The sequence below is a fragment of the Curcuma longa genome, chromosome 16 (genome assembly GCF_044706935.1).
Source record: "Curcuma longa cultivar G26 ecotype Majalengka, Jawa Barat chromosome 16, ITB_CL_G26_1.1, whole genome shotgun sequence".
NCBI lineage: Eukaryota > Viridiplantae > Streptophyta > Magnoliopsida > Zingiberales > Zingiberaceae > Curcuma > Curcuma longa.
Genome location: NC_133876.1, coordinates 5,863,478 through 5,935,566, shown reverse-complemented (window position 1 = coordinate 5,935,566; position 72,089 = coordinate 5,863,478). Strand labels below are relative to the sequence as shown.

The 72,089-nt window shown below is 43.8% G+C and overlaps 1 protein-coding gene and 1 non-coding gene across 2 annotated transcripts; both read left to right on the top strand.

The window, feature by feature from the left end:
• Window positions 1-26,850: 26,850 nt before the first annotated feature.
• On the top strand, window positions 26,851-26,922 carry TRNAK-CUU (transfer RNA lysine (anticodon CUU)). The gene has a single exon. It is a non-coding gene; the product is annotated as a tRNA-Lys (tRNA).
• Window positions 26,923-51,842: 24,920 nt separating this feature from the next.
• LOC141847230 (NADH-ubiquinone oxidoreductase chain 2) lies at window positions 51,843-55,634 on the top strand. Its single transcript, XM_074735221.1, has one exon. It carries the CDS (start codon window positions 53,836-53,838, stop codon window positions 54,427-54,429), a length of 594 nt encoding a protein of 197 aa, XP_074591322.1. The 5' UTR covers window positions 51,843-53,835; the 3' UTR covers window positions 54,430-55,634.
• The last annotated feature ends 16,455 nt before the right edge of the window (window positions 55,635-72,089 follow it).

Sequence of the window (72,089 nt, the reverse complement as noted above, 5' to 3'; positions counted from 1 at the left end):
TACAAAGCCACTCTGCATAGGGGAAATGATCTTATTCAGAATCCTGCTCAACCTGTTCGCCATCAATTTGGACATAATCTTGTTTGAGACATTACATAGACTGATAGGCCTAAAGTCTTGCCACCTCTGAGCATTCTCAATCTTGGGAATAAGTACAATAGTGGTGGCCGCCATCCCACGTGGTAGAGACCCCCCCTGCATGAAATCCAACACTGCATCTAGTACATCCAATTTAATAATCTCCCAGCAAGCCACATAAAAAGCTACCGAAAAACCATCTGGCCCTGCCGCACTTTCCTCACACATGTCCCAGATCACCTGCTTGACTTCCTCCATAGTCGGTATGGCTGCTAACACTGTGTTTTCCTCCTGACTGATCAGCTTTGGAATAAGATCCATGCTTGTTGCATTCCTCTCCACATCCTCCCCAACCAGCAGCTTCTCAAAATAACTTGCACCTGAAGCTTTAATTAACTCCGGTTTCTCTACACATACTCCATCCTGCCAAATTCGAAAAATTCGCCCCGCCATCCTCTTCTTCTGAACTAATTGGTGGAAAAATTTTGTATTTCTATCCCCTTCCCCCATCCACCTGACTGCTGCCTTTTGCTTCCAGAACATCTCCTCCATGTGTAACGCTTTTTGTAGGGCTGCTTGAGACTTAGCCATCTGAATTTTGTTCTCCACTGATGGGTCCGCATCAAAGGTTCGTTCAGCCACAGTAAAATCAGCCTCAGCCGCTTGCACCCGCTCGTGAATATTCCCAAAGACATCTTTATTCCACCACTTTAAGTGATTCTTCAGTCTCTTCAATTTGGCCTGTAATTTCTGCATCCCAACCTCTTGACAGGGAAGCATCCAATTCAATCGCACAGTAAGTAGGAACCCCTCATGCTTTATCCACATACTCTGAAACCGAAAGGACGCCTTCGAAATCACAAAGGAAGGAAAGGACAAAAAAAGTGGGCAGTGATCCGATGTGGCTCTATTCAGATGTTCTACTTTCACCCCAAACTCTTTAGCACTCCAAGATGAGGACAACAAGACCCTGTCCAATCTTTTCCATACCCTATTATTCGTCCATGTATATGTATCCCCGACAAATCCAGCATCCAGTAATCCTGCCATCATAATGAAATTATTGAAATCCCTCACCGCTCCAGGCTTTGCTAAGACTCCTGCAGAATGTTCTCCAGGCCCTGTAATAACATTAAAGTCTCCTCCTACCATCCACAACTCATCCATTGCCGGTCTAGCCTCCAACAATTTTTCCCACAACTCCTTTCTTCCATTACAATCACACTTCGCATATACCACAGAAACAAATAAACATTCAGGATAAAGCGGTGAAGTCAACTTCAAATGCATAAATTGTTCATGATCTATAAGCACAGTGCATTCGATATTCTGATCACACAGAAACCATATCTTCCCAGAGCAATTAGACACCGCATAATCAAAGCTCAATCTTCTTGTCATGAAACCTACATCCAGCGAGATAAGAGGCTCCAAAATTCCCATGAAGTTTAATCTGTGCATCTTTTTCAAATAAAGCAGTCTCCTAACAGTAGCATTATTCCCTACCCCCCTAACATTCCATATGAGACCAGACATTTAAGACTTAGAGGAAGAGGAAGCCCTTAAACTAGATGTTTTACTTCTGGTCATCACACCAGAAGGAGCCATAATATTCCAATTTTTCCCAGTAGATTTAGCAGGCTTATTTGGCACCAGAGAAGTAGGATGATCTGACAAAGGAATAGGAGGTTCAGTATTTTTACTTGTCATCATGTTGAAGGAGTTGGACCTTTGCAATGGTAAAACATCTTCCCCCTCTGACTCCTCTTCTTCCACAAACGATTTCGAGATAGGAACATCCTCTGAATCCTCCTGATTTGCAAGCTGAGTCTCTGCTTCCCCACTGCTCCGAATCTTCAGGCACATGGTTTAAAACACATTTCCCTGTCATATGCTGTGCTGTCCCACCTTCCGTACCCTCCTGCTCTGGATCTCCAACCATGGTTCGCCCTGTATCCACCTGTGCATCTCCCCAAGTTGTTTTTTCTTTTCTACCAACAGAATCTCTAACCAGCACATCATCTGAATGCTCCTCTGGATGCCCTGCCACCTGTTCCTTCTCCCTCATCACTGGAGGGTTCGAAGTCCCTTGTCTAGCCTGCTCATTCCTGGATTCAGCGCAATCCTCATCCACCAAGATCGCTTTATCCTTTGCCCCTCCTTTTGCTTCCTCTTTTTCCCCTTGCTCCTCTTCTCCCAAGTTATCTAAAATTTGAAAGTTGTTCCCTCTTTGGTTTCCTTGTGCTTTTTCCTGTACTTGCAAATTAGAAGTCCCTTTTTTTGCCACCCATGCTTGCTTTTCTCCTCCATTTTTCTTCACCACCTCAAACTCTCCTCCATCTATCTGCTCATCCCTAGCCTCCGAAGTGTTATTGGCCGGCTCCTTCGCTTCTCCAGCAGCATGTCTCCGATTTAGCATGACCCGTAGGTCCTCCCCTTCTCTCGCTTCCTCATCCTTTCTAACCTTTCTTGGTGGTTTCGGTCTCCTTCCATTAGCATAACATTCATCCTCCGTGTGACCTAAATGAAGACATTGCTTGCAGTAATTTGGCACCCTCTCATATACCACCTTTTGCAGCCTTTTTTCTCCCCCAATTCCAATCCAGAAATCTTCAATCCTCGGCTTCAACAGATCTATTTCCACACATACCCTAGCCATTGTCAGCCTCGAACAGTCCGCCGTCGCCTCATCAATCTTTATGGGATTCCCCACTATCTTGGCTGCCGAATACAATCCCTTCTTGTTGTACATATGAATTGGAAGATCCGGGAATTGTACCCATACCGGGACAACTGAAGATTCCACAGTGTATGAGAAATTAGGATTCCACTTGAAAATCCGGAGTGGAACCCCTCCTATGTACCATATTCCCCTTGTCCATATTCTTGCCATGTCTTCACTAGTAGTTAGATGCATGAAAATATACCCCGAGCGAAGGAACCGAATGTTATAGAATCCCGATAATCCCAAACTACGAAACGCTTGCAGCACAGTCTGTGGTTTGGGTCTTAGTCCAGAGAACTTCCCAACCAAAGCGAAACGATAAGGCTCCGCCATGTCCGCAACCTCCTCCTCCGTATAGAAGATTCCCGGCTTATCGTTGTAGATCGTGGCGTGCTTGAAATCTTCCCCCACATCTTCTAAATTTTTCTTGGATGCTCTAGGTGATGCTGGTCGGAGGGCCGCTGCATAGGATGCTGGCCGGCCCCTCTCCCCCTCAACCCCAGCTACGCGTGGATCTACTGTCGGAGCAGCAACAGACAACGGGGGAAAGCTAGCTTGATCCATTGCCGGCAACACAAGAAGCCACCGGACAGAACAGAAGTCCACCAACCTGATAATCGGCCAGAACTGGGAAGCCTCCTGCTCCAAGACGCCAACAGCACAGAATCGCTGGCAGGCAGAGCAGCGACGCCGGTAGGGGAGAGACGCCGGAGAACAGAGCAGAACTGGAGAAATCCGGCGAACAAATCAAGGCGCCAACCGGACCAGGCGCCGGCAGACCAGAAGCGCCGTCAGATCCTAGACTCCGACAGAGGAGACGCCGTCGGCCGGAGCCTCGCGTGGCGCACGAAACGCAGCCTGCGTCCCCACAAAATCCCGCCCCTCGTCACTACGAAATCGCGCACAAAGCACGATCTGTAGCGTCCCGCACCGCGTGCAGCGCCACGCACGAAGCACTTACGGCGGCCGTCGCCGCGGCCTGGGCGCGCGAAGCCGCTCAGCCCTCTCTGGATCCCAACAGGCGGTTGAAACTTCGGCAGACGCCGCCGCCGCCGCAGGAAACGCCCAATAACCTTCCAAAATCGGCCCAGAAAATGCCCAAAAATTAGTCAATGTTCAGTGTTGATGATGGGGCATGAACGGCGGCCAACACAGCCGCCGGAGCTCAAGCAACAGGGGCGCCGCCGACAAGATCGCCGGAAAGTCGCCCAAAATCGCCCAGAGAGGTGGCGGAGGTTTTTGGTTTAGGGTTTATTTAGGGTTTACGGTTTAGGGTTTAGGGTTTAGGATTTAGGGTTTAGTGGTTTAGGGTTTAGGTTTTACGGTTTAGGATTTTCGATTAAGGTTTTTTTAATAATAATTGATTTTCGATTAAGGTTTAATGTTTATAGGGTTTAGGGTTTAGGGTTTAGTGGTTTAGGGTTTAGGTTTTAGGGTTTAGGTTTTACGATTTAGGGTTTAGGGTTTACGGTTTAGGGTTTAGGATTTAGTGGTTTAGGGTTTAGGTTTTATGGTTTAGGGTTTACGATTAAGGTTTAGTGTTTATAGGGTTTATAGGGTTTAGGGTTTAGGTTTTAGGGTTTACGATTAGGGTTTAGTGTTTATAGGGTTTAAGATTTCGGGTTAAGTGTGAATTTAGTTTTTGGATTTAGGGTTTAAGATTACGATTTAGGATTTAAGTTTATGGTTTAGGTTTTCAGATTTAAAGTTAAACAGATTTAAGGGTTTAACATTTTAAGATTTACGGTTTACGATTTATGATTTTAGAGTTGTGGATTTAGAGAGATACAAAACATATCAAAAGACATACAAAACATATCATAATTAAGTTCTATAACAACCATAAAATATAAAAGACAATTATGGTAATTGCTTTTAACAATAACAAAATTAATAGACTTACAGATTTCACAGGTCATTACTTGATCTATTTAACTATAGCGATCAAAAATTACATGACATTTTTTTTACAAAATAAAAAATATCATGTAACTCCGATCGCTATAGTTAAATAGAAAATATAGTAATCATGTATATATATCAATTAACAATGACAAAATTATACTTACAACAGGTGAAAGCAGGAGTATACGTAGGACATTCACAACCTCAAAGTAGAAGTATGCTGGAATTCACGAAACTTGTAAACCTGCAAAAATAATATTAAAAAAATAATCAACACTAAATTCACATCATGTATCTTACAAATTATGTAATATTTATACAACACACTAAACTAAATTAACATCATGTATCCTACACCAAGGCAAGCGGCAGCCCCCGCCAGTGGCCAACCCCCGACAGCGACGAGCACAACGGCGCACAACGTGAGGGAGCTGCCAGTGATGGGCGCTGCAGTGCCGGTCAACACCTCCCCGTGCCGATCAGCGCCTACCCGCGCCCGACCAGCACCTCCCCGTGTCGGCCAGCACCATCCCGCGCCTATCGGCGCCTCCCCGCCCCCGACCAGCACCTCCCTGCGCCAGCCAGCACCCTCCCCACACCTGGCCAGCACCTTCCAGCGCCGATCGGCACCTCCCCGTGCCCGGCCAGCACCTCCCCGCGCCGACCGCCGCCTCCCCACGCCCGGCCAGCAGCTCCCCGTGCCGGCCACCACCTCCCCGCGCTGACCAACGCCTCCCCGCACCCGGCCAGCTGCTCCCCGCGCCGGCCACCACCTCCCTGCGCCGATCGCCGCCGGCCCGCGCCCGTCCAGGGCTAAGCAGGGGCCGGCAGCGGCCGCCAGCGCACTAGTGGCGGCCCGCGCCCGGCCAGGGCTAGGCAGGGGCCGCCAGCGGCCGCCAGCGCTCCGGCGACGGCGCCGATGGCCCAGCATCACTCCGGCGGCGAAAAACAACCCTACGATGAAAAATAAAGGAGGAAGAAGGGAGGAGAAAGCTTACCACGCAAGCAGGAACGATTTCCGGAGAGAATCCGGTGAGATCCGACGAGATTCGGCGAAGATCGCGAGAGACGGCGGAAGAAGGAGAAGGGATTGTCGCGCGCGCGTAAAGGGAAAGAATTAGATCTAGGGTTTATTAAGTATTTGACGACGAAATGTTTTTGTCGCCAAATTCGTCGTCAAATTCACGACGAATAGGCTCATTCGTCACCAATTTGGCGATGATGATCCATATTCGTTGCTAATTTGGCGACGAACAAGCCTATTCGTCGCCGCCAATTTGGCGACGAATATGGATCTTCGTCGCCAAATTGGGCGATGAATACTGATATTCGTCACTGAATTTTTGCGATGAACATAAATATTATCGTCGAAAATTTACGACGAATATGAGGTTCGTCGCAAATTTGGCGACGAACATTTTGTTCGTCGTCAATGTTGCGACGAACAAATTATTCGTCGCTAATTTTCGGCGACAATATTCAGGGTGGTGTTTTTTTTTGCAATGATTTAATATTTCATCGTAAAGTTTGCGACGAATGACTATTTCGTCGCTAATTTGCGATGAATTTGATGACGAATTTATTTTTGCAATGAAATTTGCGACGAATATACTTAGTAGCGAACCAACCGATCCCAACAGGGTTTAGAAGACGTTCTGGAATCAATCGTTGATTTTCCGATCAATTGGGGATCATGATATACTACTAGGTGTCACTCATGATCGTTCTGTAATTAATGGTTAATTACGAACGGCCAACATAACCGGGAACCTATTGGGTCACACGCACAACAAGTTCTCCGAAGGACTTAAAACGAGTTTGAGAATTAGATTCTCAGAACGAGAGAGATAAAGTCTGGTTGAATCAGACAATGGACAAAATGATGAAACTCGTCTTACAAAGACGAAATGAACGAAACTGATTTCGTTTAAATCAGAGACCGTTTGGTTATGAACCAAATGATTCGATTTCAAATCGAATTGAACCAACTTGGTTTGGTTCGTGATGGAAGAGATTTTGGCAGAACGGAAGAGATGGAGAGATTCGTCTTGTGAAGACGAATCAAACAAAACCGGTTTGGATTAAATCGGAGTTCATTGGTTAGTGAACCAAACAAACCAAAAGTGAATCGGTTTACTACAGTATAGGTTTGAACCGAACCCGATTTGAGCTAAACTCTAATTGGTTCACGTGGTTTGGTTTTTCTCCTCCACCGGTTCATTGCAGCCGCCCACTGTAGCAATCTTTGAGATCGCAAAAAAAGGGAAAGGAATAGGGTTTCGTTCGGTGGACTTCTTCTCCTACCTCACGAAGCCACCGCCTGTGCGCGCGAAGGCTGCTGGTCCCTGGCGAGCGGCGGCAACGAAGGACGGAACCGTAGCTGCTTCTCGGTGGTTTCCTCCTCCCTCGTGTGACAGCGGGCTTCATCCTCCTCCCTCGTACGACAACAGGCTTCATCTTCCTCCCTGCTGAACGCGGCACCAAGTTTCTTCCCTGATGAAGCGCCGGCGTCCATGTTTTTACGTGAGGATGGCGCCGGAGGGCTGCTGTCCCCTGACCTGTAGGATGCCATCTTCAACCACCAGTCGCCGCATTTGGAGAAGAAAGCTGCTGCGCCCCTTTCCTTGCTTCACCGAGAAGAGAAGCACTGTCGCGCCCCTGTTTCCTTGCTTCACTGTGAGATGAGGAGCACTTCCCAATTTCCTTGCTTCACCATGAGATGACGAGTACTTCCCTATTTCCCTGCTTCACCGTGAGAAGAGGAGCACTGCCTTGTTTCCTTGCTTCACCGTGAGAAGAGGAGCACTGCCCTGTTTCCTTGCTTCACCGTGAGAAGAGGAGCACTGCCCTGTTCCCTGCTTCACCGTGAGAAGGAGCTCGAGCACTGTGTGAACATGAGGGAGAATCGTGTATTTCCTTCAAAAACAGGGAGTGCAAATTGCTTCTATTGTGGCTGCTGTATGAGACTGTTCTTGTATTCCGTTATGGCTGTGGCTGTATCGGAGAGGAAGAGAAAAGAACTTGTTTTGTTTTTCTTTTCTTGCGATTTATGAAATTGCTACCGAAACAAGCATCATACTGTAATGCCGAAAATTAGGGGTTGCTCCTGAGAGCTTGCGAAGTTCTCGGACAATTATTCCATCATTATCGAAATAGTTCGATCGATTTGTCCTAATTCGGTGGTCAATGATTGACCATCGAACATTACATCGGGAATAAGATTCTCGATGATAGTTAGAAAGCCCCGGAACGATTGCGACATACGTTGTTGCGTGGTTTTCGGAATAAGGCTTCTCTTGATTCGATCGTCATCGATCATCGGCTAGTACCGAAGACGATGACGCGACTCGTGGCTTACGAAGCCGTCCAGACGGGAGCTTGGCGTGGATCACCAGTAGAGGCGGGACTCGGACGAGGATCGCTTGATTGATTCAACACGAACACGGTTCAATATCGTCATCTCGAGGTACACGTTTAGAATAATATTTTATTCTGTAAATTTTAATTGTGCAAGTAGAATAAATTTTATTCAGAGAAATTTTAAATTCCTGTCATGCCTTGTACTTGTTTAATTCCTGCTTAGCATGCGTGTGTTGTATGATAATTAGTTTTAATTATTCCTTTATTTCCGCTGCGCACGTTTACGAAACGTGTAGACACGCGCATTGTACCGGGACGATCCCAACAGTGGTATCAGAGCCAAATCCTGCAAGGCCTACGTGTAAAATTGTTTACGCGTAGTAGTTAGTTGTAAATTTAATTTAGGAAATTTTGAGATTTTAATTTTGAATTTCTAATTATAGAAATTTTCTAATTGGTTAGGAAATTTATTTCCTAATTAATTAGATTTTCTCAATTAAAAATTTTATTTCCTAAAATAGAGAAATTTATTATTTAATTCAGAATTTCTAATTGTAGAAATTTTCTAATTTGTTAGAAAATTTCATATTAGAAAATTTATTTCCTGATTTATTAGATTTTCTTAATTAATAATTTATTTCCTAAAAGGAAAAATATTTATATTTAATTTAGAATTTCTAATTGTAGAATTTCCTAATTTGTTAGGAAATTTAGATTAGGAAATTTGTTTCCTAATTAATTAGATTTTCTTAATTAAAGTTTATATTTTCTAAAATTAAAATATGTGATTAGATGTGGAAATTTGTTTCCTATTCTAATTAAAGAATTTCGATTTGAGAAATCAGATTCTTTATCATATTTTATTAAATTAGATTTATGTTAACTATGGCTGAAAATAATCATAATTAGTTGCATTAATTATGTCATGCCATATAATTTGATATGATTAGTTGCATTAATTATGTCATGTCATCTATTGTCATGTCATGTAGATAATTTAATTGTTTGCATGAAAAGATGATGAGACCTGAAATCCCTTACAAATAATTAAAGCTGACACCTTCCGATAATATGGTTAGAACCGGAGTTTAATTTGTTGTTTGGATTGTTGAACTCTCTCCAAGCTCGGCCTGAAATTAAACATGTTAGAACCATCGAGATACGATCTCATGATTATCGGGCTGGCTTTAACTTGAAGCATTGATTTGTTGGACTCTCTCCAAGGTCAATGCGGATAGAGGTGAAGTCGGGTGTTATACATATGATGTATACGTGTTAATGTATTAACAACCCGATGTTTATGCGACCATTCAATTAGTTGATAGCATAATGTGATAGTTATGTATACGTGATACATAATCGGTATATGCTACCTACCATTATAGTTAAAAATAGCTTGTTGGACTCTCTCCAAGGTCATTTTTATCTATTAATGGATATCAACCCATTTGGAGAATACCTACCATCTCCCGAATTCAAAGTAAGGGCTTTTGAATTCGTAAAATAAATGAGATTAATTAATGTATGAAAAATACATTACAAATCATCTCTCTTATTTACTCGACTGTATTTCTATATTTAATTGATTACGCATGTTGTCTTTTATTGCACATCCAACGATCGATTACCATGACTTATAATCGATCAGTTGATCGAATTGAATCATCAAATGTGTCACATATGAATTTTTAAAGATAAGGATTTGAGAAGGAGGTTTAGATTCAAGATTAAGATTTTAACTTCATGACTTAAAACGATTGATTTGCTAAAGGTTTAGAAATTCTAAGATCATTGTTGGTGCAATGATAGCGGGTGAAACATGTTTTGAGGGGGAGGTCCACCTTAAAGGGGTGAATTGGATAAGATGAGTAGATCTTGTGAAAATGATTTTTGATGTGTGCCAAAGGGGGAGAATGTAGAGTTAAACATATTGTCAAACATCAAAAAGGGAGAGATTGTTGGTGCAATCAACCTCAGGTCAATGTTGACCAGATTGGTCAAGCTCGGGTTGACTCGAGTTGGATTTTGATGTTTGACCAATATGCTGATTAGATGTCAAGTAAGTTTATATTGACTGAATACTTGATGATAGGAAGTCCAAGAGGGTCGAGGAGCGAACTCTTGGCATGGGAAGTCCAAGAGGGTCGAGGAGCGAACGAACTCTTGGCATGGGGAGTCGGAGATGGCTCGGTAGCTCGTTCTCCGAAGTAGGACAGAGAGGGCTCGGTAGCTCGTTCTCTGGATGAATTAGAGTCGGAGAGGGCTCGGTAGCTCGTTCTCCGGACTAGGTCAGAGAGGGCTCGGTAGCTCGTTCTCTGGACGAATTGGAGTCTGGAGAGGGCTCGATAGCTCGTTCTCCGGACTAGGTCAGAGAGGGCTCGGTAGCTCGTTCTCTGGACCGGATGGAGTGGGAGAGGGCTCAGTAGCTCGTTCTCCGGACTATGTCAGAGAGGGCTCGGTAGCTCATTCTCTGGATGAATTGGAGTCGGAGAGGGCTCGGTAGCTCGTTCTCCGGACTAGGTTAGAGAGGGCTCGATAGCTCGTTCTCTGGACCGGATGGAGTGGGAGAGGGCTCGGTAGCTCGTTCTCCGGACTAGGTCAGAGAGGGTTCGGTAGCTCGTTCTCTGGACCGGATGGAGTGGGAGAGGGCTCGGTAGCTCGTTCTCCAGATTAGGTCAGAGAGGGTTCGGTAGCTCGTTCTCTAGACCAGATGAGATCGGAGAGGGTTCGATAGCTCGTTCTCCGGATTAGGTCAGAGAGGGCTCGGTAGCTCGTTCTCTGTACCGGACTATGATCGGAGAAGGCTCGGGAGCCAGTTCTCTGGATACATGATCCAATATGGTTGGCTTGGGTGAGACACAAGTTTGACCAAGTGAGGAATCGAATTCACCTTAGTGTAATCGATGGGTGGATCGATTAACCATTAGCTAGGATGGTTAATCGATCATCGCATTGATTACAGAACATTCTGTAGGAATTTGGAAAACTTACAGAACAAACCATAATCGATCTGTTGATCGACTACACGCTTTATTGAGAAACAGAATTAGTGATCGGTAATCGATCGCCTGATCGATTACCATGTCTTAATCGATCAGGTGATCAATTAAGCTATGTGGTAATCGATCACTTGATCGATTACACGTGTTGTAGAGAAACTATTTACGACGTTTAATCGATGGACTGATCGATTATCCTTTTTCTGATCGTGTTCAGAGATTTCTGAACATTTCTGATTCTTTCTCTGATATATGCTATGCTTCGCTAATCACTTACTTTGAGTTTACAGATAAGTTTGAATTCAAAGAACAGGTAGAGAGCTTGCTTCTCAAACGGCTACTGAGAAACTGAGCGAAGACTGACTTCGGCTGGAGAGGATGACTTCAGTGGACCGGAGTGCTCAGAGAGGAGCTCAGTTGAATATAAGGAAGAGGATGAAGAAGGAGAGGGATGTAGACAAAAGGGTGAATCTGTGAATCGTGTTGAAGTGTTCTTCATTGCTCTTGCTTGCTCTTTGCCTGAGGTGGTGCAAGGAGCTGGTGCTTCTACTCTCGGGTCTGTTGGTTGTGTGTTGAGGCTGTGTGCTGTAAGTTCTTTATGTTATTAGCCTCAACACTCTCCTTATAATCTCCGCACTTAACTTTTATTCTTGAGATTGATTGTGGAGAGGTTGCTCCACCGAGAAGGAGGTATTTTTAGCCGATTTCTGCCCGGGTGTGATCTACCGAAGATCAAGGTTTCGTCCACCTCACGGACACGCCGAGGAGTAGAGGCAAGTTATCCCCGAACCTCGTACATCCTTGGTTTGCTTTGTTTGTGCTCTAGTAGTTGTTTTTCTTCTATTCTGCTGCGTACTAATCTTTTGTAGGAGAAAAACGTTTGATTCACGATAAAAGGGCTATTCACCCCCCCTCTAGCCGTCTCTCGATCTTCAACATACATTCCCCGCTCGCTTTTAACCTTGCTCCTCTCCCTAGTTATCAACTCCACTTTCCTCCTCCTCGCTGCTCTTCTCTACTTTGGCTCCTCGCCTCCTGTCGTCGCCGCCGCGGCTGAGGAGGAGAAGGAGCTTTCGGAATTGTGCCTCGAGACTGACTTGGAGTGTGCTACTACCACTGAAAGATTCGACGACCTCGGCAATGTTGAAAATTAAATTAAATTTTATGATAATGTGGTATGTGGAGTTAGTGTGTCAATGAGGTGGCGAGTAATAATGGTCATATTGCGTTAATGGAGTGAGTGAGATAAAATAGTGGAGTTAGTGGATTTACATGGATTATCTTAAGTAGTTTATAAATATGTCAAATTCTTTGTAAAGGATGCATGTCAAAAATTTAGAATTTAATATTTTCTTGTTCTTTTTCTTCCATATAAGTGAGATCTTTCTTCCACAAACATCTTTTATTTTTCCAATAAAATGGTATCAGAGTCATGCCAATTGGAGGTATGGTTCCTTTTCAAGTTCCAGTACTTAAGACGAGTAACTATGACAATTAGAGTATTAAGATGAAGGCACTTTTTGGAGCTCATGATGTTTGAGAGGTTGTGGAGAAAGGCTACAATGAGTTAAATGATGAGTCAGTACTATCTTCTACTCAAAAAGATAGTTTGGAAGATTTAAGAAAGAGAGACAAGAAAACTCTCTTCTTTGTTTATTAAGCCTTAGATGATGATGATTTTGAGAAAATCTCAAGTGCTTCTTCGGCGAAGCAAGCATAGCTAAAGCTCCAAGTCTCATATCAAGAAGAAGAAAAGTGAAAAAGGTATGCCTTCAGAGATTAAAAAGTCAATTTGTTGCTCTTCGTATGAAGGAAGGCGAGTTGGTATCCGATTATTTTTCTAGAGTCTCTATCATTTACAATCAACTAAAGAGAAATAAAAAATAATTATTATTGAGAAAATTCTTCAATCATTGAATTCAAGATTTGATAATATTACAACTATCATTGAAGAGACCAAGGATCTACAAGTCATGATGATAGAGCAACTCTTGGGTTCATTATAAGCCCATGAAGAAAAAAAGAAAATAAATGAAGAGATCACTCAACAACTCCTTAAGACGTCTCTTTAACTAACTGAGAAGGATGAAAGTTTCTCTGGCAATAGAAGCCAACGTGAAAGGTCATGGATATGGACGAAGATATGCTAGTGAACAAGAATGGGATTCCAATAACAACAATGAAAGAGGAAAAAATTCAACAAGAGGATGTGGAAGAGGTCAAACAAACTCGAGGTATAATAAATCTCAAGTTAAGTATTACAATTGTGATAAGTTTGGTCATTATGCTAGAGAGTGTAGATCACCTAAGAAGAAAGTATATGAAAAAGTAAATTATATGGAAGAAAGGCAAGAAGAAGATGACACTCTATTGCTAACATACAAAGATAATGAAAAAGGCGAAGATACAATGTGGTATCTCAACATTGGTACAAGCAATCTATGTGTGGAAAAAGAAGTATGTTCGTAGAGCTCAATGAATCAGTTGGTCATAATGTATCATTCGGAGATGAATAAAAAATTAATGTAAAAGGCAAAAGTAACATTCTCATTTACTTGAAAAATGGAAAACATCAATTTATTTCGAATGTTTACTTTGTGCCAAATATGAAAAACAATATCTTGAGCTTAGGACAACTTTTGGAAAAAGGATATGATATTCATCTAAAAGATAACATGCTCCTCTTGAAAGATGATATTGGTCGCTTGATTGCTAATGTGCCCATGACAAGAAATAGAATGTTCTTACTTAATATTCAAAATGATATTGCCAAGTGTCTAAATGTTTGCTACAAAGACACTACTTGGCTATGACATTTTGTATTTGGGCATCTCAATTTCAGAAGACTAAAATTACTCTTAACGAAGGAGATGGTGAGAAGACTACCGTGCATCAAACATCCTGATCAATTATGTTAAGCATGCTAACTGAAAAGCATTTCAGAAAAAGTTTTTCAAAAGAGTCAAGTTCAAGAGCTCGAAAGCCACTTGAGCTCATACACACGGATGTTTATGGCCCAATAGAGCCAAGTTCACTTAGTAAGAGTAAATATTTCCTTCCCTTCATAGATGATTTTTCTCAAAAAATTTGGGTGTATTTCTTGAAGTAAAAAATCAGAGGTGTTCGGCGTATTCAAGAAATTCAAGGCTATGGTGGAAAAAGAGAGAGGCCTTGAGTTTAAAGTCATACGATTTGATCGAGGAAGAGAATTTACTTCAAAATTTCAAGAATTCTGTGAACCAAATAGAATACAACGACCTCTAACAGTTCCAAGATCTCCTCCACAAAATGGAGTGACGGAAAGAAAGAATAGAACCGTCCTTGACATAGCAAGTAGCATGCTCAAAAGCAAGAGGTTGCCAAAGGAATTTTAAGCAGAAGCAGTTGCATGTGCAGTATACTTAACCAACCGATCACCAACAAGGAGTGTGTGGGGTAAGACACCATAAGAAGCATAGAGCCGAAGGAAGCTTGAGATCTCTTATCTAAAAGTTTTTGGGAGTATAGCTCATGTTCATGTGTCTGAAGGCAAGTTAGATGATAAGAGCAAGAAGTTCATCTTTATTAGCTATGACACCAACTCAAAAGGATATAAGTTATATAATCTAGATATTGGAAAGACAATCATTAGTCGTGATGTCATATTTGATGAAGAAGAAGAATAGAATTGGGAATCTCAAAATGAAGACTACAACTTCTTCCCATATTTTGAAGAAGAAGATAAAGAGCAACCAAGGATAGAGTAAATAAGAGATGAACATATTACTTCACCAGTAATACCACTTTCAAGTATTGAAGGAAATTCATTTGCATCAACTTAAGTGAAAGAGTACATCGTTTCAGGAGCTTATGAGATATTTATGAGGTAACTAAGAACCAAGATAATCTTACTTTATTTTTTCTTTCTGTCAATTGTGAGCCTATTGATTTTCAAAAAGCAATAAAGAGTAAAAAGTGAAAAGATACAATGGATGAAGAAATCAAGGCGATTGAGAAGAATGACACATGGGAGATAACTTCACTTCCTAAAGGACATAAGACAATTGGTGTGAAGTGGATGTACAATACAAAAAAGAATGCCAAAGGAGAAGTTGAAAGATACAAAGCAAGATTGATAGCAAAAGGTTATAGTCAAAAAGTTGGCATTGACTATAATGAGGTATTTGCTCCCGTTGCTCAATTAGAAACTATCAAACAAATTATCTCTTTAGTAGCTCAAAATAAGTGGAGAATACATTAAATGGATGTAGAATCTGCTTTCTTAAATGAAATTCTGGAAGAAGAAGTTTACATTCAGTAACCATCAGGTTATGAAGTCAAAGAACAATAAGATAAAGTTACACCTTACATTCAGAATAAGGATACAGATATTCTGATCGTCTACTTATATGCCGATGACTTGATCTTCATTGGAAGTAATCCAAGTATGTTTGGAGAATTTAAAGAAACAATGACTAAAGAGTTTGCGATGGCTGATATTGAGCTCATGTCATATTATTTGGGCATCGAAATGAATCAAAGGAAAGATGGAATCTTCATCTCACAAGAATGTTATGCAAGAGAGATATTAAAGAAGTTCATGATAGATAACAACAAGCCCATAAATACCCTAATAGAATGTGGAGTTAAATTATCAAAGCATGATGAAGGAGAAAGAGTTGACCCAATATTTTTCAAGAGCTTGGTTGGAAGCTTACGATACTTGATATGCACAAGACTTAATATTCTTTACAGCGTTGGACTTGTTAGCCGCTATATGAAGGATCCAACTACCACTCAATTTAAAATCACTAAGAAAATTTTATGCTATATCAAAAGTACGACAGATTTTGGATTGTTTTATTCATCATCTAATAATTTTAAGTTTGAAAGATATAGCGATAGTGATTGAGGTGGAGATATGAATGATAGAAAAAGTACTATTGGATTTGTGTTCTATATGAGAGATACAATATTCATTTGGATGTCAAAGAAACAATCTATTGTCACACTTTCTACTTGTGAAGCAGAATACATGACTACGACTTTATATATTTGCCATACTATTTGGCTCTGAAATTTATTAAAGGAGCTAAATTTACCACAAGAAGAGACAACCAAGATTCAAAGTGACAACAAGTCTACTTCATATAGGAAGAGTGAGACTGAAAAGATAGAGCCAGGAATTTAATCGATCCTTCCTCAATTGCTAATTCCATGTCAAAAGCATAATACCCCAATGCCTGACTTCTCTCTGATTCTGCTTTTCCTGACTTACTCTTAAAAGAGACTGAATTAACAAGATCCTGTGAATACTCTCTGGTTCCCATTCTTTTTTTCCTACTTACTTCTTGACTCCCTAAGGTGGAGAGTAGTGAAGTGATTCACAGGTGTGGAGCACGAACTACTCGTCTTAGTTTAAATAAAGAATACTCAAAATTATTGCCTGCTCGTATTAAGACGTGAAAGAAGTCGAGGGCTGAGCAGATCTTTCCCAATATATATACAGGGTTGAATGAGAAATTGCTACGCAGAGGAACTTATATTATATACTGGCGGCCCTTACTATATATTTGAACTTATATTATATACTGGCTTAGTCGTAAATAGCCCCTTTGGCTATTTATCTGCCCAATATATAGTAAGGGGGTAGCAGAGGAACTTATATTATATACAGGCGGATTAGAACTTATATTATGAATGCAGGGCCAAAGGGGCTATTTATCTCCTTTATATTTATTTTAGGCGGAACTGATCTTCTTTCCCGAGGTGGCGACTCTGCTATTTCATTCAGAAACTCGACAATTGGACTTAGATGGCGTATCCATCTATACTATAATTATAATTAGACCATTGCTTCCTAAAGATAAGATAGGCCTATTTCCTTCATTCCACGTACATTCCTTCCGAGACATTCCGATGCCATGCCAGGCGCTCCGAACTCCCATTGTTAAGGGCAGCTTCGGCTCTCTCGATAGCAGCTCCCGCTCACTGTGCTCCTTTGTTAGCATTCCATTGTAGCCTAACAAGAAAGGCCATACTTAGGGACTTTATTTAGACAATTTACTATATTTTAGGGGCCAATATAAAAGTATCTGGCGCCATACTATAATAAATTTAGGAGTTCATTCCAAAAGATCTTTCGTAGTTTTGAATTGCTATGAATCTATTCGACTGCTGCTCCTTGGTTCACCCATCGGATAGCTGCAGTCTAACACACGTCGATGTCGCAGCGGATTATTACCAGTATAATTGCGTGCCTGCAAAAGTAGTAGTTCCTAAAATATATACAATTGTATAAATGGCGTTTTATATTATAGTAAGTGCTGATAGAACTTATATTATAGTAAGTGCGGAATTTATATTCATTTTAGGTATATATATTTCACGCCTTACTATAATCTAAATACCCAAGATCTTTCGTAGTTTTGAATAGCCATGAAATTTCCTTTCAGTAAGTTGCTGACGCACTTAATCATAGTGGAGATAGAGAGAGAGTCTCCAGTCTTAGAAGATTCATTTACCTTGATACATGCACCCGTTGGAGCAAAATAGCAGGTTCCGTTTTTTTGCTGAGACTAGATGTATGGTATTCACTGCACGAGATGGCGCGCAAGTCTGAACTATAAGGTCAAAGGCCTTTCCCTTTCCATCATGCAATAGCCTCTGACGTCTGCACCATAGTAGCCACATGATCATGGCGACCAAGTTTTTGTCATTCACTTTCCTCCAGCATAGAGACAGAAAGAAAGCGAGGGTCCCTCGGCAGGGTCAAGTTACTTTCATTCAATATTAAAGAAGCAGATTCTAATGTCAAAGCGGAAAAGAGGGCATTATAAAAGGAAGCAGACGAGAGATTAAGAAAGAGATGGAATGGTTTTTGTTCACGTCGCTATCGCTTTCTTGGGTCTTCTTTCGTGCTCCAATTCTGAAGTAGGAGCGAAAGGCTCAAGCAATCCGGAATCTTCAGTCTTCCCTTTCCTTTGTGAGTTGACGAGTTTTGCCTTCGCCCCAATGAGTGCTAATGAACTGCTACGCCTGCAGCAGCATATTCGCTTTCCCTCTATCGCCCATTCGCTCTGTCGTTCGAGAGACTAGACTGATTGTGACGTGCGCCTTCTGTTGAGGAGATAAGAAGCAGTGCTTATTCGCTTCTTCCGGTGGCTACGCACCTTGCTTTCTCTTTTGAGAGTGTGTTGTTGGTTAATATGATAGTTTCGATAGGCTTACGAACAGTAGGACAACGTGAAAAATGAATGGCATTATAGCGAGAGCCTTCAGTAAACTTCTTTGGTAAATAGGAAGACTCAATACCCACACTCTCTATAGAGTTAGAGTGAGACTCATGGCTTAAAAAGCATATTCCGTGCGAGTTAGACTCTAGGGTGCTCTGTGACTCGGCTTTGAATCTGATCTTTTCATATTCTCTTTTCAGTGCTTTTTTGAGGCGAGAGTAGTTGAGCGTAGACGCGCCGACGCCCTTTCCATATTCCATGAACTTCTCTGCTCACTTGGTCTGGGGATAGGTTATGTAGGCTAGAACTCTGACCTTCTTTTATTCGAGAAATTATAAAGGAGAGAAATAGCCCCAAAGGCCCCCCATAATATTAAGTTAAGTTCTAACTGTATATAAGATAAGAGTTGTACCTCTGCTACGCCTCTTTGAGTCGAAAATAGACCCTTTGGCTAAGGAGATAAATAGCCCCAAGAAGATAAATAGCCCCTTTGGCGTAGACTAACTGTATATAATATAAGATAAGTACCTCGGCTACGCAGAGGCATATAAATAGCCAAAGGGGCTATTTACGACTAAGTAGACTAACTGTATATAATATAAGATAAGTACCTCTGCCACGCCTCCTTAGAGTCGAAAATAGACCCAAAGGCTATTTATCTTCTCTGCATAGCAGAGGTATTTCCTTTTTAGTAAGATGGTTTATTCTACGCCTTTGGGGCTATTTATCTCCTTAGCCTTTGGGTCTATTTTCGACTCACAAAGAGGCATAGCAGAGGTCTTTCTATTTTAGTAAGATGGTTTATTCTACTTAGTCTACAATAGCCCCTTTGGCTATTTATATGCTCTGCATAGCCTTTGGGGCTATTTACGACTAAGCCTAAAATAAATAGAAAGGAGATAAATAGCCCCAAAGGCCCTGCATTCATAATATAAGTTCTAATCCGCCTGTATATAATATAAGTTCCTCTGCTACCCCTGTATATATATTGGGCAGATAAATAGCCCCAAAGGCCCTACTTACTATAATTAAGTTCTAATCCGCCTGTATATAATATAAGTACCTCTGCTACGCAGAGTAGAAAAATAGCCTTTGGGGCTATTTACGACTAAGCCTTACTATAATATAAATTCCCAATATATGTTAGGGCCGACGCTATTCAAGTGCTACTGTTTTATAAGGGAAAGATCTACCGTACCTCGGTCGGTCGATATCGCGTGTCCTGCTCTCCCTGACTAGCTGTTAAGCGTCCTGCATGCAATAACAGTGTTAGGTCTTTTCACTGTCATAGCCCTATGCCGTCCTTCAGCCGGCAATTATTGGGAAGCAGATTCAATCGTTGCCTTATTGTATTGTACACAATAACCAGTTCCACCTTTCTTTCTTCACTAGTTTGATCTCTTCGTATTGAGGATGCGGATGCCTTTCTCACCTTTTTCGTGAGCGACGACTTGGAATTGGTTGATTACGTCCTGCATCGTGGCCTCGCTGTCCCTAGTGATTACTCCGGGTCTTTCTCGCTCGTTCACTAAGTTCAGTTTTATTGCCTTGCTTAGCAAGAGCGGGTTCCTCGAGATCCTTACACTCTAAGCTAAGGCCCTTAGTGTTTTCTGAGTTCAACAGTACAGTCTCTTTCCCAGAACTCAACTTACGGGTTCATGTTCTTTTAGCGGATGCAAAGCGTCCCTGCTTGTGGGACTTCAATCCCACTCTGCCTTAAGCCGGCCTCCTTTTGGGATCCGGGGACAGCTTTTCCTCTTAACAGGCTTTCCGGCTTTATCGGGTCGGTGGGAGGATAAGTAGTGTGTGATCGCATTGCCGCGAGGCTTACGTTCTTCACGGAGCATTGGTTGGCACACTGAGGTGTACGCCTTTGTCTCCATTCTAGTTCTCTCCTCTGGAACTATTCCCCCTTGGATCGCACTGGGTTCCCCACTATAAACTATAAGTGATCAGCCTTATTCCTTTTACTTGCCCGTTTGCCCGTTTCGAGGCGCCCTTGTTGTTGAGTTTCTTTCTGGTTCAATTTAAATTTATGGTTTTTAGTGTGGACCTTCGAGAGTTTAAAGTGCCTTTCAGCACCATAAGCAAAAGGCTCTTTTCAAGCACTTTTTCGAAGCAATCGAAGCAATGAAATATATAGTAAGGGCCTCTTTTTCAAGCTCTTTTCTGGAACATGAATAAATCTCGAACAATGCTTGAGTCAAAGTCCCTTAGAGAGTGTGAGCATTTTATAATCTAAGACTCTTTTTGGAATTGAAAACTACAGTGCATCTTTCCTAAAATTGAAAACTACAGTGCCCTAAGGATAATTTTAGGATGCTAAACAACTCCCACACCCATCCCCACTGAACACGTCTTAGTGCCGAGGGTCCGGTCCCTCCTCCCGGATATGGGGTTTGGGGGAAAGGTCAAAAGCTGCGAAAGCTGGCTGGCGAACCTGATCATCGGATTCATTCACTCACTGCGGGGGAGGAACAAAAGTGCTCGACCAGCGGGAGAGGAGCGAATAATAATGACGCGCTCTCCCGACAAGGGATAGGGACGAGTGATAACGACGGGAAAGAGTGAATGGATGAGCGAATGGAAGGGACGAGCACAGCGACGTGACGGGATATGCAGCTAATAGCTAATAAAGAAAGATAGTGTTCGATAGTTGCCTACCGAACCTAAAGCAGATAGAGATGAACTTAACTACTTGAATAGATAGAGATGAACTTAACTACTTGAATTTATTCACCCTATCATTAAAAGTATGTCACTCTGTTCGTCCCTCTCCTTAGAACTTATATGTATGGCGAGCACTTAACGCCAAATATATAGTAAGGGCGCATGATCTTATTATATAAGATCTTTTTCATAGAATCATCATGTTCATAAGAAGATAATCAGAATGGTTATGGAGATAAGATAATTCTTAGACTTGACTTAGACTTGAGTGAAGAGTGAACTTGTGTTCTTGAATTCAAGTAGATCGATAAAGCTCTACCCAGTAGAGCTTCACAGTAGTGGGCTGCGGTCCCGTGAAGCCGGTTATAGGAGCCTAAGATCTCTTATTCAAGTGCACTAACTCAAGCTCAAGTCAGGGAGTGAATGGATACATGAACGACTTGGAAAGATCTTTCTACGTTTTGAATAGTATAAATTGCGTAGCAGAGAACTTATAATAGTAAGGCGGATTAGTCGTAAATAGCCTTTGGGGCTATTTCTCTCCTCTGCTACGCAATTTACGCCACTCCTCTGCTACGCAATTTACGCCAATATATAGTAAGGGCCGCCTTACTATAATATAAGTTCCTCTGCTACGCAATTTATACAATTTACTATATTTTAGGCCATTCACGACTGTTGCTGAAGGTAGAGTGAATGGCCAAATATAATACTTAGTCGTAAATGGCCTTTGGGGCCACCTTTGGGGCCATTTATACAATTTACTATATTTTAGGAACTACTACTTTTGCAGGCACTTGACTACTAATTAAGTTAGTTGCTGGGATCGACCTAAAGGGAGATTGTTAGAGCGACAGCGACGTGACTTTGTCGAAAGACTATAATTGAGCTTAAGAATAAAGAGCTTCATTAAGTCCTTCCGCCAAAGCTTTTTTGATCACAAGAGCATGCATCATCTGCTTAAAGAGAGAGGATAAGGATGCGAAAGCTATGTGTGAAACATTCATCAACCGCTTCCCTTTCTTCATAAGTTCTGGCGTGGGTGATCGCACATTCCTTGCCCTCCGCTCATTAGATCTGGACCGTTGGTGAATTTGTCGGATCTCAAAAGCGAATGCACCGGCGAAAAAGACTCAAAAGTGTAATGGGTCTCCTTGGGGTACTGGAGCGGCGGGGTGAATGTTGTGCTTCCCCTTTATCACTATAAAGAAGACATCATAAAGAGAAAATGGTAGAGTGTGCGAATTCAAAAACACTGAATTTGCGAGTCACTATATTAGTTTTGGCGAACGTATAGTTGATCTCTTTGGCCAGGTGAGGATTAAACTCTGTCCTTACTGCAATGAAGCTTAAACACTTTCCCTACACATCGAAGGTTTCTTGCCCACCAGTCCTCGAATCGTAATTATACGGTTGGGATCACATGTCGAGTTGGAAAGACCGACGCGCGCAGTGGAATTTCCAGGAATGGAGTGGGGACAGAGATTCCTTCGTCGGGAGAGCAAAAGAAAGGATGGTAAGGTTGGTTGGCCAGTGTAGGCTTTCTCCGCCCTATGACTCCTGCCAACCGCCATACTATATAAGTTCAAAGAATTTATCAGGAAGCAGAATGCTCTCTAATTGAAGCTGAAGAGAAAGAGAAGTCAAAGCACATCATGTGCGATAATGGGCGCAGCGCTCGACCGGAAAAAAGCACTCATCGTCTCGTACTTACTTGATAGAGGGAGAGGGCCGATAGTGCGATCTCTCTCGCGCATTCAGTCTCATACTTACTTGGGCTTGTGCGATAGCGGTTGAGGCGAGAGTAGGTAGGACGGTGCCATTCACTACTTTCCGACGCGGTTGGCCCTAAAATATATAAATTGCGGTAGCGACGGGCTCGACCATAAAGCACTTAGCCGGGCCCCCGGGGGGCTGCGGTCGAATAGAGCAATAAAGTTGTGCTGATAAAGCGACGTGCGACGGGCTCGAGCGACAGATAATGCCGGGTAATGACGGGCGCCGACTATTCCATAAATTCCGACGTCCATCTTAGACTATCCGATGAGAGTCGTTCATGGCATTACTTAAATAGAGCAGCCGGAATGCGATAGGCTTGTCTTCAGGAATGAACTTGAACCATGAGTCAACTATCTGCTTCCAACGTCTAACATTCCATCTTCCGGAAGTTCTATGGTGGAAAGATAAGATTATAAGGTAGGGGCACCTTCAAATGAAACTAGAACAACACTTAGTTGCTGTCCGAACCTGAGCTCTGGTATAGTCATTAGCAGCTTTTAATGGTGAGTTGTGAGATTTTGATCCAGATGCTCTTCATTCCGGTTGTTGTTTTATTTTGTGTTCGGGAATGGCTTTAGTGAAAGGCTCCAATTCTGGTCCGCTTCCGGATTTGCAAGGAATTTACTTTTATATTAGGCGCCAACTTAAGCTACAACGGGAAGAGAGAAGACTCTTGTCCCCAATTTACTATATTAAAAGGCGGGCACCTGCAACTATATGAGATCTTGATTGTGCTATCAACTCACTCTTCTAATTCTACTAAAAGCGCATGCAACGCCATTCAAATAAAAGACGTTGGAAGCAGATAATAAACTCATAAGGGAACTATCCTGATGCTGCTGAGGCCGAGATGCCCTATTCAGATTCTGATCCTATCCGGGTCACTACAGAGAACTAGGAGATTCATTAAGACTCTTTGGAAAGCACAGCAAAGGAAAGACTAATTCTAATTCCATTCTCTGTCCAATCAGTCTACTTCCCTGAATGCCCGAGGTAGGCCACTCAGCAGCTGTCCGAGGAACGAGTGAAACGACGTAGCTCGAGCAACTTAGAGAGGAAAGATATCAGCTGACAAAGGGCAAGGAGGGTCTTTCAATTCTGGCTTGATCGCCAGTTTTCCTCCCTAGGAATTCCGTTTTTATGATTTCCTCCATAGTCATAGGTACTTCAGCAGGACTTAAAGTATCTAGACGGGCCGATAGTGCAGCCGTTTGTTCTGCACTTATCATGCTGAAATACTGCTTCAAATTCCCTTTTAGAGAATTTTTACACAATACTTGAACATTGCGATTGTCGAACTCCATATTGACAATGGCAAACTGCATGTCCTGAGACCATTGATCAATGAGTTCTTCTGCGTTTATTGCGCAGTCTATATTCAGATAAGAACCATAAGGGCATCTTTAGATGGCTCGCAATACCGTAATTTAGGGTATAAAAGATAGGCATATTTCGACTGAATATATAAAGGGCAGATCTTTCCCAATATATATACAGGGTTGAATGGTTTCACCAACAGAGCTATAATTTCTTTATATTTATTTTAGGTAAATATCTCCTTTCTATTTATTTTAGGTAAATTCGGATTAGTCGTAAATAGCCCCAAAGGCTACGCAGAGCAGATAAATAGCCTTTGGGGCTATTTACGACTAACAGGGGTAGCAGAGTTATATTATATACAGGCGGATTAGAACTTATATTATGAATGCAGGGCCAAAGGGGCTATTTATCTCCTCTGCATAATTTACTAGATTTTTGGGGAGGAACTTATATTATAGTTTAGTCGTAAATAGCCTTTGGGGCTATTTATCTCCCCTTTCTCTCCCGGATTAGTCGTAAATAGCCCCAAAGGCTATTTATCTCCTCTGCGTAGCAGAGGTACTTATATTATAGTAAGGCGGATTAGTCTACGCCTTTGGGGCTATTTATCTCCTTGGGTAATTTACTAGATTTTTGGGGAACTTATATTATATACAGGCGGATTAGTCTACAATAGCCCTTGGGGCTATTTATCTCCTCTGCTACGCAATTTACGCCAAATATATATACAGGGCCGAATTTCTACTACTTCTTTGCCTCCCTCTTCTCTTTTCTTATTTGGTAGTTGGTGTCCACCTCTTTTTACTCCCAACGGGTTCAGAAGCGAAGCTTTTTCGATCACAGCTAGCTTCATTATGGACTATACTCTTTTCCCCTTTCGCATTGAACTAAGAACTACTATAGAGCACTCGAGAGAAGACCTTTTAGTTGTTTTTAACAAGCCCCAAAAATATAGTAAATGTAGCGGAACTTAATATTATAGAAGGCGGCGTTCAGCCTGCGTTCTTCCATGCTCTCTCTACTAAGCTTACATTTCGTGTGCGTGAGTCGCTTTCTTTTAGTTTGAGCCTTTACTTTCCTCTCTATCCTGGGAGGTCAGAACCCGACAAAGAAGATTTTTCGAGAAGGGTGGGTCCTACTTCTTTCGATACAGAGGGGGGACTCGGGGTCATGGTCCAGTCGTAGATTTAATGCGGATAGTTTTTCAACACCACAGGACTTCAAGCTGTTAGTACGACTAGCTGGCTTCCTAGCTCGAGTGAATGCCGCGCTCTCCAAACTTACTAAATGAAGGGCGAGCCCTTTGGGAATCCCTCGGATTCTTTATAGTCTTTAGAAACTGAGTTCCCTCGTTCCTCAGCTACAGTCTGACATGGCTTTGGGCCATTCACTTCACCCTGAGTCATAAGAGCTATTTAATACCCAGAGCTCCATATTAATTTGAAAAGTGAGTGCTCCCCAAACCTCGGCACTAAGGCCATTACAAAGAAAAGCAATCTGCCCCCTTCCCTTCCTTTTATAAAATCATTCTAATTAGGTGAGCCTTTCATTTCAGTTGATGCACCCTAGCCCTTTCCGTCTCGCACTTCCGTCCTCTCTTAAGTTTATATGGTAGAGCTCTTGACTCTGAACTTATGTATGGTGGAGCTCTTGACTCTGAACTTATGTAATTTTATCCCCAATTCATTAAAAACAATTTTCATTCTTCGAGTTGCTATTTTCATTCATCAGTTAGAGTTGCATGTGGTAAGCATATTGCTCATTGTCATCTTTTCCGATCTCTTGTACTTGATTAGGAGCGCGTCATTGGATTCGCCCCTGATCTTTCACAGCCTAGGGTAGATAAAGACTTGAATTCAATTTCCGATAATTAATATTTAGGCCACTCAGATGAATCTATTCTATATACGACTCAGATTAAGAGCTCCAATTTAAATAAGGAGAAAAATTAAATCAGATGAGATACTTCACACTTACCCGCTCCAATTGAAATCAAGGCTAGTGAGAACATCTTCGTATTAGGCGCTTTCCAATAGTGAATTGAATTTGTAACAATTCGTTTTCATACTTCTCAGATAGAGCGAATCTAATGACGCGTACGAGTGAAGTGATAACTTATTTGACGCGCTCGAAAAGACAACAGGGTCCCTAATTAATATGACGCTCGCATAATGGGCATTCTCTTTATCGAAAATACAACATGGCACAAATATAAAAGCTCTTTTATACATATCAATTCTTTCGGGCCATAAAAGAATTCGGGCACAAATCAATCTCTTTTTATAATTAATATTGAGCTCACATATCATTTAGGGGATAGACTATCTTTATCATATCATTTGAGAGTGTTTTTTTTTGTTCGATCTGACTTCCCATAAGGAGCGAGAGCGACGTGGAAGAGAGAGGGTATGAAAGTAGCTCGAGTTAGTCAGCAGCAACTTCTACTCAGTCGTGCCTCAGACAAAGAACTACTGCTTATACAGACTAGGAAGGGAGAAGTTAAGATGAAACCAAAGAAGAGTCGTTAAAATAGTATAAGATCCACTAATTGAATTTATATTGATTTTAGGGGTGGAGTGAGTCTACTTAGCGAACTGGCCCCCTAAAAGAATTCCGCGGACGAAAGATTGATCAATATGCATATCGGGAGTGGATGGTTGACCGCCGCCCCCGGGCTCTCCAGCCGGGGAGGGAAAGGGGATTGCTATCGTCACCCTTAGGTCAATCTAAAGTGACTCACTATTGGTCATCGTGGTAATTAGTTTATTTTGAGAGTCAAAAACTTCCTTAAGTGTGTTGGTCCTCTGTAGCTCAGTGGTGGAGCGGTCGGCTCTTAACTGACTGGTCGTAGGTTCGAATCCTACTTGGGGAGATATTAGAAAAAAAAGAATGGAATGAGAAGGCTCGCGTTGATGGCATAATTTATTAGTCTTCCTAGTGCTTCTTCCTAAGAGTTCTGAGGTACGAGTGACATAGTAGTGATAAATACAATGAGGGGTTCGCTTCTTTCTATTGCATTCTATCACATAATGTTATACTGAGAATTGCCTTCCTTACCTCGGCTACGATCCGGGATAATCCCATGTAAATAGCCAATTCAGTAATTATCCTATTATGGACTAGCAGTGAAAGATGCAGTTATCAATGATCCCGATAGGCGCGCGAGCAAAGATCTTAATGACGAGGAGAGGAGGAAGGCTTGCTATGCAACTCATACTGAGACTGGCTCCGCCATTCCGCGGCTGAGGAAGAGTTACGTGGAGTCAAACATTAATATGCGGATTCAGTACTTCTTTTTTGACTATATGTAATGATCGAATCTATCACTTTAAAGAAAGAAAGAAAGTTAGCACATTCCATTTCAATAAAAGACCAGACCCTGCGTTCAATAGCTTGAGATCCGCTATCCCTATCATTCTTTTCCTACCAAGGGCCCTTCAGGAAAAGGGAAGGGGCTAGGAGGGATTCGAACCCCCGAGACCGTGGTTCGTAGCCACTTGCTCTAATCCTCTGAGCTACAGGCCCCACCCCGTCTCCACTGGATCTCTTCCCGCGTCTCACTCACTCGCTCCATTCAGTCTCCACTTAGTTAGACTCGTGCCTTTCCTTTTGATTTCACTCTTGGAATTGACTCTTTTAGTTTTTATGTAGAGTGCCTCTTGTTTAATGATAAAAAAGCTTAATACCCACTTTATCCATATTTTGAAATATGAAATGCAAGAGATCCAAATCAAAAATGCAAAGGTCGTCTTATTGAAAATCCCTAACATCTCTTCTCTTCACACCTCGGAACGCACTCTTCCATTTATTATATCTATCTAGAATGGCGCTTTCACATCTTCTTAACCCGAAATGGCTGAGGAGAGGAAAGGTTATTGAGGAAGGAGTGAGTGAGACGCGTTTTGAATAGCCATGTTAGTATATGGGGGACTCCATTCATATAATAGAATCATTGTTATAGTTTCTGACTTAGAATAAAAACTAGAAAGGAAGCGCCATGCTTCAAACTGAGAGTGGAAGAAGCCATGCGAAAACAAGGGGCGATTGAGTGAGACGCGAGGAGTCTCCGTCAGCGGCCCTTGCATCCAAAAGCAAAGTAAAGGCACGAGGTAACGACGAGGGGATCTCTACCGGTAGGGAGAGGGACGAGGTCACTATAAAGTGTGAGGGGTTCTGGCTTCCCTGCGAGCTTTACAGAGTGCAGGTTTTCCGCTTCCCTTGATGAGCTTGAGTGGGGGAGATTAGAGTTCAAGAGTTGGGGCCCGTCGGGTATGGTTCATATGGTTCAAGGGAGGAGAAGTGCGAGACAATTAAGGAGAGGAAGGAGTGAGTTAGACGCGTTGTGAATAGCCATTCACGACTGAGTAAATCCCCGGATCTTTTTTCTCGCCATACTATAATAAATTCGTTGGAGAGGGTCTTAAATGGCTCTAAAGTAAGGGAGAGAGGTAGAGTTCATTACAACAGCCATTACCATATATATATAATAATGAAGTATCTAATTAATTCCATATTGGAAGGTGCTTTCTCCTGTAATTTAGACCCCTCGCTACATACTAGAATGAGCCCAAGGAGCGGAACGAGTGAGTGAGACGTGCGATAAAAGACAACCTAAGGGCGGATCTTTCAGACTTATCAGAGAAGAAAGTACTCCATTGACTCTTTACTGTAGGTCTAGCTCCCTTCTTTCTTATTATTATCTAAGTCCATCCCCATTACTTAAAAATATGCGAGCTAAATTATAGAGCTATTCATTTCATTATCATTCCTTCCTCCCCCTACTAGTCCACCCCTCTCGGTCGAGCTCTTTAACCCTCCCCCTGAGCCTGAGATGGTCTAGCCCAGCAACTACAATTAAGAGCTTGCGTACCATGAGCTACACCCTATCCTTTCAGTCGAGCACTTAGAATCCCTATACCTTGAGGCTGATGCTAGAGACCGTAATTTACTTATGGTCGAGCTTTTGAACCCTATCCATATGGGAAGAGCACTCTAGGTCGAGCCCCACCTTTGGTCGGCCCCTTAGGCGTGGATCCCCCTCACTTAGCTCCTAGGGGACGCTATAAGTACTTCATAGAACCATTCGTGCCTTAAATTATTACCAGTATAGTTGCGAGCTATTGAACACTAAATCCAACAAACTCGAACTTAAACTTAAACCTAGAACTGGACTTGATCTTACTAAGGTGAAAAAAAAAAGCTTCCCCAAGGCCAAGATCACGCCCGCAAGATAGGCTAGCTTCTGTATCCAACACCGAAAACCAGTTGAATGGAACTTATGACTTCAACTTGAACATCCTATCGCCGCTTCGAGGCCTCTTCACTCCTGCTAGAGCTTACGAGAGTGACAATCAAACTATTATGAGTCACAACTTAAGAATTCACTTAACAACTTAATATACGGAGAATACGGAGATCTTATAAATATGATATGCAAAACTATTAGAATATGAATTGATTTACTTACAAGTGGAAGGTATCTGACTTCACTTGAGACAAGACATAGCTAAAAATCCCGAGGATTAAGTAGCTTTAGGCGACCATTCTTTATAAGACCTCCTCGAGTAAGTTGATGCGGCCTAAAACATCTTGTATCTTCTCATCCCCATTTAAGATCAATAAGTGGGAAACCCGGCAGGCATAAAAACACTTTTACCAGCGAGACGTGAGATCAGAACGATCCGCTTTCGATAAAGCCCGGTAAAAAGGCATGAACCAGATTTTCCCTACTGGGAGTCACTTCATTTTTTTTTTTTTTTAAGTGAGAAAGCCAAGCATAAAATCGATTTTGCTTCGGTGACTATAAAATAATTGAACACAAAAGTTAGAAACCCGGGAAAAGTTTTAACTGGTTAAAACTTTTGCATAAATGCGTTAATTTGTACTAGTTCCTTATTCCTAGGTCTCTTTATAGATTATTTCTTTATGAACTACGAATGGTCATCAAAAGTGTTGAGAGAGCCCGTCGCTAGAATGAGATGGATCGATCGTCCCTATAGCAACTGTAGTAAATGGTGCACCAGTGAGTCAGTACTTTGGTAGGCACTTTCGCTCGAGACTTTCAGACCTGAAGATCAATCACTTTACAACCTACACAATACAATAATTAAGTGGGTACTAGGGTGGGCTCTCACTCCCTAATAAAGATACAACTCTTCATCCGCAGGTATGACATGCTCATATACAATTTAATGTAGCTATAGTGCCTTTATCACCTCATCAATAATAAGTACAACTAAGAGCAAGACTAATACGAACTATGAGGGGTCTTGAGATTAGAGCACTCTGTTCGCCCTAAGTCAGATTGATAGGATAAAAGAGCGAGAACTGAACGAAGACAGAAGCTATACATACGAGAATAAAGATATAGAGTGAAGCCATCCTATATAACAGAATCAAACGGATAATAGGAAGTCACGAAGTCAAAGTTCACTAATTCAATCAGTTCATCATAAAAAGAGCAATATGCTTAACACATACATTATGTAACTATAAATCACAATGAAACGACTATGAAGCCAAGCCTGGACAACGGCACAAGGAAAACAGCAAGCAAGTGAGACGACAGCCACCGGGTGCACTACCAAAAGTTCATATGCGACTAATAGGTGCAACTAATAGGAGCAGCAGGGGAAAGGGACAGAGAAAGGTACAGAAGAAGAAAGTCCATTGACATGGAGACAGGCAAACAAAAGAGTTCAAAGCTATTGAGTTAAACTAGATAAGATAAAGAAATATATGGGCAGGGACCCTTCAACGGGAGCAGTCAGTAGTTCATGAGGGGTCCCGTATTCAAGCCAAGAATTGATACAAGGGGTTGAGTCTCCATATAAGCAAACGAGGTTTAAGGGCCCAAGCAATAATGAGGAATCTAAATATGCAATTTCACATATCTGAATTCATATCTTGCCTTTAACGGATCAAATTGATGCAAATCTAGCTAATTGGGAGCTAGAATCTATGAAATTAAGCAGATCACAGACATCCTGCATAGCCGAAGCGAGGTTTAAACTCACTAATGGAAGGTTTCAGCAAGGATTTACAACATATCAATTATAACACATTTAATCATGGCTCTTAAAGCTTATTCAATCTAAGGTGAAATTACAACACAATTAAAAGGAAGCAATCCGCTGGCTCAAGTTTACTTAACAATTCAAGGGTCTGAGAGAGGATTACGAGCACTTTCTTTATAATGACAAGACCAATGAAGAAATTAATGAAAGAAATTCAATTATTAGTGTTATTCCCCAAATTGGTTAGTGATAAGAACAATCAATTTTGAAGAACATTGATGTGTCAGAGGAGGGCCCAAATTCTAAGTACCTCCCTCCATGAATTCCGATCACGCCTCTTTCATAAGGATAAAGGTCCCGGTCACGTTAAAGCACTGAGTACCACTACTACTATAAGGAAGTGGAGGATGTGGTAGAGTGAGCTTCTCTTACCTCCAGCCCGTTGTACCACCACTAAGTGGACAAGCCCTAGTTCAAGGGCAAGGGACTGGCTTCACATCCTCCTAAATATACATCTGGTTATGGAGAAGGGACAACTCAATGCTTGACGTGCTTTAACTGCTTGCGAACGTGCGACCACACCTCTTCTTGCCTCGCTTACCGCATGGTCCTATCATCGTAGCTTCCCCACTTTAGTAAAGCAGTCCCTCTTCTCGGTCCTAGGCACCGGTCAAGGCTCCTAGGAGTAGTATTGAATGCCCGGGTTCGTCCGATGTTTAATGCCGTGTTGTAAGGAGATTCTAGTAACCTGAGCCTGACTAGAGACCTTAATGACCTGGGCTCTCGCATAGCACCTAACATTCCTTTAGCCGGAGTCTGACTTATAATTTACTTATTAATGCTGTGGATTACCTTCACCGTAGGCCCCTGGTCGCTCCTCTGAAAAGGGCTCGCTCCCACGCGCTTCGCGGTTCTAAAGCTCATTTAGTGAACTTCTATCTTCATACCTTCGTTCGCAAGAGGCATCAGAGCCTAACCACCCATCCGGTCAAGCCCTACAATTAAGATACCTGCTCCCTACTCATATCTTTTAATTCTCGCCCTTATTCTTTGATTGATTTGATCATATCCTGCCCAAGCTTTCCTTTCCCCTAATCTCATGAATGGACTGCCCACTGGGACTACAATAATGGTCAGACCCCCATAATCGAGTTCTTTCAAGCATAGGATCTCTTGCCCTAAAATAAATATAAATTCCTCAGCAGCCTGGGATACTTTCTAGCTGCCTGGGTGTGGGTACGGGTTCAGTAAGCTTTCTGCTTATACGGATCCTAAAGCTTCTCTTGCCCTAAAATAAATATAAAGGAGATAAATAGCCCCAAAGGCCCTGCATTCATAATATAAGTTCTAATCCGCCTGTATATAATATAACTCTGCTACCCCTGATTAGTCGTAAATAGCCCCAAAGGCTATTTATCTGCTCTGCATAGCCAAAGGGGCTATTTACGACTAACCCTAAAATAAATATAAATTCCGCCTTACTATAATATAAGTTCCGGGCCGCCTGTATATAATATAAGTTCTAGACTATATTAAGTTCGGGCCATTCACTCTACAGCAACAGGTCGAACTTAATATATAGTAGGGGTGTACCTGATATGTACGTTCTCTTTCCTAACTATAAAACGTACTTACAACTTATATTATAGAAGATTAGTCGTAAATAGCCCCAAAGGCTATTGGCTTACTTTTATATTAGGCCCCAAAAATCTAGTAAAGGAGATAAATAGCCCCAAGAAGATAAATAGCCCCTTTGGCGTAGACTAACTGTATATAATATAAGATAAGTACCTCTGCTACGCCTCTTTGAGTCGAAAATAGACCCAAAGGCTATTTATCTTCTCTGCATAGCAGAGATATTTCTATTTTAGTAAGATGGTTTATTCTACGCCTTTGGGGCTATTTATCTCCTTAGCCAAAGGGGCTATTTACGACTAAGTAGACTAATCCGCCTGTATATAATATAAGTACCTCTGCTATAACTTACTATATTTTTGGGCAATTTATTTATATTTATTTTAGGTAAATTCGGATTAGTCGTAAATAGCCCCTTTGGCTAAGGAGATAAATAGCCCCAAAGGCGTAGAATAAACCATCTTACTAAAATAGAAATATCTCTGCTATGCAGAGAAGATAAATAGCCTTTGGGTCTATTTTCGACTCAAAGAGGCGTAGCAGAGGTACTTATCTTATATTATATACAGTTAGTCTACGCCTTTGGGGCTATTTATCTCCTTTCGTAAATAGCCCCAAAGGCTATTTATCTGCTCTGCATAGCAGAGGAACTTATATTATAGTAAGGCGGATTAGAACTTAATTATAGTAAGTAGGGCCTTTGGGGCTATTTATCTCCTTTGGGGCTATTGTAGACTAATCAGGGGTAGCAGAGTTATATTATATACAGGCGGATTAGAACTTAATTATAGTAAGTAGGGCCTTTGGGGCTATTTATCTCCTTTGGCGGAATTTATATTTATTTTAGGTAGGGGCCCTCCGGATACTGAACTATTGAAGCAACAAAAGCCAAGGAAGGGGCGAGCTATGTAATACCCTCTCGCCGCTCGAGCCTAAGCAAATTAAGGTATTACGTAAATGGTGTACCATTTACTCTTCCCTTACTTATATTATAGTCGGAAATTACGGCGAGGAACTTATATTATAGAAGATTAGTCGTAAATAGCCCCAAAGGCTATAATTTACTTTTATATTAGGCCCCAAAAATCTAGTAAAGGAGATAAATATTGGGGCTATTTACGACTAATCAGGGGTAGCAGAGTTATATTATATACAGGCGGATTAGAACTTATATTATGAATGCAGGGCCTTTGGGGCTATTTATCTCCCCAGCTTAATATAAAAGTAAATTCGGCCCTTTCTCTTTCGTAGAGACTTCACGTGTATTTGATATACTCATATTCACCTGTACCAGCACCTGCAACTATTATATATCTTTCGAGTGCGGGTTTGCCAGTAGCTTCCGGCACAATAGGCAAGGGCAAAGAGGCGGAAATCTCTTTTCTTCTCCTACGCTGGTGTTCTACTTGAGTTTAGGCGGTGCGGGGACAAGAGACTCAGATTCAAAACGCTTTCTTTCTTGGCTATGCTTACGAGTTGACTCGCGCGGGACTGCCTGAACCTTGATTGATTTCCATTGTCACTATTACGGATCCGAAAAGAGAGCCATATCACTCTACTATAAGCTCTTTGGTCTCGATTGAGTACTTCTGGTAAGGAAGTTGGATCGATATCTCATCTCTGCCGAGCATCCCCCTAATTTACTGAGGGAGTTTAACAATTCTTTCCATTCTCACGGAAGGGGTGAGGCTTTATTCTTCTGTCAGAGACGGATGGCTAGAGTACGCCTTTTAATATTTGGCCTAAGTCATTACTTTCGAGAGGTTCTTCCTTGCTACGTCATCGTGCCTTATTCTTTGGGAAGTGCCTCGAATGAGGATTCGCGACTTACAACATCTTCTCTGAAGAATAAATAGATCTCACTCCGTCTCAGAGGCATTGTTAGTTCCATCTGGACAGTAGCCTCATAGCTTGTCCTATACTGGATGTAGAGACGTCATTCCTTCTTGTCTTCGTCTCTCTCCGGTCGAGCCCACAAGCAAGAGTCTAAGATGGGGAGAGGGGCTCAAACTACGAATGGACCCAAGCCCATTCACTACTCTTCGGATAGCCCATCGGGATAGTCGTTCATGGGAAAGTGCGGAATTTACTTGATTTTAGGGATTCGGAAATCGGATAGGGCACGCGCCCGTCCTCCCCCGTCGACGTCGCTATCGCTCTATCCAGTCGGAAAGCCTCGCTACCTCGCTCGCGTCGGAAATCGGATAGGGTCGGCCCGGAACTTATATTATAGTAAGGCGAGCGCGTAGCCCAGGCGGTCGTCCCTTTCTCTTCTAACCTTTAATCCTCCCACGCCTAAAGAGCAGAGCTAGGTGCCGATAGAGATCTAGATGCGAGATGATCCCGAAGCCCATCACCAATCACATTCGTAATCCCACTGAACACTTTTCGGGTAAGCATCCAGCTTCTGAGGCAGGTCACCCGTCCACCCAACTTCCAAAAGGAAGTGGCAGATCGAATCGCTAAACCCTTCCCCTCGAATCCTCGACTCTCTCTATTCAATCACCGGATAAGCAGATAGATGCGCCGCTCGCTCTAACTGGAGGTCTCGTATAGTTGGCTTCTTTTCGGAGTTCTCTTTGCTAATCTCACTTTCGAAAGAGAGTCTCGACGCCTTACTATAATATAAGTTCCTCCTCAATCACTGTAAGTATAGACTCTGGGATAGGGCCCGCGGGGCTCTCTCAGAGTGTGGCTACGGGCTCGCCTCGTCTCAGTAGGGCAGAGAGGCTCCCGGGTCAGACTGAACACTAACCTTAATAAAGAGCACTTTTGCCGCGGAGGCGAGCTCAGAAGAGCGAGGCATAGCGTCGTCAATGGTGCGAGGTCGATCCTAACCGAGTTCAATCATCAACCTTTGGGAAAGACCGCTCAACGTGCGTTCTAAGGGTTTCATTGCTTAGTCTAATCTCCAGCCCTTAACGGAAAGAAGTTTCCGCGGGTCGCTCTTCTCCTTATAGACTCCTGTCAAGCTCATCTCACTTACCTCCGGAACTACTTCCTTCCTTAGCTAGTCATCAGCCCTCACCCTTTCGTCGTCCTTCTTTCATTTAAGGAGAGAAGATTGTCTGACGAGTCAACCCTCGGCACTCGCTTCCTTAGCTTAGCCTCGGTCAACCTCGACTCATCATTCTTTCATTTCAAAGGTTCTACCGCGTCCTTGGCAAAGATGGTACCGAACCCGACCTATCCGGAAGAACCCATCTCTTCTCATTCTCAAGCTGAAGCATAAAAGTACGTACTTCTGAGAGACTTCGCTGATGACAAAGAAAAAGGGGCGGTCCCACATAGTAAAATGGTTCTTCTTCGTCTACCGGTGAGAGCCAGAAGGGATTCAACCATTTCTCTGTCGCTGACTGGGGTCTCTCTCCCCCAAAGATAAACTCTTACATAACCGTCTGATCATGGCATGTGTCACGCTCATCTATTCTATAGTGAAAGCAGGAGCCGTGCCATCTTTGTCTCTGTCTGAATGTCTGAGCTCTTCGTTCATTGCCTGGGGCGGGATTTCACTCTTCAATGGTACGGTACCCCTCTCCGGTATTAAGTCAACTTATCGTAAGAGCGTGAAAACGGTAGGGGGATCAGAAAGGCTTGTTTTACGCTTGAGCTTCACGGCGATCCTCGAATTGGGAGGGCTACGTGAGTGCGGAACATGCTCTCTTCTTGATCTCATCAGCATAGGCCGTTGAGTCGACGCCAGCCATACCATCAGTCCCAAAGAAAGTTAGCGCTAGAAAAAGAAGACTCGTAGTGGGATCGTGAATTAAGCTAGCTCTCTTTATTGCTTTCCTTATGGCTAGCTCTCTCCTTTTCTTCACGGGTTAGAAGGCTGAAGCAGCAGCTGCCTGCGGCACAAGAGCAGGTGCTATGTAGAGCTCAGTGATTGAGTATTGCTACATTTATCGTACTGCACTACTGGAAGCAAACGATAGCGAAAATGCGGTAAAGAATCGCAGCAGTGAATTCAAAGAATGAAAAGACTACCCCGGCTCTTAGGTTGGATACGGTACCCTCCCTCTGACTCACTGGACAGCTAACTTAGACCCAAGAGCAGACGGACAAAGAGCTACTGCAGCTACCAACTCACATGGAACTCTTAATTCATCCCGACCTCTGAAATGAGACTCCAAAGATTATCTTTTTTAAACTTGACGATTACAGGCCGGAATTGACTTTCTTTTTCACGTACGATGACAGGGTCCCTCAACTACCTCTCTATCCTCCCCCTAACGGGGCAGCCCGTCGTTCCTCGGCCCTCTCGCAGTCACTCCGTAATGGAAAGGACTGTCCGGGCACAGGCAGCTAAGTAAGGGGCAGTCAACTCATAAAGGGAATCATATCCTTGGATCATTAAGATAGAGTCTAGAAGAAGTCAAACGATAGCACCCCGGAATTCACTTATCATAGAATGAGAGAGGTTAGAGAAAAATGCACAAATAAGGGAAAGGAGATTCGTGCATTTGACTCACATAGTGATTGATGTAATACCAGTAGCCCTTCTTCCAAGAAAGAGAAAAGAGAATATGATAAGAGAATAAGAAATGCTTTGAGCACTAACTTATTATATTTGGCCCACTTTGATATGCTTTCGTTATAGTGAAAAGAGAATCATAAATGAGAATCAGAACTGTGCGCATTCCATTTCAAGAGTGCGTTTCGAGAATAAGAAAAGCCACTTACGAGTCCTCTTTTGAGTGCTCTTTTTAGGCACATTCACTACTCCTTTTTCATGTTTCAGTGCTTTTTTCGCTTAGCTTAGCCTTAGCTTAGATCGCACACTCTACCTCTCCATATTCAGTACCCCGGGTGAGAATAGCAGCTGTTCATGGATTAGCTATAAGGGGAACTCATTTCACTCCTCACTTCACTGCTTCCACGGACTTGTACGGGAATCATAAAGAATCCCTAACGCTTACACTCAGCAATACTTCTCTCTAAGTCTTCCCCCTCCCCGCACTACAGAAGCACCAGTCCTCCTCGAACTTTCACTCTTTATCGAGTCTAACTCGAACGAAAAGAAAGAAAAGAGAATATGAAAAGAGTCTGACAAGCCACTCTAACTCTCACTGCTTTGTTCACTCCTCTTCTTGTCTCGAACCCTACCGTATACGGAATGAACTCATATTTGGTAGTCGAGCGAGAGCTTATTCAATGCACCATCCGTGCTTTTATGAATATAATGAGAACTCGCACCGTATGGGAATTCCATTCCCTATCTCGCGCAATCCGTGCTTTGACCCTCCGCTCATTAGATCTGGACCGTTGGGGATAAAGCGAATAAGGGCGGGGTACTGGAGTAATAGCGGCGGGGTTCAGCTTCCCTACTCCTTTCTCCAATAAGTGGAATCGCTTATGCAGCGCTGTCGCACCGCCCCCTCGGGTGTACTAGTCCACTAATGAACTTATTTTGCTCCGCGGATTAATGCGAAAGAGGCTGGGAATGATTTCCAATCCACATCCCACTGACCCCACCTCGATAGTTGGCTTTGAAAGACCAACGTATAGTTGATCGGCCAGGTAAGGATGAAACTCTGTCCTTACAACCCTTTAGCAATGAAGCACATCGAAGGTTTCTTGCCCGCCTGTCCTCGAATCGTAATGAGAGGGTTGGGATCACATGTCGAGTTGGAAAGACCGAGGCGCACGGACTAGTGTTGAACTAGGAGGACTGAGATTCCTTCGTCGGGAGAGCTGGCACTTTCGGTTGGTTGGCCAGTGTAGGCTTTCTCCGCCCTTCCTGCCAACCGCCATACTATATAAGTTCAAAGAATTTGCTGAAGAGAAAGACCCTTTCAGTACATTTCTCGGTAGATAGCTCGACTGAGTTGGAGAGGGGCGAAGCGCGAAGACCGTCATCATGCCGGGCCTGAAAGCCCCTCATTATCTACATCAGCAATGATAGTGCTTTTATTGGGCGAAGCACTCGACCGAAAGGGAAAGAGTACTGAAAGTACATTTATCGACCGATAGGGAGGAAGAGGTTGAGAGGAAGTAGCTCGACCTTAGTACGATACGAGGAATGAACTACTTTGGATCCGGGAGAGGCGGCTGGAGCACCAAGATAAATGGATTCCTGACCACCCTGACGAGCGAGTCCCGAGGAAGGTTGAGTGAATGCAATGTGAGCGCCCGTGCCCGCTACTTCGCGCTAAGAGTGAACATCGAAATCCGAACCGTGGAGTGAAGCAGCAGCTGCTTCTGAATAAGGGACGACAGAGAAGGAGTGCTCAAAGAGAGCACAAGCAAGTTCATAGTCCCGTCAGTCTCAGTCCTGTCCGGGAGCTAGGCCCACTCCTTGCCTCTATAGCCTTAGACCAACTCCTGCAGACAAGGGCTGTCCAAGAGCGCCGCTCCTCTAAGCCATGTATTCCCATTCTAACCGGATGCCGCCTCTTCGGGTCTACTTGTAGTGGCGTGACTATTGGTTGTAGTCGTTGCCGGCACGCTGCAGTCATAAGACACTCTTAATAATGGATGAAGACGGGGTGCAGGCGATAAGTCTCTCCTATCCACCGCAAAAGAATCTTTCAATGGTATCAGAGCTTTGGGGCTCGTACAAAGTGTGGGAAACCTCAGCTACGGTGGATAGAGGGTGCCTTCCAGTTTGGAGCTCTATGAGGCTCGCATGCATCGTGCCTCAGAGGAAGGAAGACTCTTTCTTTCCAGAATGAGAAGGAAGAAGCGGTTGAAGACTGTTGAGAGGGTGGGGAGCAATTAAGTATTCGTATTATAAAGAACTTGCACCTGCTCGGAACCATAATCCGTCTTCGGAATGCCAGGAGAGCCAGGAAAGCATTAAAGAGAGCGCCCTAATATATACAATTGAGAAAAAAGCACGACACAATAAAGTTCATACCGATAAAAGCACTCATCTTGCTGATCGACTGCGATCGTCACAAAGTGCTCGTGCTTACTTGGGCCTCTTCTATCGCAAAGAATGTGCTGATGCAATGTAGTGCTGATGAGGACGACATCAAGTAAAGGAATGTTCAAGTGCGATGCGACGGATTCTTTCTGTCTTCTCAGTCTTGTGTTCGATAGTCTAATTCAGTTCAAGTGCGATGATGCGATCTCGGGCCTCACACTCAATTGAGTGGACCGGTCGAGACGTCGCCACTCAGCATCATTCCGAACAGATGACGGTCCTTGACCTTCTTTCCTTGTAGGCGGAGCCTCTTCCTTCCTTGCTTTCGCAAGAGCCCCCCCTTCATCCTTCAACTGCTATCGATAAAGCCAGCCGGTGTCGAAAAGAAAGTGGCGAAGAGGTGCGCCCAGGGGCCGAAGAGTTCGGGCAAAGTGCTGAATCAAGCCTTATGGGGGTGATCAACTGCTACTCGAAGAGAGAGCCGTTGAAGAATAACGGTCTTCCAGAGTCCCAAAAGCAAGGAGGCAATACGACCATGCCGCAAACGAGGAGCCGGAGAAGAAAGGACAGAAAGAACAGGAGACTGAGCCCTATACGTAGCCGCCAAAGCGCCCAAGAGGGGGAAATCGATCGCCGGGGTCGAACCATTTGAAACCCCATTTCGTTCGATGGATCGTTATAGTACGACGGCTCCCGAACCCCGAAGCCCATAACCCCGAAGGCCCAAACCCAAGAGAAGGAGCTACCCCCGACCCCGACCACAAGGGCATGGCCGAAACCGCAACTTAGAAGCTACAGACTTAAAGGAAAGGTCTGAGTGCCCCGGTCAGTTCGGGTTTAATCTATCTGTCTTGGGAAAGAAGATCATATATAACCAGGTGCCCATTCCTATTCGGCAGCTTAGGCCCTTCTCTTCCTTCTAAGATTAAGAGGGGTTCATGTATATAATGAAAAAGCAGCGTCGTACCAGAGCGTTTCATCTTTCCAGTGAGTCGCTACGCACCTTCAGATTAAGAGAAATGAAGTCAGAGGCTCGAGTCCGTAGCTTTCGTTTGACCAGGAAAGGAGAGTGAGAGGTTGGTAGCCGACAAAAAGAGTGATTCGGATGACTGAGTTGGAATGGTGTGAAGAGACGCGAAAAGAGATGTGGGAGGCAAGATCAAGATTCTGTCTCTAATCGTACGGGAAAGCCGTAGGCACCAGTTCGCAGTCCTTCTTTCCCCTACGCTCAACTACTCTTACCAGATCGCCCGCGTCGGAAATGAATGGCGTCGTATTGAATGCGTCGCTATCGCCAGATAATATGGTGGGGCCGACCGCTGCCCGGCCCGTCGAGCCCCGTTCCAACCGCGTCGGAAAGCGTCGCTACCTATCTACTCTCGCCTCACCGGGTCTTCCAACCGCGCGCTCAACGACTCTCGCCCGCTGCCCGGGCGGGCCCTAGTCCAGCTCTCTATCGCAACTATATTCGGTAAGGCCGCGCTGCTTTTATCGCTCGAGCGCTCTTACCAGCATCTAGTGCTTCTATTCTCCTCATAATGAGGCTCGCACCAGTCCGAATAGGAATAGGATTTGATCAGTCTCGTACTTACTTTACCAGCACAGCGTGCTTCTATTCACTTCATTATTCTAGTAGTTGATAACGACGCGGTCAGATAGCTCGACCAAAGGGTATCGGAAGATAGCTCGCAATTATACTGGTAATTATTTCCGACTATAATATAAGTAAGGGAAGAGTAAATGGTACACCATTGTAGACCTGTTGCTTAGGCTCGACCTAAATATTAGGGAGAGAGAGAGAGAGGGAGAGGGAGAGAGAGAGTCTCTTTGTAGGGGACGCTCGACCTAAAGGGAGAGGGCACAAAATAGATATCTAGTTTAGCACCCATTTGATTATGTGAGGAAATCAAGGTGATTAAAGAAAGTAAATTCTCATATCAAAGTGTCAAGTATTGTAGTTGGATCAAAAGCAAAGGCACCGCTTAGATAAGTCTTCAGTCCCGATATAGAACTACTACTTTTGCAGGCTGCTCTTCAACATCTTTTCCATGAACGAAATAAGACCAATATAAAATCAATATGCAAGTCGTTAGGTTGCTTGGGACCGGAAGGCACATTCTAAGGACCTAGCGGACTGATTCAGTGGTAGCGTATAGCTTAGCTCCATTCCTAACTCACTGCTCCTTCCGCGCCTGAATGCTTCTCACTTCCCAGTCCCGTGATTAAACTTCTATTCAAGTACTCGGGCTTTCATATGAAAATGGTGTAGTCGCTATCTTCTTTATCTTCCCTAAAGCGCAAATCCATTCTTAATAAAGAAGTCTTGTATACGCCTCGGCCCTGTATATATATTTGGCGTCAGCTTGTCCTGCAAGGCCTCCCTTAATCGATACCCTGCAGGATGATCCGCAATAGTATGGAGTCTCCATAGCAATTGCCCTATGCAGTTATCAGTCAGCAATCATTGGGAAGCGGATTCAATCGTTGCCTTCTCGTAATGTGCACGATAACCAGGTCCGCCTTTCGTCACTAGTTTTCTCTCTCCGGAGTGAGGATGCTGGTTCATATGATGCGTTTCGAGCTTTTTTCGCGACCCACTCTATATGGTTTAGTCGTCTCGGGGGACTCAATCGACCTCGCTCAATCTGTTAGTCGTCTCGTCCCGGGCATCTTGTCCTGGCATATGTGTCCCTAGTGGTTACTTCGCGGATGGGTTCCAGTTGCTGTACGCCCGCTAAGGGTTTCGCCCCTCCTGACTTGGCGAGGGTCGTTTTGTCTAGCTTTCAATAGACAACCCCTTCCCAAATGCATTAATGCCTTTGGTGAGCTTCAGTTCAACTGGTTTAGCCCTAAACGTTCAACTAAATCTTCTTTCTACAGGGCTGGCAAAAGCGTACCAGTCCTATGGGTCGTCAACCCACTCTGTCATTCCGGCTACCATTCAAGGTGTCTCCCGAGCCTTCTCTATTCCTTATAGCCATGGCTTTTATTGCCCACCATGGCAGACATGCCAAGCTTTAGGTTTGGGTCTCGGTGGGGGGTAAGTTGCGGTAGTGATCGCTCCTTGCGCTTTCACTGCTATAGGTCCTTGGACCCCCGATTGAATGGTGCCTCTATCCGGGAGGCCCACGATCTGCACAGGACATTGGTTACGTACACTGATAATGCACGATGGGGTTGTGTCCGCCATTCAATCCATCCCCTTGGTTCTAGCAACTTACCCCTTGGATCTGTCCGGGTTCCCCTTAAGAGTGATCGCATTCCGTCCGTTCTTCCTGCTAAGTCCTTGGATTTCCCGATTGAATGGTACCTCTATCCGGGAGGTCCACGATCTGCACAGGACATTTGTTGCGGTACACTGCGCGTGCACGCAAGGTCTTGTCCGCCATTCAATAGTACTTTCCAAGGCAATCCCTTGGCAATAGCAATCGGAACGTCTTTCCTGAGATCCCTCTGGTCCCCCCTATGTGATCAACCTTTGCCGTATACACCTGGGTGCGCTAAGTTCGAGGCATCACGCTTAGTTGAGTTTGTATTGTGTTAGGTTCAATTGGTCTAGCCCTGGTTTTGGGTGTGGCTTCACCTCTCTCGTCCGTGCAGCTTTTCGCCAAGCGCTTTCACGCACTGCACGGCACGCTCCTGACTATAAAGTCTTTCGAGTCGTGCACATCATTCAACGACCTATTGATTTAAGAATGTATTTACCTTCATAGCCAGAGCGAGGGAAGAGCCGACCTATCGAACCCTAGCAAGAGCGAGGGAAGAGCCGTTCGGGGGCTTTTCCTTGCAGGCGCACCCAACACTTCACTGCCAGCGAGAGAGACTCGGGCGGATCCAACCACACTCCCTGCTTCACCCTCCGGGGGCCGGAGATTTCCCCATCCAGAATTCGAGAGATCGGATCCTCACATCCCATCCTGATTGAAATAGCTCTACCATAAGGGGTAGAGTGAATGGCGTCGGATAGTCTCATATCGGAATGATGGTATATAATGAATAGATCAATCCTCTATATTCAAATTTCAAATACAAATGGGGAAAAAGAAAGAAATTAATATTAAAATTTAAATTAAAAATATGAAATTGAAATGAAGCTTCTATCCATTTATGGCTTAAACTCCCTCGCTATCGCTCTTATTTGATGCTTTTATTATTACCTCTTCAGACCTATTGCTCTTCATCTTCATCTGAAGATGAGTGGTTTATAATACGAATGAAAGAATCTTCATCTTCATCTTCAATGACCTCCTTTTGAGTCTCCTCGGATATTGAATGAAATGATCGATAAAGCACCGCCCAAAGAGCTTAGCCATCGGCCCTAACATATATTGGGAATTTATTATAGTATGGCGGAATTTATATTTCTTTTAGGCCATATATTTGAACTTATATTATAGTATGGCGGAATTTATATTCATTTTAGGGCCATATATTGGGAACTTATATTATAGTAAGGCGGCCCTAATATATCGGGAACTTATATTATATACAGGCGGAATTTCTCTTTCTTTAGGGCCATATATTGGGAACTTATATTATATACAGAACTTAACTATATGTTGACTTGATTTTAGGGATATATCGGGAACTTATATTATATACAGGCGGAATTTAGATTGATTTTAGGGCCATATATTGGGAACTTATATTATAGTAAGGCGGCCCTAATATAGTTAAATTGCGGTCGGCCCGGGCCGATCGCCAAATATATAGTAAGGGCCGCCTTACTATAATATAAGTTCCTCCTCAATTGTATATATTAGGGCCCTGTATATATATTGGGGAACTTATATTATAGTAAGGCGGATTAGTCGTAAATAGCCCCAAAGGGGCTATTTATCTCCCCAATATATATACAGGGCCCTAATATATACAATTGAGGAGTTAAATTGCTACATTTACTAGATTTTTGGGGAGTTAAATTGCTACGCAATTTACGCCAATATATAGTAAGGGCCGATCGCCAAATATATGGTGGGGCCGCCATACTATAATATAAGTTCAAATATATAGTAAGGGCCGCCATACTATAATATAAGTTCAAATATATAGTAAGGGCCGCCTTACTATAATATAAGTTCCTCTGCGTAGCAATTTATACTCCTTTATTCAAAACTACGAAAGATCGTACATATCTCCCTTACTATAAAACGATCGCGTAAATACCATTATCATTCGCCCCTGCAGCAACAGGTCGTCAATGGTGTACCATTGACATAATTACTTACTAGGTTTTTGGGGCCTATGGTCGGCCCTATGGTCGAGCTATCTGACACGTCGGTATCCCTCGTTCCTTAATTCTTTCTTGCCTCACTATTCCCATGTCTTTCTTGGTTGGACCAACCCAACCGGCGATTTGCTACAAAGTCTTTCTTCATTTTGAGAGCAAGAAGCGGAACAAAAATCAAGCTTTCTTTATTTATCTTTATGGATAACCAATCCATTTTCAAATATTGTTGGGAGACTTTCCCCAAGAAATGGGTACTGCAAATGAAAAGATCGGAACATGGGAATAGATCTTATACCAATACTGACTACCTATTTCCATTGTTGTGCTTTCTAAAATTGCATACCTATACCAGGGTTCAAGTTTCGATCGATATTTGCGGAGTTGATCATCCCTCTCGAAAACTCAGATTTGAAGTTGTCCATAATTTACTGAGTACTCGGTATAACTCACGCATGAGTGTACAAACAAGTGCAGACGAAGTAACACGAATCTCTCCGGTAGTCAGTCCATTTCCATCAGCCGGCCGGTGGGAGCGAGAAGTATGGGATATGTCTGGTGTTTCTTCCATCAATAATCCGGATTTACGCCGTATATCAACAGATCATGGTTTCGAGGGTCATCCATTACGAAAAGACTTTCCTCTGAGTGGATATGTGGAAGTACGCTATTCTGATCCAGAGAAACGTGTGGTTTCTGAACCCATTGAGATGACCCAAGAATTTAGCTATTTCGATTCTGCTAGTCCTTGGGAACAGCGTTGCGACGGATAATGAAGAATCAACCAACATAGGTCTAGTCCAGGGGACAAATCAATAGGAAATGCTATTTGCTTCTTAAGAATAAGAACTTATATGAAATGAAAGCGGGCGTCGGATATCATTGATCAATCCACAATCTGTTCTCGCCTTCCATTCTTCCTATCCTAGTATGGAATCAGTAGTCAAGAAAAAGTACTGCGTCTCGATCTATACGAAAGGGCACTGGTTTTTCTTTTCTTTCGGTTTCATTGATAGCAGAAGACTAGCTAGCTCCCGTTTTCAGGCTCCGCTAGCTAGCTAGCTAGCCCTACGGAATGCCTACGCTTGCTGCTCGCTCAGTGTCAGTAGAAGGGAAGAAATGAATGGTCACTCCTTTTTTTTAGGAACGGAACATAGCTCGCCTTACGACTGTTGCACTTCACTCGCTGCTCGCTGGCTCCTTCATTCACTTGCTCATGAACTCGCTGCTTCGCCAGAAGCGACGAAGGGCTTTTTGGGTGGGAAGGCCGACGATGGAAATGAGGGGGAGGCTAAGCTAAGCAGTCGTAGAAGCTTTGCCCCTTGCTTTACAGAAAGAGTGACTTACTTACTTTATTACCTTATTATCCCGGAACGCTTGCTAATCTAATAGTTCCCTTCAATCTTCTTAACTGCTGAACGAACGCCACCATCCTTCTTATTCAGGAACCCATTGAGGGGGGCGTCGGCCCGGGAAGGGGGGAGTGGCCGAGTGGTCAAAAGCGACAGAATGTAAATCTGTTGAAGGTTTTCTACGTAGGTTCGAATCCTGCCTCTCCCACTTGTTGTAGACTTAAGAGAAGAGAAAGTAGGCGTCAGCGTAGGAGGGCCGCGAAGCTCTTTTTTTTTTGCCGTGCCGTGAAGTTAAATTGTATCGTATGCTAGTTAGAGAGGTTGGCGAACTACTACGATCTATAGAGATTGCCCTTATTTATATCTAATCCCAACGAGACGAGAAGCGAGTCGCTTCCGGCGTCGGCTTGTAGTCTCTGCAGTCGGCACACGCACGCACCCGCCTTCATGCCTCCTTGGTTCGGGACGAAGCCAAGCGATACATACGATAGACGAAAGAAGCGCCCACCCTGCTTCCGGGCGCGCGCCATGTAGTTTTTCAGTAGCAAACTCCTCTACACGTCGCGATGCTCTAACAGTAATATCTCCCTTTAGGTCGATCCCAGCGGATTATTACCAGTATAGTTGCGTGAATGAAGGAGTCGTCGGCCCCACCATATATTTGGCGGTCGGCCCTATCATATATTGGGAATTTATTATAGCTAGAGGATTAGTCGTAAATAGCCCCAAAGGCTATTTATCTGCCTCTGCGTAGCAGAGGTACTTATCTTATAGTAAGGCGGATTAGTCTACGCCTTTTGGGCTATTTCTCTCCTTTACAGTAAATTCGGCCCTTACTATATATTTGAACTTATATTATAGTATGGCGGCCCTTACTATAATATAAGTTCCTCTGCTATGCGAGGAGAGAAATAGCCCCAAAGGCGGATTAGTCTACGCCTTTGGGGCTATTTCTCTCCTTTGGCGGAATTTATATTCATTTTAGGGCTTAGTCGTAAATAGCCCCAAAGGCTATTTATCTGCCCAATATATATACAGGGGTAGCAGAGGAACTTATATTATATACAGGCGGATTAGAACTTATATTATGAATGCAGGGCCTTTGGGGCTATTTCTCTCCTTTGGGAATTTATATTATAGTATGGCGGCCCTAATATATCGGGAATTTATTATAGAAGATTAGTCGTAAATAGCCCCAAAGGCTATTTCTCTCCTCTGCGTAGCAGAGGTACTTATATTATAGTAAGGCGGATTAGTCTACGCCTTTGGGGCTATTTCTCTCCTTTGGCGGAATTTATATTTATTTTAGGCCATATATTGGGAATTTATATTATAGTATGGCGGCCCTAATATAGTTAAATTGCGGTCGGCCCCACCATATATTTGGCGGTCGGCCCTTACTATATATTTGAACTTATATTATAGTATGGCGGATAGTCGTAAATTGCGTAGCAATTTCACTCCCCAAAATATAGTAAATTACGCAGAGGAGATAAATAGCCCCAAAGGCTATTTACGACTAATCCGATCGACTCTGCTATGCAATTTAACTCCTCAATTTACTATATTAGGGGCAGAGGAGTAAATTGCTACGCATGAGTAGCAATTTACTCCTCTGCTACGCAATTTACGCCAAATATATGGTGGGGCCGATCGCCAAATATATAGTAAGGGCCGCCATACTATAATATAAGTTCAAATATATGGCCTAAAATAAATATAAATTCCGCCTTACTATAATATAAGTTCCTCTGCGTAGCAATTTATACAATTTACTATATTTTAGGCCATGTTAGACTTGCTGGGATCGACCGTCAATATTAGGGCACTGAAACTTATATTTGGATAGCTCGCAATACCGTAATTTAGGGAGAGGGAGAGGAACGATTTATGTGATAACGACGTCCACAAGCATTAGCGCTGCCGAAGCTGGAGAACGCAAGTTTGATCGAGGATTGGAGAGGAGAGGTGGAATAAAAAGCTCGGGATGGATTTAGGAGTCTTTGTGCGAGCCGTATGCGGTGAGAGTCGCACGTACGGTTACGAGGGGGGTTCGCGTCTATACTAGTAGTGTGGTAGTTGGGCCTACCCACCCTCTTTGTTCCATGATCTATGGGTCTACTGGAGCTACCCACTTCGATCAATTAGCCAAGATTTTGACCGGATACGAAATCACTGGTGCTCGATCTAGTGGTATTTTGATGGGGATTCTCTTTATCGCTGTAGGATCCCTATTCAAGATCACTGCAGTTCCTCTTCGGGCGGCTGTAGGACGGACGGCCCCCTATAGGTAGTAGGGTAGGATGGGTGGTACCGCTCTTCATGCGGCCAATCCTCCTAACTGCGCGCGGGCCGGGCTTAGAGCGCGTGAAACTCATCACTACCTCGTAAGGGCGTTGAGACCATAGCATGTTACACAAAAGCGCCGCTTTCTCTGGAGTGTTGTCACACTGCTGCCCGACTAGAAGAGCGACTCGCTCTGTAGTGTTGTCACACAAGATAAGCACTAGCCCGCCTGCTGGCCGGGCGAATCTAAGTTCTCTTCCGGTCAACTGTCCACCCGCTAAATAAAAAGACAGTGGAATCACGCAACGCACGCTGCTGGTGTGCTTCCTGCCCACGAGGAAAGAAGAGCGAGAAGGTTCTGATTTGACTGTTTGCAGCATGGGAGCTGATTACCCAAAAAATGCCTGGGCAAAAAGAACAGATATCTCGGTAACGAAAACCATAGGAGGCTGTATTAGCGAGATCCAACGGTGAACAGCTGCCCAAAAGAAAAAGCGCCTGGAAGTCCGAGGACCTTGAGTACCCTACCCCCGAACCAGCAGCCTTCGCGCCAAGCGACGACCGCCCTTGTCCCTTTCCTTTTTCCATTCAGCCTACTTCTGAGCTTTGTTCCGTCAGTCTAAGGCAAAGCTTAAGTGGTTCGCCTACCTTACTCACTTGACGAAAGGGAAGGGGCGACTGGTAAGGGCCGAGTGAGAAAAGATTCGACGGGATCGACCGATAGGGGCATCCGAGAAGCCTAAAATAAATATAAATTCCGATAGGCCCAAAAACCTAGTAAGTAATTATGTCAATGGTACACCCCTACTATATATTAAGTTCGTAATACTATAATTTGCTGCAGATCTTTCGTATCTACGTTTTGAATGGATAGTCGTAAATTGCGTAGCAGAGGAGTGAAATTGCGTAGCAGAGGAGTGAAATTGCATAGCAATTTACGACTATCCGCCATACTATAATATAAGTTCAAATATATAGTAAGGGCCGATCGACTATCCGACCGCCAAATATATAGTAAGGGCCGCCATACTATAATAAATTCCCAATATATGATAGGGCCGACCGCCAAATATATGGTGGGGCCGACCGCAATTTAACTATATTAGGGCCGCCTGTATATAATATAAGTTCCCAAAGGAGATAAATAGCCCCTTTGGCGTAGACTAATCCGCCTGTATATAATATAAGTTCCTCTGCTACCCCTGTATATATATTGGGCAGATAAATAGCCTTTGGGGCTATTTACGACTAAGCCCTAAAATCAATCTAAAGGAGATAAATAGCCCCAAGAAGATAAATAGCCCCAAAGGCGTAGACTAACTGTATATAATATAAGATAAGTACCTCGGCTACGCAGAGGCATATAAATAGCCTTTGGGGCTATTTACGACTAAGTAGACTAATCCGCCTGTATATAATATAAGTTCCTCTGCTACGCAGAGCAGATAAATAGCCAAAGGGGCTATTTACGACTAAGCCTGTATATAATATAAGTTCCCGATATATTAGGGCCGCCTGTATATAATATAAGTTCCCAATATATGGTAGGGCCGACCGACTATCCGACGACTCCTTCATTCACGACTGGCAGATCTTTCGTAGTTTTTAATAGCCATTCACGATTGAAGGTAGATCTTTCGTAGTTTTTAATAGCGTCGGATAGTCGTAAATTACAGGAGTATAAATTGCTACGCAAAGTCGATCGGATTAGTCGTAAATAGCCTTTGGGGCTATTTATCTCCTCTGCTACGCATAGGAGTGAAATTGCTACCCTTACTATATATTGGGTCGATCGGATTAGTCGTAAATAGCCTTTGGGGCTATTTATCTCCTCTGCTACGCAATTTACGCCAAATATATAGTAAGGGCCGATCGACTATCCGATCGCCAAATATATGGTGGGGCCGACCGACTATCCGATCGACTATCCGACCGCCAAATATATAGTAAGGGCCGCCATACTATAATAAATTCCCAATATATGATAGGGCCGACCGCCAAATATATGGTGGGGCCGACCGCCCCAATATATGGTAGGGCCGCCATACTATAATAAATTCCCGATATATTAGGGCCGCCTTACTATAATATAAGTTCCCAATATATGGCCCTAAAATGAATATAAATTCCGACGCAATTTAACTTAATATGAATGCCCTAAAATCAAGTAAAGGAGATAAATAGCCCCTTTGGCGTAGACTAATCCGCCTGTATATAATATAAGTTCCTCTGCTACCCCTGTATATATATTGGGCAGATAAATAGCCTTTGGGGCTATTTACGACTAAGCCCTAAAACAAATTAAATTCCGAATTTAAATAAGTTGGGGAGATAAATAGCCCCTTTGGCGTAGACTAATCCGCCTGTATATAATATAAGTACCTCTGCTACGCAGAGGAGATAAATAGCCTTTGGGGCTATTTACGACTAATCTTCTATAATAAATTCCCGATATATTAGGGCCGCCATACTATAAATAAATTCCCAAAGGAGATAAATAGCCCCAAAGGCCCTGCATTCATAATATAAGTTCTAATCCGCCTGTATATAATATAAGTTCCTCTGCTACCCCTGTATATATATTGGGCAGATAAATAGCCTTTGGGGCTATTTACGAAAGGAGATAAATAGCCCCTTTGGCGTAGACTAATCCACCTTACTATAATATAAGTACCTCTGCTATGCAGAGTAGAGAAATAGCCAAAGGGGCTATTTACGACTAAAGGAGAGAAATAGCCCCTTTGGCCCCCCATAATATTAAGTTAAGTTCTAACTGTATATAATATAAGATAAGTACCTCTGCTACGCAGAGGCATATAAATAGCCTTTGGGGCTATTTACGACTAAGCCTAAAATCAATATAAAGGAGATATTTACCTAAAATCAATCTAAAGGAGATAAATAGCCCCTTTGGCCCTACATTCATAATAAGTTCTAATCCGCCTGTATATAATATAAGTTCCTCTGCTACCCCTGTATATATATTGGGCAGATAAATAGCCTTTGGGGCTATTTACGACTAAGCCATACTATAATATAAGTTCAAATATATAGTAAGGGCCGCCATACATATAAGTTCTAAAATTTATTATAGTATGGCGTACTTATATTTTTGGGCACGACTGGGATCTCCCGTCAATATTAGGGCACTGAACTTCTTATTTGGGAAGAGAACGTACATATCAGGTACACCATTTACGTAATACCTTAATTTGCCCCTAAAAGAAATATAAATCTCGTTTTATAGTTAATATTAGGGGTAGATCTTTCGTAGTTTTGAATATTCACGACGTTGCTGCCCCTAATATAGTAAAGTAAATTGAGGCCAAAGGAGATAAATAGCCCCAAAGGCGTAGACTAATATGCCTTACTATAATATAAGTACCTCTGCTACGCAGAGGAGAGAAATAGCCTTTGGGGCTATTTACGACTAATCCGGCTAGTAAATTATTATTATTATTATTATGTGATAATGACGCGCTCGACCGATAGGGAGAGAGAGGACCGCTACGAAACTTATCTGAGCCTGAGCCCGTTTTCTCTTTACGAACGGAATCTCAAATATGTTACAAGCAAGTGCCGAATTAACGACACTCGAAGCCCTCCCGAAGAAGGACTGAAACACTTCGAAAAGAATTAATAATGGCCATCGATCGGTGGCCGATTTTAAATCGAAGGAATGATCGTTCCTCTTGCCAACTAGTCTATCAAGAGGTCTGGTTTGGAAGAAGATCCATGGTTCTCCAAAACCCGCATTAGCCAGTCATGGACCGGCCTCAGCAACCTCTTCTTGACATAGTTCCCAATGGCGAATATGATCCTCTGACCCCCGCCCTCAACCGACTGACCCAGCCGACCACTCACAGGAGGACACCCGACTTCGTCGCAATTGGGTAGAGTGGGGCGGGCCTCAAACCACTCCAAATCGCGGCCTGAGAACAACTTGTCGTCCCAGGCAAACTGAGTCATGGGCCTCCATAGGGCGCCTTGAGACCACTGTTCACCATAACCATGAACTAAATGAATAAGAAAGGTGAACGCCGCCATCTCACAAGGTAACGAAGTTCAGATAGATCTTACTCTACTATCACCCGTCCACTTGGTGCGACGACGTATGATCTCTTGGGCCTCCCTATGTGTGGGTAAGGCCCGAGGTAACGACGGGGGTTCCCACGTCATCCCTTGGTTTTGGTTCAGGGGAATGGTGGGAAGCCAGGGCATGCTTGCAGAGATGGACTAAGGACAGTTTAAGGTCCCCAACCCACTCTACAACGGAATCAATATCATCGACAGGACGGGCAATACTGGAAGCTCTTATCCACCCTCTTTGCCTTGCAAAGAACCTTTTGCCAAAGATAAGAAGGACAGATAGACCTGAACCGTCCGCCAACTCATCCCTTATATACATCATCAAACGATGGAAAGAGGGAATGATACGAGGATAGCCCGACCGGGGAGACCTGGGCTGGTAGGAGCGTATGAGGGCCTTTGATACCCCCCGCTTTGAAGAGAAGAGGAGCGAATGAAATGACGCCAAATATAAAGCAAGGTGCAACCAACCTGACTTCTTACCTAACCTACCAACCCTCCCTCTGTTTCCGCTTTGCTAATCTTCCTCTCTCAAGCGGGCCGGGCTCAAAGGGCTAGGGAGGAACGTCGAGAAGACGCTCTTCTCTTAGGTCCTTTTTTCAGTGCAACACAGGAAAGCGCCCTCTTTTTATCATCCCTGCAGCTTCCCAGAGGTTTGTATTGAACGCATGGCGTGACCCCTCCAATCATATGTTTGAGCCTATGTTCAAACCAAAACAACCCCGGGGCCCCAAAAGGGGAATGAAAGAATGCCTGCCGACGTTCAGATAAGGGAATGCTTCCCAAACCACTAAAGGAAAGGGACGAGCGTAGCGACGTTGAGGGGTAAGGGCCGAGTGAGAACGACGGGGAGATCGAGATGTCGATTTCTTTTGAATCGAAAACGAAGAAGGCCGAGTGCACACCGCCATTTTCCGGCTCGGCCCGGGAAAGCGCTGGCAAGAACATAAAGGAAGGGGTCCATGTAGCTGCTGCGCCCGCCCACTGAGCAGCAGGTTCGGCATCTACTACAAAAGAAAGAGAGAATCCACTTCAGATAACCACGTCTGTGCTAGGCAGCGTGTGGAATGGCCGAGAGCGGACCCTGAAGGATATATAATCCAAGCCGAGAGTGGAGTTACGTGAACAGCCGTCTGATGGAAAACCACTTTCACGTTCGGTTCAGAGAGCACTTTTATCGTTGATCATTCCTCGTTCCCTTTTGTGTTCATTCCCCAGCTAGAATTAAGAACTTGTGGGGCCCTCTCTATTCAATCTCTCGAGCCCCGAACCCCCCTCTCCCTCGGACTCATTCTCTCTTTTGACTCAATATATGTGGGCACCTGATATCTATGAGGGTTCACCCACCCCGGTGACAGCATTCCTTTCTATTGCGCCTAAAATCTCTATTTCTGCAAATATGTCACGTGTTTCTATTGTTGGTTCCTATGGAGGTACATTGCAACAAATCTTCTTTTTCTGCAGCATTGCTTCTATGATCTTAGGAGCACTGGCCGCCATGGCCCAAACGAAAGTAAAAAGACCTCTAGCTCATAGTTCGATTGGACATGTAGGTTATATTCGTACTGCTTTCTCATGTGGAACCATAGAAGGAATGAATTCACTACTAATTGGTATCTTTATTTATGTATCAATGACGATAGATGCATTCGCCATAGTTCCAGCATTACGGCAAACCCGTGTCAAATATATAGCTGATTTGGGCGCTCTAGCCAAAACTAATCCTATTTCGGCTATGACCTTCTCCATTACAATGTTCTCATACGCAGGAATACCCCCGTTAGCCGGCTTTTGTAGCAAATTCTATTTGTTCTTCGCTGCTTTGGGTTGTGGGGCTTACTTCCTAGCCCCTGTGGGAGTAGTGACTAGCGTTATAGGTCGTTGGGCGGCCGGAAGGTTGCCATGAGTAAGGTTGGGGGACCGAAGGCGGTTTGGAGTGCACCGGACACGTAGCTTACCGAATCAGTTGCGACACGGATGGGAATGCATGCTACGAAAGACAGGGTCGAGTCTGATACATCAACCGTCGACTCCATATCCTTGTACGAGTCCACAATCACTACACGAGATGAACCTGGGTTTGGTGAATGGAAGTTGGCCTTAGGTGTAATAGGACTCCCAGTTACTGCGCGCGATCGTATACTGAGCCCGTCGGTTGTTGGAACGACGCGAGCCGGGCCTCGATTCAATTCAGAAAGATGAAGGGACAGAGGTGACTAATTCCCCATCTCATTTGGGGCAAAAAACGAATCGACATCTCGATGTGATACAGCCCTTTCCATTTAAGTTGGGAAAGAACGGCGAAGTCCATCCGAACCGTCCAATGAAGAAATAAGAGGAGAGCAAAGCGCCAATGGCGCGCGAAGCGCATGCGGAACGGGCACGGAGAAAGAAAGAAGTGTGGAGGAGACCGAGCTCATTCCCTTCGCTTCCTGGGCCCAAAGCAGTGCTTTCTTTCCTGGCCAAAGAAAGGATTTGGGGCTTCTTGCAAAAGAAAGAAAGATAGAAAGATAGATCCATCCATCTATCCAAAAGAATCGATTTCATTCCAAGTTTGATGAAAAGAACTGCGCTTAGCCCCCCCGCTCAAGAAAGGGCTCTGCTGCAATGGATGGCAGAGGGTCCGTAGTACCCACAGGAGTGATCCAGTAGCCGGGAAGGGGCCTAGAAGTGCCTACTACTACACCACACTACACTTGGCTCTACACATTTACAGAGCTCACCCCTGTCCAGTGTCTGGCAGAACGTTGGGGGCTTCAATCCTGACTCCTTATCCCCATCTCAGCCCAGGCTAACGGAGCCTTACAGGGGAGAGAGTGGAGCCTCGAGAAGCACTCTTGAGACGTCGTTATCACTCGTTCCTCTCCCTCAGCACCAGTCGTGAATGGCGCCATACTATAATAAATTTTAGAACTTATATGTATGGCGGCCCTTACTATATATTTGAACTTATATTATAGTATGGCTTAGTCGTAAATAGCCCCAAAGGCTATTTATCTGCTCTGCGTAGCAGAGGAACTTATATTATATACAGGCGGATTAGAACTTATATTATGAATGCAGGGCCAAAGGGGCTATTTATCTCCTTTAGATTGATTTTAGGTAAATATCTCCTTTATATTGATTTTAGGTAAATATCTCCTTTATATTGATTTTAGGCTTAGTCGTAAATAGCCCCAAAGGCTATTTATATGCCTCTGCGTAGCAGAGGTACTTATCTTATATTATATACAGTTAGAACTTAACTTAATATTATGGGGGGCCAAAGGGGCTATTTCTCTCCTTTAGTCGTAAATAGCCCCTTTGGCTATTTCTCTACTCTGCATAGCAGAGGTACTTATATTATAGTAAGGTGGATTAGTCTACGCCAAAGGGGCTATTTATCTCCTTTCGTAAATAGCCCCAAAGGCTATTTATCTGCCCAATATATATACAGGGGTAGCAGAGGAACTTATATTATATACAGGCGGATTATAACTTATATTATGAATGCAGGGCCAAAGGGGCTATTTACGACTAAAGGAGATAAATTGCCCCAAAGGCGTAGACTAACTGTATATAATATAAGATAAGTACCTCTGCTACGCAGAGGCATATAAATAGCCTTTGGGGCTATTTACGACTAAGCCTAAAATCAATATAAAGGAGATATTTACCTAAAATAAATATAAAGGAGATATTTACCTAAAATAAATAGAAATTCCGAAGGGCTATAATAAATTCCCGATATATTAGGGCCGCCATACATATAAGTTCTATCCGACGACTAGACTATATTAAGTTCGGGCCATTCACTCTACAGCAACAGGTCGTCAATGGTGTACCATTGACTCTTTCCTATCGGTCGATCGCGTAAATACCATTTCATTCGCAGCAACAGGTCGAACTTAATATATAGTAGGGGTGTACCATTGACTCTTTCCTAACTATAAAACGTACTGACTCACTCGGCCCTCTTCATTCTCTACAGGGGTCTCTGCCCACATGGAAGCGGGGCAGAGATGGCAAAGATCAAACACGGGAATAAGAAGCAAGCTCGCCTTCCTTTTTTATCATTTTGATAGAGGGGGATGGATAAAGTGGACAAAGAAAGGAGACGGATTCCAGTCGAAAAGATGGGTTCTCGTCTCGACAAAGAAAGAAGAATCTTGAAAACGCTCTTAACCCCTTCGTAGAGCCAGCCGTGTGTATTGTAAGTGATCCGAACCTGCCCGGAGCGAGCCCCCCAACTAGAGGCAAGTTCAGTTGGTGAGCCGTATGATGGGCAACTATCTCCTGCGGTTCGGAGAGGACTCAGCTCTTTGTTAGTACCCCCTTGGTTTCGGGGTGGACCCTTTCACTCTATTTTATTATATACGCTTAGCGAAAAGAATGTTTTTTGATAGACCTAGGACATGGATTCTATATGAACCAATGGATCGTGACAAGTCGTTACTACTAGCAATGACTTCCTCTTTCATTACTTCATCCTTTCCATATCCCTCTCCCTTGTTCGATCTTACTCATCAAATGGCACTCAGTTCATATCTGTAAGTTCGATCATTGACAAGGTTCAAAGAAAGGGTGGGACATTCACCATGAAGGCTAAAAAGAAGCGAGATAGGCTAGAATGGACCACGCCCAACAAAGGCATCAAGGAGTGCTAACGCACGCCCTCTAGTTTTGAAGCTCGTCTTGACCGCTCCATCCTTTTTGGTTAGCAAGCTTCTCGCTCTTCACTTCATAAGATCATACAAGTATTGAATGAAGGGAAAGAGAAAGATAATTAAGAGGGAATGAAAAGAGAAAGAAAGGGCCGAGTGAGAACGACGGGGCGACGTGGTAGAGTGAATGGCCCGTCGGATAGTCGTCGGCCGACGACTCCTTCCATTTATACAATTTACTATATTTTAGGAACTACTACTTTTGCGGGCACGCAATACTGTAATCCGCTGGGATCGACCGATAGGGAGATAGTATCTAACGATAGCTCGCAATACCGTAATTTAGGGCCAAGCCAAGTGTAACGACGGGATCGCAATACCGTAATTTCAGGGCACTGAAAACTGATATTTGGATAGCTCGCTTATATAGTAAGGGCATCCGTAAGGGAAGATCTTTCGTAGTTTTGAATAGTATAAATTGCTACGCAATTGTAGACTATCCGATGGCCATTCACGACTGTTGCTTGGCTCGACCGAGAATATTAGGGCCGAGTGTAACGAATAGATCTTTCGTAGTTTTGAATCTCAATTTACTTTTATATTAGGCTCTTTCTTTCTATTATATAGTCCCTTTTGCCTTTGCTTCCTCTCCTCACTCATTACTATAATTAATACCATCAATTTACTTTTATATTAGGCTTAATCTTAATCCATAGGCTCGGGTTCCGGCTTCTTCGGCTAAGAATCAAACTACGTTATATAGGCACAGAAGGAATTAACAAAAGAATGAACTTGAACCAAGCCGTGCATAAACTAATGAACTTCAGGGCCGAGTGAGAAGGGAGATGGAATGCTTTAATGGGCCCTAAATCTAAAGAAATTATAGTAAGGGCAGTATATAATATAAGTTCATTCACCACAATTTACTTTTATATTAGGCTTAGTCGTAAATAGCCCCTTTGGCTATTTATCTGCCCAATATATATACAGGGGTAGCAGAGTTATATTATATACAGGCGGATTAGAACTTATATTATGAATGCAGGTAGGGTGGATTAGTCTACTTAAGGCTTAGTCGTAAATAGCCCCTTTGGCTAAGGAGATAAATAGCCCCAAGAAGATAAATAGCCCCAAAGGCGTAGACTAACTGTATATAATATAAGATAAGTACCTCTGCTATGCAGAGCATATAAATAGCCTTTGGGGCTATTTACGACTAAGTAGAATAAACCACCTTACTATAATATAAATACCTCTGCTATGCAGAGAAGAGAAATAGCCTTTGGGTCTATTTTCGACTCAAAGAGGCGTAGCAGAGGTACAACTCTTATATTATATACAGTTAGTCTACGCCAAAGGGGCTATTTATCTTCTCGGGGCTATTTATCTCCTTTACTATATTTCACTCAAAGTCGTCTTCTAATGGTAGTGCCTAGGAATTAGCCTTTCTCGCCTACTGAGCTACTCTGACTTGTTCTCTCTCGCCCGCTTATCCGACTTGAAAGCTTCCCAAATGAGATCAACTACAATTGGGAACTTATCCGAAAATAGGAAATGGTGACTTGAATCAGACTTGTGCAGAGCATTGCTTTCCTCGTCGATCGCATGCCTATAAGTCCTCGTACACATTCCCGATCCTTCACGTCGTTTCACTGCGTGCACTCTCTTCGACTTCGCATTGCTTGGTGAACTTTGAGCTTGGTTCCCGAAAACTGGTTCTCCCCACCTCTCTGCCTCCAGTCCACTATAGCTAGCTAAATAGCTGGGAACCAGTACCATACCGGGGTGTGGGGACGAAAAAAGCAGTGGGAAGACAGACCAGCTTCTCAACTCACCGCTACGTGCTAAAGTGACTATGAGCTATTAGCGGACGAGAATAGGTGCCCGGACCTACAAAACTACGAAAGATCTTTCTTTCCACTTCTTTTCTTTCCACATCTCTTGTTGAGTTCTAGATCGGGATCGAAGTTGAGGAAGGAGCTCTAGCTAAGTAGAGAGGGAGGGAAGAGTATGCGAAGTTGAAAGTCTCAGATCATCGCCCTTCGTCTAAGCACTCGTACCTTTCTTGAACACAGGAAGACTCATCTACTCTTCATTCCGCTCTAATAGCATATCAGAATGGTCCCTTCGCAGAGAAAGCATCAACTAAAGAAGCATTGCCCTTCTTTTCTCCATCTTTATCGGGAGGACCTGGTAGCAGTAGTTCACGGGCCAAAGAAGGGACCGGGACTCGACAAAGCTTCGACTTCGCTTATGTAATCTAAGATGAAGGACCCGACAAATGAAGCGAAGCAACAGCCAATTGAAGCGTAGCGGAATGAGCGAGGAGCGATGCGGAACTACGTGGAGCTGAGCTTGCAGCGTTATAGGAGTGGAGCTAAGCTTGCAGCTTTAAAAGAGCAAGCCAACGATAGCGGAATGCGGCAGTTTGTGGAGCGGAGCGGAGCGCGGCAGAGAAGCAAGCTACATCTTGGGTAAAATAAATACGTGGAGCTGAGCTTGCAGCGTTAAGCTACATCTTGGGCCAAATAAATACGTGGAGCTGAGCCAGCACAAATAAAGAAGAAATGTAAAGAACCAGAGCACACGAAAGAGACCAGAGCAAGAAAGAAAATGAATTACGACAACTACTAATAAAATAATCAAAGATGAAATGGCGAAGAGGAGCGATAACAGACCCGTGACGCCGATTCCGATCTCTCCCTCATGACCCCTTCAGACCTTGAATGAACCGGAGAAGGTCTCGGACTGCCTACTATTAGATCTCCAACTTCTGGGCTTATGCGAGGGTCAGAGTTAATTAAGTCGGACATTGTAGATAAACGGAGAATAATAGAATAAGCTGGATCGGTTCAAGTATATTTAAGCTTAGCTTACACAGACTTCCTAAAAAAGCAGCTAGTGTGCTCGGGAGCGACTGAAACGAGGAACGAACTTGACGTAGAGATCGAATTCGACTTCGCTTAGTAGTTGCGCTGCCGAGGTAGTTAATAAGTTTGGGCGACAGCGACTACAGAGTTCAAGGACGTGAAGAATCTCATAGAAAGGATAGAAGCATAGGCAAGGTAGTAATCAAACAGAATGAATAGCCCTGCCCGCACATTGAGAAGTTTAATAATCGTGCTACCTCTTTCCTTTCTTCTCTAGGATGCGATGCAGAAAATTTCCTCGCCCCTTGCACCTGTGCTCGAGAGGATGGATACCCAAAAGAGCGACTGTCGGTGACCATTAACTCTTCTCTTTTCATTCACTCCGCTTAGTGAGTTTGATCTTTGCGCAGCGGGAGTCCTCTGAATAAGCTCAATTCTCTACGCGCGTCCTTCTGAATAAGCAATATTCCCACTTGTTTGGGAGCAGATCAGATAGAACAGATGCCTTGGTTGATTGATAAGAAGAAGTATAAACCTCTCCCTAGCCTGGCCTCTTCCTTTCCCCTCCTCCTACCTATCTGAACTACTAGCTCCTCGGACGAAGAAATACCTATAGTAACCTAAATTTCCTCCCGCCAGCATTGACTTGGGAATTAGGTTTATCCAAGAGGAGGTTTGAATTGGTGTGATCCGGAGGAATTCTTTCTATTAGACTTCTACTGTTGCTCTGGCACCTGAATTAGCTGCTGACCAAGTTTGACCTTGAATGAAGCTAGGACAGAAGATCGTGGATGGGATAATTCCTTTACCATATCTTTCCCCAAGAGCAGACTCAAGAGGCACTCACTGCAAAGGGTTGGAGCCTATGTATTTTATCATGACTATCAGTTCGCTCCGCTCCTAAGTTCAGTTCAGCCCGCACCCTTGATGATGTACCTTGATTGCGCTTTAACTTAGGGAATCAACAACTTATTCAACCAGGGCTTAAGTAAAGAGGTGCGGAGGATAAACCTGATCTGCGGGACGGGACGCTCCCTCTTTTCCAACAGCTGAATCGGATGACTGAACTGCTAGCTCTGGAGAGCCTCATCAGAACCAACTTTCTGCATACCTAAAGAATTCCCAATAAGACTGGTATAGTGAATGGTGTGCCTCCGAAGGACTTGGTTGAATCTGCGCGATAGGAGAATCCGGGGAAGCGCTTAGGAACATTCAGAGCAAGTCAGCAGCTAGAGCAGGAAGAGAAGTTTGCCAAAGGCCTCTGAAAGATGCTCTATCTTCTCAGCCCTTCTATTTAAGTATAAGACCTCTGATCAGACTCATACTCTAGAGAGGGGAGACCCACGGAAGTACTCTTCTCTTTTGGGAATCAAATCCAAGAGCTGATTCGCACTCTAGATCTGGAGGCTACCTAGATGGTGAGGAGAAGGTTGGTGGTTTACCTGACGGGAGGCGTAAGCGGAAAGATTAAACTCACCACGGGGCTCAGACCGCTATTACTCGCTTTCAGATCTGGTTGGGAAGAGTGAATCAAATAGTGAATATGCCGGGGCGCAATGATGAGTTGACTTGAGGCGCAGGAGGGGAATGAACATACATAAATTGATGCGCAGGGATTTGGAGTGTCCACATGCATGTGTTAAAGATAAGAGTCATGTCAGATTGATCGTGATAAAATGGTTAGTCCCCCTTTCCTCTTTGCAAAACCATGTTATTAAACATTGATTGTCTGGCCTACCCTATCTTACCTGAGTCAAATCCTCAAATTCACGCCTCGAGTCGCCACCATTTCCCCTTCCTGGCCTGGCAGAACTGATAGCGGGTCTCAGTCTCTTCCTATAAATATAGGAAGTACGGGTCTCTCCTTCTCTCTGACTCTGGCAAGGACTGATGGATGGTACAAGACAAGACTGAACATATGGGCCCTTACTCGGAAGCGTACTCTATTCAGTTCTCTTTCGCCCGGCTAACATATCCAAATGAGCTCACTCGACTTAACTCAGAGGGATTCAATTAAAGCCGAGAATCCTCTGCGCTTCTTTAGTTTCATCAATTCCCGCTCTCGCGAGAGGTGCAAGCGGCTCTCCGACTTCAAGAAGCATGAATTCTTCCTTTTCCTTTGGCCAAGTCAATCCCATCTCCGCATCAATCCGAGAATGCCGAACTGCAGTCTGGGAAGTGAGCCTCAGATTCTTTTCTTGCTGACTCAAATGTCGAAAGAGAGACAGATTCAGTTCTTGGTAAAGATCCAGTAACAGTTGAAAGTAATGGTTCAGACTCACTCTTTTCATAATGCCATCTTAGAACTAATGAAGCTCAGTTGCTAGCCTCCCTCAAGTGGGAGCGGAGCGGCTCTAAAGGACCGGATCTTAATCTGATTTTGATCTCAGAGACCAGGAAGAGTGAATATGTCATTCATAAATTGCCGCTTATCTCATCTTATATAACTATCAAGATAGTCCCGCCATCTCTTTTCTTTCCGCCTTACTATATATTTGCTTCTTGCGCCCGTTAATATAGTAAGGCCGGATCAAAGGCTAGGCTAGATGGAGGACAGGACTGGTCAGGGCCGGGGGCATTGCTTTGAATCTCCTTAGGTATGGGAAAGTTCTGAGTTTAGTTTAGTTGCCAGCTCTGGTATTCGTACTTCACTGAGGAACCGTGTCATTGCCTGTCCAGCCCTTGCTTGAGGACTCTGGTCTCAATCCGGATCTTTCTTTAGCGCCTTCTCACTTCTAGCACTACTATAGTGTGTGTGAAAGCTTTCTTAAAAGCATCCCCGAGGATAACGACAGTAATTGCACCTCTTTCCGGCCTTACTATATTAAGTTCGGGCGAAAGAATCATATCAAGTCATGTGCACGCCCTATCAAGTCCTCACTCATTTGCCACTTATGGAAGTAAGAAAGAGAAAGAGAGTCTCAGCCAGAAAGAGAGCTAGCACTCAGAGCAGGTGGGCACCTTCTACTCTAATTGGCACCATACATAATCTCTACCGGTCCAACAAGGTTCATTGAATGGTTAAATGGTCAGCTACTAATGAAGCTCCGCACGCGGACAGGAATTGCAAGCACCAGCCCCGGAAGACTAGTTAAGAAGAGAGGGAGAGAGAGAATAGTGCATGAGCGACTCACACCATTCGCTGCTAACTCTTAAAGATTGGAAGACTGTCCACCTGGGAGTGCTACTCTTTCTTTTCTGCTAATAGTGTTCGTTGTGGAGTACGGTCTATCTGTCAGGAAGCTTATCCTTATAGAGAGAGTAGGTATGCGAATGCCCAGGGAGAGGGATTCTTTATTGATTATTGATTGACGGGAGCACTACTACTAAATGCATTTCGTTTCGCTATGCCACTGTGGAAGAGAGGTCAGAGCCAGATCTTTATCTGTCCATTCCTACTTGGACTTCTCACGCGACCTCTAATTCTAATGGGATTGCTTAGCAAAGAGGCTTTCTCACGCGATGGTATGTGTGGGCTATCTCAGATAATAAGGGATTCAGGCTTAGGGCAGTTCACTCTCTACGGGTTTCCTAATTGGAATAGTTCATGTTTAGGGGAATGAGACTGGAACCAGCTTCTGTAGAAAGAGCCCGGTTGCTTCATCTGCTAAATAGTGCTGAGACCTTGAGGAAACCTACCGCTCCGTGGGCTATCTACTCTTCTGTGCCATTCTGACTCTTTGTCTCGTTTTCACGGGAAGATCATAGGGATGAGGCGAGCTACTCGTGATTATACTCTTCGGTGGGCACAATCAAGTAGTTATCTTTCCTCTGGATCCAGTCCTTCTCTTATTAGATATGAGTTCATCGGGAACCTTGGGTTAGGCAGCTGCTATTTAGCTGACAAGGAGTCGGGTAGGCATTTCAGTCTACTTAAGTCAGTCCTTATCGCCTTCCTTTATCTAGTTAGCCAGCATTGGTACAACCTGGGCTCTGTAGCAAGGTTATAGAGAATGGACCTGTGCTGGATAGCCGGTTCCTCACTTGATCTAGCTAGCTCTTCTCAGGCCTATTGGGAAGCCTATCTGTTCTACTGCTTTTCCTCTTGATTGGGCTCATGCCACAATGAGTTGAGTTTCAGATCTAGAGTAGCTTGTATTGGTTTGGTTAGACTGAGAGGGATTCTTTCTGGTCTCCAATCGAGTGCTCTTTCTCTATTGAAGTGCTTTCTCGCGGGCATTGACTGCTTCCTCTCATTCCTTCCTTTCATTACTGTTGATTGCTATTGCTTGAAGAAGAGAGAAGGAATGACTGGATGGGAGAAGATCTAATTGGAAGTGTACATGTGATCTTCTTATCTCATTCTCTTTTTCATGAACATATGGCTTTCCGTACGGGATGGGAAGAGCGCACAAGCACTTACAGTTTCCGGGCAATTCAATAAGATGGGATCGCATGCTAAAGCAAGTCCGAAGTGTATAAAGCGCGCCGAGGTCACGTAGTCTCTCTTTCTTCTCTATTCTCTAGGATCTAATGCCGTCGTAGGGGATGCAGGTGAGAGTTAATATTAGACTCTCTCCGTGAAAGCTGGCCTCTGACAGTGTGAGTTGACCACTCCGCCAGCTACTCCTACTATAGCTATCCTATTAGTTTAGTTGGTGAAGTTTAGGGTGCCCATGAAGAGAAGTGCTGACCGGCTACTGAGCTTGATAGCAAGTATCCACTGATCTTAGCCGACTACTCTCTCTAGATAATGGGGATGTCAATGAGTACACTTATATAGTGGAAGAGCTTAATAGTGGTCTTGTCCCGAGCAAGTCTATCTATCTTGCAGTCTTCAGTTGAGATTTTCAATCAGTTTGATCATTGAAGAGCAGGTTTATTAGGCATACCCTCTCGCCAGCATCAGTTTCGAGCAGATCATCCAGAGCAACCCGCTAGCTTTCTTTTCACTCTCCCTAATGGAAAGCATGGCATATCGCTTTCAACTTCAGTCCGGGAATGCCAAGTAGACTGACTTACCCCTATGATAGTCTCCAACTGCTTTGCCTAGGAGGAGTATATCATCATATAGTTGACAACACAACAAGCACTATAGATTCAATCAAATGTTTGGATTAAAGGAGTGCAAAGCAAGAAAGGAATTGATCTACTAATAGCTAAGTGTGAGAAGTCAGTCTCTCTCTCTTCTATTTCTCCTCTTGTCTCATATCATATCAGTCCTTTCAGTGGTATTCATGGTTAGGGAAGGGCAGTCTTCTGTGTTTGTGATCGAGAAGGGGCATGATGATCATTCTCTACTCTATGAATTGTCATATGGTCTAGCGCAGAAAGGAAAGTACCGATTTTGGGGGGGTGCACTGCACTCACGTAATTGCGACTCTTGGGAATGATTGTAAAGCATACCGGGGATGAGAGATAGGGATCTCTGCTGGACCACTCTTCCTACTTATAGAGGATGGACTCGGATTCGTTCTACTCAGTCAGTTCCCCTTAGCCTTTGAAGTGCTCACCCTGCCTCAGCTAGCGAGAGGTCTCTTTTTACACGTGGAAGAGAATGAACGATAGAGCACCCAAAAGTGTTATAGAATGGGGGAGAGACTTTATTGAATGGGAGATAGAGCACATGCACATATAGTTGAATGAATAAAATGAAATGTGCCCGCTACACGAATCAGAATCAAAAGAGAATGGATCCGGGGTAGGAGCAGATAGGACAGAACAGTGAGAGCTGGTACTAGAAGGGAAGAGGTACTATCATGGAAGTCTCAGTGCCCTCCTTTTTCCTATGTTATATCCGCGAGTGAGAATGACCTTAGTGAGCTCCGTGGTGGGGATGGTCGTATGGGAAGCCTTTATCCCTTTCTTCCAGTAGTGGGATCGGTGAATGGTAAATCTTCTTTCTGGTCTCTTCCATGATTATGAGTTATGGTGGAGGATGTCCGACCGGGCACTGCTTTCTTTGTGTTATGCTACTTGTCATTTGTATTCGCCATCAGTACTATCCTGGCTACTCCTCTATGGTATGGGGCTATGCTCTTGTTTAAGTTCGTGCTATCCCGGCGCATGGCTGAAATGAGCATTTAATTGCTTCCGAGCTTACTTTCTCTCTCTTCTGTGGCAGCATTGCATTCTTTCTTTTCATCCGTTCTAGCTCCAATGAATAATCCTAACTCAATACGGAAATGCTATCGGGTCAACTTGAAGGAGGATAATGTGGTCCCCGTTCACCATCAATAGGCAGGGGGGGGGGTTATTTGGGAGACTGAGGCAGGGTCCGGACAGATAAATGAGACTGAGCAGGCTCACTGTTGGATGGGCTTAGCAGACCTTGAATCTCTATTGATAACTGAGTTGGGCATTGACTGAGACTCTACTATTCCTACTATCTGCCTTCGCACCTTTGAGTATGAGAGAGAGAAGAGCAATTAGCATTCGGGACAGTAGCAGTGAGAGCTTGCGCGTATGGGAGTTCTTAGTTATCAATGCCATCTACCATCTACTGTGACTCTTGCATCTTTTTATTTAGCTAGATCGGCACCTTTATCAGAGTCCTGCCCTCTTTTCCGTATCCATTGGTGGAGTTTTTTTCAATGCTCCCTTCTGTGTTCCAAGATTGAGTCTACGCTCTCGGGCTCAGAAGCCCTCATTGGACTTGGGATGGTCCGAAATCTCTTTTATCTGGCTCACAGCTCGGGCATCATACTCGGAGCCTCTGGAAGATTATCGCAGCTACAGAAACATATTCATACTCTGGATCAAGCCTGACCTAATGCCTCTTTGATCCGACATCAGAGCATGTCAATAATGATTCCAGTCCAGAGCTTTAGTTAGAGGAAGAGGTGCAAGCTTACTGGTAGGTATTGGTAGCGAGGAGAGAGAGACTTGAGCAAGCGGGCAAAAGCAAGCCATTCAATAAGTTATCTAACTACATTCTACTCTCGTGTATGGGCTACTTCTTATCAGAGTCTATGGCTACCCACTTACTTGAATAGCTCCGGTCCCACTTCTATCACTCAAAAATCTGCTTTCCTATTCTCTTCTATACACTTTAGGAACCGGTGAATAAAAGAGCTCACTCAGGCTAGCTTCCTAACTTGTGCATTTAAGAGTAGAGCCAGTAGAATCATAAGATAGATGTGGATGCGCCTTTCTTCCCGTTCTTACCTTACTTTTCCCTTATCGAACCCATCAAGTCTTGAACCGCCATTCCTAGCCGCATGTGCAATCAGAGCCACCAAAAGGAAAGAAAGACTGTGCCGATCTAGCTAAATAAAAAGATAAAAAAAGAGTAACCAAAGATTGGAGAGAGAGAACCATACTTCGAAGAGAAAGATAGAGAAAGAAAATTATAGTTATTGCAACTATGTGTGATATTATAACAAGCTGATCTCACTTGACCAGATCGGATAAAAAAGGATCAAATAAATCAAACTATTCAATATCGCCGCCGCCTATGACCTTCAATCCCGCTAGTCCACTTTGAACTGCCCGCATCACTTTCATTCTGTACTCCTCATTTCCTTACTTGAACTGGCCAGCATCGCTTGCTCCACTCATTAATGTAATGCCATCTATGACAAATAGAGCTAGTCCTTGAATTATCAAGCCAAGCTTCATCCCATTGAGTTGAATGCACTACATCAAGGGAGCAAGAAGATCACATACTAAGCAAGCACTCAATTAAAAGAATAGCCAGACCAAAGAAGTAATATAGATAGAAAGGGCTCCGAGTAGAACAGATAGAGAAGTATAGGATCCGCTCAGCTAAAGCATACGATTCTAGATAGCTAGGGAAGTAGACCATTCCTCTTCAATGGATTGGGCCTATAATATAAGTTCCAACGGAGAAGAGAAAGAAAAAAAAACACAAGACTGGAAACTAGATTAGCACTTCTGACTCTTGAAATATATAGAGATTGGATCTTCCTTCTATTTCTATTGTATTATGTCCTTACTAAGGAACTAGAGGTCAAGGGATCGAACAAGTGTCCATATGGAAAGAAGTTCTTTTTGTTGAAAGAGTGAATTGGATAAGGCTTATCTATACTATATAGAGATTGAATTACCTTCCTGTCGGCTTCAGATCACCGGCCCTCCTAATCCTGCTCTTTCTAGGGATGAACTTATATTATAGTAAGGCGGCCCTAAAATATATTAAATTCGAGAGTGAGATCTCAAAACTACCTAGCGATCCCTACCTGTAATATTTGGCACAGAATTTGATGCCGAACCAGTGGGCGCCTATCTCTTGCTTTAGCTCTCGCGTGCCTGGTCGGAAAGAACTCTTCCCAATTTCGGGTTGATTATGGTTTTGAGTCCAAATACAAATATCTCTAGCTCTAAGAGCCGGTGCTTATTCTTCCCTCTTGCAAGAAGTATGAACTAAGCTCGTCCCGTGGGAGATCCCACCAAAGCCCTTAGGTTAGGCACCGGATCACTACTGAACTGGGGTCTTGGAAGCGCTATCCCTGAAGTATATAAGTAGAGCCCTTCTTTCTTTTTTCATCCCTAGCTGGGTCGAGCAGGTCAGATAGTTCCAGCGGTATCGCCAACCGTCGCATGAATAGATGCCTTTCTGCCCCTTACTATATATTTGCGGTGCTACGCGAGTAGGATCAGCAAAGGAGATCCATTGAATGGGCTTCTCAGCAATAGCAATGGCACGGAGGCTCCAAGGAAAGGGAGATCGGAGACCTGACGGAAGGAGCAAACGGGCGAGTGACAACTAAGCAGAGCGCTGTGGCCCGCGACGTAGAGTAGAATATCGCAGTTCAGAATCGAACTTAGAGTTCGTCTTGATCCGGGTCAGTTAGCTAGCTCCCAGTATGCTACAAGTTCCTCTCTCGTTCGGGGTTTGGGCCGAGTTCATATCTCTTCTCTTCTTTATAGAAATATAAGTAGTAGTTCAAGACCTACTACTTTTATTTGTAAGGCCCATGGGAATTCAAAAGCGGAATAGCACTCTTGATCTGTAGGCGAGCAGGTCGTGGTAGGTATAGGTAGGAGTGAACGAAGTGACACTTTGGTGCGGAGCGAGAGAGAGTAGACTCGGGTCCAGGCCCTGGAAAGGGTTCGCCCTTTGACTCAATTCAATAGCATGAGCTTCGTAGGTCACTCCTAGTATACAAGGTGCAAGGGCTTGAGCCTTTGGCCGAGAATTGAGTTGAGAACCTCCCTAGGTGAGTTGCGTCCTCATTAGCTCTCTTCTGAGTTTCCTTGCCTTATCCATCGTACTCTACATGTCTTTGTGGAGCATTGAACTATTGAATGAACATTTGTCCTCGGTAGTGCCAGCTACCATGGGGGGGCGGGGGTCTCTTCTGCTAAAAAGAGGGGAAAGAAGAGGGATGCATAGCTACGAGACTCTTTCTTGTTGATCTTACTCAATGTACGGTTGCTTACTCGCACTTCCTAGTGAGATGGTGGAAGACACCTGTATATATTTAATAAAGAAAAGGATGGCAAGCTCCGAAGATAATTGGCAGGCAGACCATCTTCTGAACTTGAACTCGAAGACAGCGGGGGCTTTTTACAAGCACTCTATCATCGCACCTCATAGCTTGAATTCGAAGCCGCTTTCTTGTACTTTTTGATGTGCACATGGATGTTATAAGCATCTTGCTTTCTCTTGCTTGAGACGAGACTTTAATGAATGAACTCAATGCGAAGTCGAAAAGAAGATTCATTGCATTCTTTTATCCACACTTTTTCTTTCTCAGAGAGGTGAGTGAAAGTAAATAAAGTAGAGGCAAGCAACTCGTTCTCTGTAAAAGAAAGAGAGTTTTCCGAGATCCATTCGTTAATTAAAGACTAGCCCCTTCCCACCTGGCATAAAGAAGGGAAGGGCAAGCGAATGAATGAAAGGCTTAAAGGTCTCCGGTTCCAGCTTACCCACTCTTTGCTTTAGTCGCTACCGGTTTATGCACTCCCTCAGAGTATTGCACGCAGAGCTAAGCCCGACCGGACCGCAACCCTATAAAGAGATTCTCCAGTGAATGCGAGAGAGTCTCAGGCACACCAAGCTGCAAGGACCAGCTAATCAATTAGGCAAAGACTCAGGACCTCACCCGATACGATAGAAATAGGAGAAGAGCAGGATAAGTTGAAGACGAAGCCCTCCCCCTCTAACAGAGCCCTCAGCCAACCTGAGTTAAGTGAGAGGTTCTTTAGTTGATATGGTATGAAGAAGAAGCTTAAGTAAGAAGACCTCAGATACGATACCAAAGCCAAGGAGTTGTCCCGAAATCCCTTTTCGTTATAATCCTACGCAAATATATATACAGGGCCGCTCCTAACCTTTTATTCCAGTATAGTTGCTATGTTAAGTTAGCTGATTCGACAGGTCAATTAGCCCATTTACTCAAACAAAGGGTCCGCCCGCTCTAGCTAGGGGGGCGTTCTCTATCTGGAGCTCCGGCCACTCAAGGGAAAGAGACAAAGAGAGGTCTTTAGCAAAGCGCATCTGCTTTAGCTTCTGGATTCACATACTGCATCCTGGGCAAGGGTCTCTATTTGAGGCGAGAGGGAACATTATCTCATGCCCCTCTGAGCCTGGCTCTTATGAAAGATAGCTGGTACGCCTCTCCCCTATGCCTTCTCCCCCTAACGGAATGAATGACTTTTATCAAGGCTGCCTTCTCATTGCCTGAACAACAGATTCTTATTCACCTTTCTCGCCAGCCTCTCTGGATACAGCTAAGTATCCCGTATACGTACTTCTTCTTTTCTGGCAGCCTTTTCTACTTGGAACTCCAGCCCAGCATAGTCAGAGAAAGGCTCCTGCCCGCCTGGATAGGGCGCATCCTTTGCGGTGTCCTCCATAGCTGGGTGAGAGATGGGTCCCACTCATAGAATTAGCAGGTTAGCACTCATTTCTCGCTTAAGAAAGGACCTCAAACAAAGGATTAAGGATGAGCTAGGACTTTGTACGAAGGAAGTTGAAGCAGCCCTGGGTTTAGAAGATATTGATATGGACGCGCCTTCCTTTTGCTTATAAAGGATTATACACTGAACGGTGGCATCCCAGTCCTTGGAAGATTCTCAACCACTTTCCCGGAATATTAGCTTTGAGGACACCAACTTCACCGAAGAGGTCCAGGGATGATGAGAAAGAATCAACTGAGTCTTATCCAAGGGAAGCCTTAGCCGGCCGGGCCTCTTTAACTTGACCTCCTCACTCGTCCCTCACTTAAGATTCGGAAACTCTCCAAGTAGCGAGAGCGTTCCCAACTACTCTTTGTCCACATACCCACGTGAATGATTATATATCTGACTGATAATGCTACCTCTTTTCATATCCGACTTGCTACCTCTCTCATGGTGGTTCCAGAGGCCAGGCTATCGAAGCGCTTCGGTCCGAAAGGTCTAATGCCTAGCCTCAGGCACGAAAGAGTAAATGGTTGATCATGTGGTCGTCATAGTTCAAGGCGCCGGCTACAGAAAGAGATGTGAAAGAGGACTGCATGAATAAGCAAATGCATAAGCAAGGAGTGAGCATGAAGGCAATGCTCAGTTAAAGTGAGAGAAGGAAGGCAGGACTCTTTGTGAAATCTACGTCCTATGGGCAAATGGTCAAATATTCTTCTGCCCCTCTGGCTTGCCATACTGAGCTATGGTTACTAATAAAGATTGGACTCTTGAACCATTGAAGATTCGTATAGGGTCTCTACTTTCACTCGTCCCATCCGAACCCTTATTAGTAGGAGACCCGCCTTAGTGAATTGAGAATTAGAGCGAACCCTGCTATCCGGTAGGTGGAATCGTTAATTAAGAAGTAGATCTCCTCTTCCCAATCTGACCCCGGGAAAGAAAGAGGGTTATCCATCTTTTCATCCCAACTCCCCGCTCCCTGCTTTATTCAAATCCACAATCCTTTGACGCAGTAGCTATCGCAAGTGGGTCCAGTCTCTAAGCGCTGGCAGAACTGACGAGGCATCGGCTCAATCGTACCCCTCAAGAGTCAAGCGAGGACCTCACCTCCCTCACTCGTCTATAGCTTATCTTGAGTCCCCTTTCTATGCATTTGCCTTCGTCTATACTATTTATGTGCTCTTCTTGCTCTTTCTTTATACCCGATGTGAGTGGGGTGGACTGAGTCTACGAATCCTGCT

Bases quoted from the DNA above. Each gene is read 5' to 3' on its own strand.
- LOC141847230 (XM_074735221.1), top strand. From the start codon at position 53,836: ATGTGGGCACCTGATATCTATGAGGGTTCACCCACCCCGGTGACAGCA.